The following is a 60,948-nucleotide window of genomic DNA, read 5'->3' on the forward strand; positions in this document are numbered from 1 at the left end:
TCAAGGGTGGTCCACAGCAAACAACCCCTTTAATTACTTTCCTCTTGTAGCGTCTCTGGCGGGTCGGCTGCATTAGATTAGATTTGACCGCCCTTACATTTACAGCACAGATGTCTGGATATTGATGTAGCTGATTCTTCACCATAAGAATGCATTGACATCTGCCGACCTTGGCAAGAATGAAGAATCTGCCGACAACTTGTCCAAGTAAATGAAAAAAAAAGAAATAATTAAGTTATGACATAGGTGATAAAACTTTTCATGTAGCCGCTATGGAAAATCTGCTATTGCGCAATCACCGAGACTAGGAGAAAAGTTGAATAGTACTTTGTAAATGTAAAAGTTCAGGGGCCATAGGAAGTAGTTTCCACATTATGTGTTGATTAATGTCATCATTTAGCTTCATAGTTGTCTGATCTCTGCATTTCTGATGCAAAGGTCCAAACCCTCAGCATAGATGTATAGGGGCCAATTATAATTCTTCCTGCCAGCAGCTGCCACTAGAGGGAGCTTGCTGCATACTTTCTACACAGTGAACTCGGTATCCTGCATGCTCCCCCTAGTGGTGGCTGCAGGGATTTAGCATTATTTAAAGGAGTTTCCCAGGAACTTCTAAAGTTGTCATTCAAGAGCGCAATCACATTGTATGGCAGTTCCAGCGCCTACTTGTAGTATTGTTCTATATTGATCTAGCGATCAAATAATGGCAGGTTCAAGCTCCTAGGGGGAAGTAAAAAAAAAGTAATTACGACAAAAATATTTTAGAAAAATAAATATCTATGTCAGGTAAGAATAAAAAAGTTATGGGTCATGGAAAAATCAAAAGTGAAGAAAAAAAACAAAACAAGAAATGCCCGGACATCAAGGAGATAAATTATAATGTTGTACAGTTATATGAAAAAGTTTGGGCACCCCTATTAATCTTAAGCTTAATGTTTTATAAAAATTGCTTTTTTTGCAACAGCTATTTCAGTTTCATATATCTAATAACTGTTGGACACAGTAATGTTTCTGCCTTGAAATGAGGTTTATTGCACTAACAGAAAATGTGCAATCTGCATTCAAACAAAAGTTGACAGGTGCATAAGTATGGGCACCCTTATCATTTTCTTGTTTTAAATACTCCTACCTACTTTTTACTGACTTACTAAAGCACTTTTTTTGGTTTTGTAACCTCATTGAGCTTTGAACTTCATAGCCAGGTGTATGCAATCATGAGAAAAGCTACTTAAAGTGGCCACTGTCACCCCCTCCAGCCGTTATAAACTAAAAGAGCCACCTTGTGGGATGCATGGATTCCTCTCAGTATCAGCAGATTCTTGACAATAATGTTCATGAATCAGTGACAAAGTTGAAGTTACGCGGGGGATGGATCTTTCAGCAAGACAATGATCCAAAACACCGCTTTAAATCTACTCAGGCATTCATGCAGAGGAACAATTACACTGTTCTGGAATGGCCATCCCAGTCCCCAGACCTGAATATCATTGAACATCTGTGGGATCATTTGAAGAGGGCTGTCCATGCTCGGCGACCATCAAACTTAACTGAACTGGAATTGTTTTGTAAAGAGGAATGGTCAAAAATACCTTCATCCAGGATCCAGGAACTCATTAAAAGCTACAGGAAGCGACTAGAGGCTGTTATTTTTGCAAAAGGAGGATCTACTAAATATTAATGTCACTTTTCTGGTGAGGTGCCCATACTTATGCACCTGTCAACTTTTGTTTGAATGCAGATTGCACATTTTCTGTTAGTACAATAAACCTCATTTCAAGGCAGAAACATTACTGTGTCCAACAGTTATTAGATATATGAAACTGAAATAGCTGTTGCAAAAAAACAATTTTTATAAAACATTAAGCTTAAGATTAATAGGGGTGCCCAAACTTTTTTATATAACTGTAAATACCTGTAGCCACCACAAGAGGGAGCTCCCGCATGCTGTCCAGTATGGTGACGCTAATGTCAGAAAGCATGCATCCTGTGAACTATAGGTATGCAGATTGTATTCTGCACACGTTGTGACTGGCGCGACATGACGATCACTTGATCATCGAGCTCTTATTATTCTGAGGCCTGTGATGTGACTGCCACCTTGTGGACAATCACCTAATATTTTTTTAAGAATTCAATTATTTTTGTTTACCCCACTGTGCTTGTCCATCCCAACAAGATTTGGTAGCCAAATGCAATTTTGCCTATTTTATTCATGCACAACTTAATTTTTGGGAAATTGAGTGAACCCAATCATGCTAATTCACTAGTGTTTGGCGTGGAGTACGAGACGCCTCCTTTGCTTTATCTGATGTTTAGAATGAGACGGACACTCACATCCAAGAGGTCCATATGTTTGGCACACAGTAACCAACATGTGTGCCAGACATTTATTGCCAGATCTGCAGCAGTATTTACCTGCATAAAAGAGGGCATTGCGGGTGACTGGCACATATGCATTATAAGCTTCCTATAGAGGGTGATATCCTCCTTGGCAGGAGTGCTCCACTTTGGAAAACAGGTGGCAAACCATATTGCAGCTTTTGTGGTCTGTCATGGATCCTGGGATCTGCAGAGTGCAAAAGTAATAAAGCCACTTTGACAGTGAAGAGTGCCATCTAGTGGCACTTAAGAGTATTGCAGCCTAGTAACTATTATTTATTTATTTATTTATTTATTTATATAGCAACATTGATTCCATGGTGCTGTACATGAAAAGGGGTTACATACAAATTACAGATATCACTTACTCTGCTTACTGTAACAATGACAGACTGATACAGAGGGGTGAGGACCCTGCCCTTGCGGGCTTACATTCTACAGGATTATGGGGAAGGAGACAGTAGGTTGAGGGTTGCAGGAGCTCTGGTGTTGGTGAAGCGGTAGCTTCCGTAGTGGTGAGGAGGCAGCGGGGTCAGTGCAGGCTGTAGGCTCTCCTGAAGAGGTGGGTTTTCAGGTTCCGTCTGAAGGATCCGAATGTGGTTGATAGTCGGATGTGTTGGGGCAAAAAATTCCAGAGGATGGGGGATATTCAGGAGAAGTCTTGGAGGCGGTTGGGTGAGGAGTGGATAAGTGTGGAGGAGAGAAGGAGGTATTGGGAGGACCGGAGATTACGTGAGTGAAGATATCGGGAGATTAGTTCAGAGATATATGGAGGAGACAGGTTATCGATGGCTTTGTAGGTCAGTATTAGTAATTTGAACTGGATACGCTGAGGGAATGGGAGCCAGTGAAGAGATTTGCAGAGGGGAGAAGTGGAGGAGTAGCAAGGAGAGAGATGAATTAGTCGGGCAGCAGAATTAAGGATGGACTGGAGAGGTGCAAGGGTGTTAGCAAGGAGGCCACAGAAAAGGATGTTGCAGTAGTAAAGGCGGGAGATGATGAGGGCATGCACAAGCATTTTAGTAGATTGAAGGTTGAGGAAAGGACGGATTCTGGAGATATTTTTGAGCTGGAGGCGACAGGAGGTGGAAAGAGCTTGGATGTGCGGTTTGAAGGACAGGGCAGAGTCAAGGGTTACTCCGAGGCAGCGGACTTCCGGTACGGGGGAAAGCGTGATGTCGTTAATTGCGATAGATAGGTCAGGTATGGAAGATCTATGAGATGGAGGAAAGATGATGAGTTCAGATTTGTCCACATTGAGTTTGAGGAAGCGAGAGGAGAAGGAGGAGGATATGGCTGATAAACACTCCGGGATTCTGAGGTGACGTCTGGGCCAGAAAGGTAGATCTGACTGTCATCAGCATAAAGGGGGTACTGGAATCCATGGGACTTTGAGTTGTCCCAGGGCCAAGTGTATAGATTGAGAAGAGTAGGGGTCCTAGAACAGAGCCTTGGGGGACTCCAACAGATAGAGGGTGGGATGAGGAGTTAGTGTGGGAGTGGGAGACGCTGAATGTGCGGTTGGTGAGGTATGAGGAGATCCAGGATAGGGCGAGGTCTTTAATGCCAAAGGAGGAGAGGATCTGTAGTAGGAGGCAATGGTCAACTGTGTCAAAAGCAGAGGACCGGTCTAGAAGAAGGATTACAGAGTATTGTCCGTTAATAAAAGACCTACAGAGTATTGTCCGTTAGCTATATTTTAGGTCTATTATTGGTACAGTGGCACAGTACAGAGGTGCTGTAAAATCACTAGTGCCAGTCTGGGCACATACAGCCAGGCCCAGAAATATTTGGCCAGTAATGAGTCTTAGTGATTTCAGCACTGCAAGCCACTATTTTGGATATTAAGTGAAACAACTGATATGTAATTGAAGTGGAGACTTTCAGGTTCAATTAAAGGGGTTGAATAAAAAATATCCCCTGAAAGGTTTATGAATTGCAGCTATTTTCCTGCAAACCCTCCTCGTTTCAGCGGCTAAAAAGTAATTGCCACTGGGCAAGGAACTTGCTCTCCGCTGTGGGCACTAACACAAGTACACGATCCCCAAGCTTAAATTGTCTCACTCGAGCTGACCGATTACACCCCCTGGATTTTTCCTCTTCGGCCTTGCGGAGGCGCTCTTTTACCTGTCCCTTCACTTTGGTCTACCGACACATCAGATTATTATGTCTTGCGGAAACTGATTATTGGCTCCGGTCTCCTGAGGACCCCATTTAGCACACTTATATTTTGCAGAATAACTTCTAACGCTGGGCAGGCCCAAAGATGTCCTGGGACTCCTCCTGGTCGGGGGTACTGGCTTCAGGGGATGCTCCCTCATCCTCCTTCTGTAGCCAATGCTGTGAAAGGAAATTAATTGTTTACATCATGTGACCTTGTTGTTACGTGTTACGGAACCACTCAGCACCCAGAATATGTTGTGCAGTTATATGTATGAATAATAGGTTCCATGTGAGATGCATCAGCCCACAGGCTGCGCCCCTGGGCAGAGGGGACAAGATATCCCCCTTCTGTCCTCCCCCACCTTTGTAATTCCCACAGTAAATATCGGCAGGCTCCGGCCCCCTGCGGCTATTGTAATGTATGTCTGGCCTGCCGCTTTTCTATTGGCCTGCCCTCTGTATCTGTGTAATATATTTTGTGTCCTGTGAATAAAGTGTTGTGAGACTGGAAATAAGTGGAGAAGCAGTCAGCTTTTACATGCTCTCATGTAATCAAGGAATTCCAGCCAGCGTCCTTCATTCAGACTCCAGCCAAAGCAAAGTGGACCTCCTGAAACACGGGGTGGTACTGAAAGAGGTACCTGTTATGACCCCAATGGCGAGGGTCTCAGAGGAACGTGGAAGTCTGCAGAATACAAAAATCCAGCTCATAGGGCAGTGGTAACTGGGTTGACCATATATCTACTCCTAACGCCAACACTAGAAGTAGCCGGGGATCATTCCTACGTTGATTCTAGATGACACGCGCCAGCCGGAGAATCTAGCTACCCCTAGTAGAGGAAAACAAAGACCTTTCTTGCCTCCAGAGAAGGCGACCCCAAAGCTGGATAGAAGCCCCCCACAAATAATGACGGTGAGGTAAGAGGAAATGACAAACACAGAAATGAATCAGGTTTAGCACAGAGAGGCCCGCTTACTGATAGCGGAATAAAGAAAGGTAACTTATATGGTCAACAAAAACCCTATCAAAATCCACACTGGAAATTCAAGAACCCCCGAACCGTCTAACAGTCCGGGGGGAGAACACCAGCCCCCTAGAGCTTCCAGCAAAGATCAGGATATAGATTTGGAACAAGCTGGACAAAAATACAAAACCAAAACAAATAGCAAAAAGCAAAAGGCAGACTTAGCTGATATAACTGGAACCAGGATCAGTAGACAAGAGCACAGCAGACTAGCTCTGATAACTACGTTGCCAGGCATTGAACTGAAGGTCCAGGGAGCTTATATAGCAACACCCCTAACTAACGACCCAGGTGCGGATAAAAGGAATGACAGAAAAACCAGAGTCAAAAAACTAGTAACCACTAGAGGGAGCAAAAAGCAAATTCACAACAGTACCCCCCCCTTAGTGAGGGGTCACCGAACCCTCACCACGACCACCAGGGCGATCAGGATGAGCGGCATGAAAGGCACGAACTAAATCGGCCGCATGAACATCAGAGGCGACCACCCAGGAATTATCCTCCTGACCATAGCCCTTCCACTTGACCAGGTACTGAAGCCTCCGCCTGGAGAGGCGAGAATCCAAGATCTTCTCCACCACGTACTCCAACTCGCCCTCAACCAACACCGGAGCAGGAGGCTCAGCAGAAGGAACTACAGGCACAATGTACCGCCGCAACAAGGACCTATGAAATACATTGTGAATAGCAAACGACACAGGAAGATCCAGACGAAAAGATACAGGATTAAGGATTTCCAATATCTTGTAAGGCCCAATAAAACGAGGTTTAAATTTGGGAGACGAGACCTTCATAGGAACAACGCGGGAAGAAAGCCATACCAAATCCCCAAAGCGTAGTCGGGGACCCACACCGCGGCGGCGGTTGGCAAAGCGCTGAGCCTTCTCCTGTGACAACTTCAAGTTGTCCACCACATGATTCCAGATCTGCTGCAACCTATCCACCACAGAATCCACCCCAGGACAGTCAGAAGGCTCCACATGACCCGAAGAAAAGCGAGGATGGAAACCAGAGTTGCAGAAAAAAGGCGAAACCAAGGTGGCGGAACTAGCCCGATTATTAAGGGCAAACTCAGCCAACGGCAAGAATGTCACCCAATCGTCCTGATCAGCAGAGACAAAACACCTCAAATAAGCCTCCAAAGTCTGATTGGTTCGCTCCGTCTGTCCATTAGTCTGAGGATGGAAAGCAGACGAAAACGACAAATCAATGCCCATCCTACTACAAAAGGATCGCCAGAACCTGGAAACGAACTGGGATCCTCTGTCTGACACAATATTCTCAGGGATGCCGTGCAAACGAACCACGTTCTGGAAAAACGCAGGAACCAGATCGGAAGAGGAAGGCAGCTTAGGCAAAGGAACCAAATGGACCATCTTGGAGAAGCGATCACATATCACCCAGATAACGGACATGCCCTGAGATAGCGGAAGATCAGAAATGAAATCCATGGAGATATGTGTCCAAGGTCTCTTCGGGACAGGCAAGGGCAAGAGCAAACCGCTGGCACGAGAACAGCAAGGCTTAGCTCGAGCACAAGTCCCACAGGACTGCACAAATGACCGCACATCCCTTGACAAGGAAGGCCACCAATAGGACCTGGCCACCAGATCTCTGGTGCCAAAAATTCCCGGGTGACCTGCCAACACCGAGGAATGAACCTCGGAAATGACTCTGCTGGTCCACTTAGCCGGGACAAACAGTCTGTCAGGTGGACAAGACTCAGGCCTATCAGCCTGAAATCTCTGCAACACACGTCGCAGATCCGGAGAAATAGCTGACAAGATAACTCCATCTTTAAGAATACCAACAGGATCAGCGACTCCAGGAGCATCAGGCACAAAGCTCCTAGAAAGAGCATCGGCCTTCACATTCTTTGAACCTGGTAAATACGAGACAACAAAATCAAAGCGGGAGAAAAACAATGACCAGCGGGCCTGTCTCGGATTAAGGCGTTTAGCAGACTCGAGATACATCAGATTTTTGTGATCAGTCAAGACCACCACACGATGCTTAGCACCCTCGAGCCAATGACGCCACTCCTCAAATGCCCATTTCATGGCCAACAACTCCCGATTGCCCACATCATAATTTCGCTCGGCAGGCGAAAACTTCCTAGAGAAAAAGGCACAAGGTTTCATAACAGAGCAACCAGGGCCTCTCTGCGACAAAACGGCCCCTGCCCCAATCTCCGAAGCATCCACCTCAACCTGAAAGGGAAGTGAGACGTCAGGCTGGCACAAAACAGGCGCCGAAGTAAACCGGCGTTTCAACTCCTGGAAAGCCTCCACGGCAGCAGGAGCCCAGTTAGCTACATCGGAGCCCTTCTTGGTCATATCCGTCAAAGGTTTCACAATGCTAGAAAAATTAGCAATAAAACGACGGTAGAAGTTAGCGAAGCCCAAGAACTTCTGAAGACTCTTAACTGACGAGGGCTGAGTCCAATCAAGAATAGCTCGGACCTTGACTGGGTCCATCTCCACAGCAGAAGGGGAAAAAATGAACCCCAAAAAGGGAACCTTCTGTACACCAAAGAGACACTTTGAGCCCTTGACAAACAAAGAATTTTCACGCAAAATTTTAAAGACCAACCTGACCTGCTCCACATGCGAATCCCAATTATCAGAAAAAACCAAAATATCATCCAGATAAACAATCAAAAATTTATCCAGATACTTCCGGAAAATGTCATGCATAAAGGACTGAAAAACTGAAGGCGCATTGGAGAGCCCAAAAGGCATCACCAAGTACTCAAAATGACCTTCGGGCGTATTGAATGCGGTTTTCCATTCATCACCTTGCTTAATGCGCACAAGGTTGTACGCACCACGAAGGTCTATCTTGGTGAACCACTTGGCACCCTTAATCCGGGCAAACAAGTCAGACAACAGCGGTAAAGGATACTGAAATTTGACAGTGATCTTATTTAAAAGCCGATAATCAATACAAGGTCTCAAAGATCCGTCCTTTTTTGCCACAAAAAAGAATCCCGCACCAAGAGGGGAAGAAGACGGACGAATATGTCCTTTCTCCAGAGACTCCTTGATATATGAACGCATAGCGGTATGTTCAGGTACCGACAGATTAAACAGTCTTCCCTTAGGAAACTTACTGCCTGGGATCAAATCTATAGCACAGTCACAGTCCCTATGAGGAGGCAGTGCACTGGACTCAGACTCACTGAAGACATCCTGATAATCAGACAAATACTCCGGAACTTCCGAAGGCGTAGAAGAAGCAATAGACACAGGCAGGGAATCCCCATGAATACCACGACAGCCCCAACTTGAGACTGACATAGCCTTCCAGTCCAGGACTGGATTATGGGTCTGTAACCATGGCAGCCCTAAAACAACCAAATCATGCATTTTATGTAAAACCAGGAAACGTATCACCTCGCGGTGTTCAGGAGTCATGCACATGGTAACCTGTGTCCAATACTGCGGTTTATTTGCTGCCAATGGTGTAGCATCAATACCCCTAAGAGGAATAGGATTTTCTAATGGTTCAAGAGTAAAACCACAGCGCTTAGCAAATGAGAGATCCATGAGACTCAGGGCAGCACCTGAATCTACAAACGCCATGACAGGATAAGATGACAGTGAGCAAATCAAAGTTACAGACAGAATAAATTTAGGTTGCAAATTACCAACGGTGACAGGACTAACAACCTTAGCAATACGTTTAGAGCATGCTGAGATAACATGTGTAGAATCACCACAGTAGTAGCACAAGCCATTCCGGCGTCTATGAATTTTCCGCTCATTTCTAGTCAGGATTCTATCACATTGCATTAAATCAGGTGTCTGTTCAGACAACACCATGAGGGAATTTGCGGTTTTTCTATCACATTGCACCGAATTAGGTGTCTGTTCAGACAACACCATGAGGGAATTTGCGGTTTTGCGCTCCCGCAACCGCCGGTCAATTTGAATAGCCAGTGCCATATTAAATCACCCGAAAAAAACGGTCCTACTATTTTTTGTGTCTTAAACTACACTTATATTCCGAAATTGAATCAAAATTGCCTCAAAGCAACATGACTCAGAACACAAAAATCACACTAATTAAATATTGTGATGTTTTATTCATAATTGTAACAAATATAAATCATAATTATACAGTAAAGATCTCCAATGTAAAAAAGGAACGGAAATATACACATAACATCAATTTTAAGAACCTAAATGTGAGCAATTAATTTTACAATGTAATTATATATAATAATTACCCCTGCCTGGGAGACAACTCGGTCTCACACTAAATAACAGCCTATAACTGATATGCCCCTGCCTCCTACTATATATCAAATGCAAAGTTGCATCCAAGAAGCTACACCGAGAATATAAACTTATTTTACTGCCATCCAGCATGTATACTAAGAGTACTCGGTACTTCCTTAGTTTTCCACCAATGCACAAAAATCGGGCAATCCAGAAGGGGGATAATTACTCACATGAGGTATGATGTCCGTGTCACCGTTCCTAAACCCCCCAGTGCCATAGTATCATTCAGACCTGTGGGAATGGGAAAACCCACCATAACATTCTTAATGGCTTCAGAAAGGCCATTTCTAAAATTAGCGGCCAGTGCACACTCGTTCCAATGTGTCAGCACGGACCATTTCCGAAATTTTTGGCAATACACTTCAGCCTCGTCCTGCCCCTGAGACATAGCCAGCAAGGCCTTTTCTGCCTGAATCTCAAGATTGGGTTCCTCATAAAGTAAACCGAGCGCCAGAAAAAACGCATCAAGATCAGCCAATGCCGGATCTCCTGGCGCCAGCGAAAAAGCCCAATCCTGAGGGTCGCCCCGTAAGAACGAAATAACAATTTTTACTTGCTGAGCAGAATCTCCAGATGAACAGGGTCTCAGGGACAAAAACAATTTACAATTATTCACGAAATTCCTAAACTTAAACCTGTCTCCGGAAAACAGTTCAGGAATCGGTATTTTAGGTTCTGACCTAGGATTTCTGATAACATAGTCTTGTATGCCCTGCACACGAGTAGCCAGCTGGTCCACACTTGTAATCAAGGTCTGGACATTCATGTCTGCAGCAAGCATAGCCACTCTGAGGTAAAGGGGAAGAAGAAAAAAAAAAAAAAAAACTCAGAATCTTCTTTCTTATAATCCCTCTTCTGCAATGCATTAAACATTTAATACTGGCCTGGCAAACTGTTATGACCCCAATGGCGAGGGTCTCAGAGGAACGTGGAAGTCTGCAGAATACAAAAATCCAGCTCATAGGGCAGTGGTAACTGGGTTGACCATATATCTACTCCTAACGCCAACACTAGAAGTAGCCGGGGATCATTCCTACGTTGATTCTAGATGACACGCGCCAGCCGGAGAATCTAGCTACCCCTAGTAGAGGAAAACAAAGACCTTTCTTGCCTCCAGAGAAGGGGACCCCAAAGCTGGATAGAAGCCCCCCACAAATAATGACGGTGAGGTAAGAGGAAATGACAAACACAGAAATGAATCAGGTTTAGCACAGAGAGGCCCGCTTACTGATAGCGGAATAAAGAAAGGTAACTTATATGGTCAACAAAAACCCTATCAAAATCCACACTGGAAATTCAAGAACCCCCGAACCGTCTAACGGTCCGGGGGGAGAACACCAGCCCCCTAGAGCTTCCAGCAAAGATCAGGATATAGATTTGGAACAAGCTGGACAAAAATACAAAACCAAAACAAATAGCAAAAAGCAAAAGGCAGACTTAGCTGATATAACTGGAACCAGGATCAGTAGACAAGAGCACAGCAGACTAGCTCTGATAACTACGTTGCCAGGCATTGAACTGAAGGTCCAGGGAGCTTATATAGCAACACCCCTAACTAACGACCCAGGTGCGGATAAAAGGAATGACAGAAAAACCAGAGTCAAAAAACTAGTAACCACTAGAGGGAGCAAAAAGCAAATTCACAACAGGTACCCCAGCTTGGTAGACCCCGTTACACTGGTGGCAGACAGCGGGATGTGATACCCCTTCTACAGGAGGAAAGGAATGAATGGAAAACAACTACCAGAAGTTAAAGAGGACTACATTAAAAGATCTGGTGGAAGCCCGAGGGTTAATCGCCAGCAACAAAACAAAAGCGGATTTGATAGCAGCCATCATGGAACACGACAGTGCAGCGCCCCCCAATGTGAACGTGGAGGAGACTGAATTCCAGAGGGAGGTAAAGAACAGACTGGCGTTCTATGGCCCAAACCCTGCAGTAGAGATCATACGAGAGGTGATGGCTGATGTGCGTACTGATCTGAAGGAAAAGATGGCCGAGCGGACCAGGATAGAGCTAACCAAGATGGAGATGGCAGAGCGGACCAAAGTGGAGCTGGCCAAGATGGAGATGGCAGAGCGGAGAGAGGAGAGTCAGCGAGCAGGGGGAGCTCTGGCCTCCGACCAGGTACCTTCAACAGTAAGCCACAAAAAGATCCAGTATAATGCCTTCCAACAGTTGGGGGAGGCAGAGGAAGACATTGATGGCTTTCTGCAGGACTTTGAGCTGCAGTGTGCCCTTCATCAAGTGAAGCCGGAGGAACGGGTTCAGATTCTGGCCAGCAAGCTGATAGGCCGGGCAAAGGACGCCTATCGCACGGTACCTGATGAGGACTGTATGGACTATGAGTGGATCAAAGAAGTGATCTTGGCCCGGTATGCGCTGACACCAGAGACATACCGCCAAAAGTTCCGCGGACTTATAAAACACGCTGAATGGGTCTGTAAATTACGGCGGTCACTGCTACAGTGGGTACAAGGGAGCCAAGCAACCACTAAGGAGGACATCCTCCAGCTCTTCTTGTTAGAACGATTCTTTAATGGACTAACCCCCGAGACCCAGGAATTGCTTTGGGACAGGTGGCCAATGACTCTTGAGGAAGCCGCTCGTCTGGCCGATGAACATCATGACGCCAGGAGGCCTCAGTTGTCCGGATCAAAGATGGTCACTAAGGGTCCGCCCATGGACCTGGAGGGCCCCAAACCACCGAAGATTGTAGGGGGACCAGCTAGAAACCCGGCCTACCACTGTTTCCCTGGGGCGTGATGCCACACCTGCCGTCAGCTGGGCCACCTGCAAAGACAATGTCCCAACCGGACTCAGCATACCCAGTGGCCAAGGCGGGAACAGCTACCTTCAGCCGGGCCGCTGTACACTGCTACCAAGGCGAAGCTGACCCGGCATTGGGGGCTACAACTAACCAAGGGGTGGAAGAAATGGAGGAAGTGCTGCATGAAGTAGACCCCGTGCAGGCAGCCCGGGCAGATAATCGACAACAGCATCGACAGGTCGTGTGGGTTAATGGGAAACGCATGCAGGGACTAAGAGATTCCGGAGCAACTTTGACCCTTGTGAAGCCTCATCTCGGCCGGGACCAAGAGAAGACGAACCGGACAGTGGCAGTCCGTGTAGCAGGGGGAGCTGTACATCGACTGCCCACTGCCAGGATTCACCTAAACTGGGGAGTCGGGGATGGCCTTGTTGAGGTCGGCTTGATGGAGGATTTGCCTGCAGACGTCTTGCTGGGAAATGACTTGGGGCCCATGTTGTCTGCCTTCTCGGTTGCCCCTCTGGCTGAGACATATCCTGTGACCACCTGGAGACAAGCTCGAGCTGCGGAGGCGGAATCACACTCAGAGGAGGCCCAGGCAAGACATCCCAGCCCTACACATATTCCCATAGCCAGACACATTTCTTGGGCCACCCCAGATGAATTTAAGAGGGAGTTACTTCAGGATCCTTCATTGGAGGGATATCGTGGGAAGGCACAGGAGGGGAGAGGGGTACTGGAAGGGGAACAGTTTATATGGAAGCGGGGACTCCTCTACCGGGTTACCGAGCAGCACCTCACAGGGACGAGTCCCACTATAAAACGACAGCTGGTAGTTCCCAAGAAGTATAGGCAGGAGTTAATGCGAATCTCTCATGACATACCCTTGGCCGGGCATTTCGGCGTCAGTTGCACCAAGCATCGTCTGACACAAAACTTCTTTTGGCCGGGGGCAACCTATGATGTTTGTCAGTACTGCCAGACCTGTGACAGTTGCCAGCGCATTGGCAAGAGGGGAGATCGATGCAAGGCCAAATTACGCCCCCTCCCCATTGTGGAGGAACCATTTAGCCGAGTAGCGGTCGATCTGATAGGGCCGTTAGCCAAACCCAGTCCGTCAGGGAAAAGGTATATATTGACAGTGGTAGATTATGCCACACGGTATCCAGAGGTGGTTGCGTTACCTAACATACTGGCAGAGACGGTGGCGGTTGTCCTGCTCCAGGTTTTCTCATGGGTTGGATTTCCCCGGGAGATTATCTCGGACCAGGGTACCCAGTTTACAGCAGAGGTGACCAACCAACTGTGGAAGCTGTGCGGCGTAAAGTCCATTAGAAGGGCCCCGTACCACCCGCAAACCAATGGGTTGTGTGAACGCTTTAACGGGATGTTAAAACAACTCATTGGGACTTTTACCAGGATCTACAGGGACTGGGAGAAATTCTTGCCTCACCTCCTGTTTGCCTATCGGGAGGTGCCCCAAGAATCCACGGGGTTCTCCCCGTTCGAACTGGTATACGGGAGACGGGTAAGGGGACCCCTAGACTTAGTGCTAGAACACTGGGAAGGGGAGGGCATCATAGAAGGGGTACCTATTGTACCCTATGTGCTGGAATTCCGGGACCACCTACAGGAGCTGACCCAGGCTGTACGTTGGAACATGCAGGTGGCTCAGCGGCACCAGCGTGTATGGTACGATCGGAGGGCCAGAGAGCGCACCTTGGAAATAGGGCAGAAGGTCCTGGTGTTAGAGCCCACTAGGCAGAACAAGTTCCAAGCTGCATGGCAGGGGCCCTACCAGGTAGTGGGGAAAATAGCCGACACCACCTATAATGTCCCGATTGTGACGACCCCAGGGTTATTCGCATGTTCCACGTGAATATGCTGAAGCCCTACCGGGAGCGCCCTGAAGAGGTAGTGGCCATCTGTGCACCTGAAGCAGAGGATTTAGTCGGACTTCCCTTGCCTGATGTCTTAGGGGAAAGGACTCAGTCTGAATCATGGGACCAGGTACACTTGGGTGAAGACCTAGGTCCCCGGGAGAGACAGCAGGCGGAGTTGTTGAGGCAGCGACAGAGGATGTTTTCGGGGAGACCAGGGTACACTCGCCTGGCACAACACAAGGTTGAGGCCCAGGATCAGACCCCCCTGCGACAACCCCCCTTCCGCGTCCCTGAGTCTGTACGAGAAGGGATGCGTCAAGAGATGTTGCGTTTAGGGGTCATTGAAGAGTCAGATAGTCCCTGGGCATCCCCCGTAGTGTTAGTGCCCAAGAAGGATGGGACTACACGGTTTTGTGTAGACTATCGTAAGCTCAATGAGAAAACAGTGACGGATGCATATCCCATGCCGCATGTGGATGAGTTGTTCGACCGGCTGGCGGGGGCAAAGTATTTGACCACCATCAATCTATGCAAAGGCTGCTGGCAGATTCCCCTTAGTCCTGACGCTATTCCCAAGTCGGCATTTGTCACCCCGTTCAGCTTATTCCAGTTTCGAGTTATGCTATTCGGGATGAAAAATGCCCCGGCGACCTTCCAGAGGCTGGCTCACCGGCTTCCGGATGGTCTCCAGTAAGGTTGAGCGAAACGGATCGTTCATTTTCATAAGTCGCCGACTTTTGGCAAAGTCGGCGTCTCATGAAACCGAGCCGATCCCTGTGTGGGGTCTGCCATGCGGTACGCGACTTTGGCGCCAAAGTCGCGTTTGAATGACGCTAAAAGCGCCATTTCTCAGCCAATGAAGGTGGACGCAGAGTATGGGCAGCGTGATGACATAGATCTCAGTCCCCACCATCTTAGAGAAGGGCATTGCATTGATTGGCTTGCTTTCTGCGGCGTCACAGGGGCTATAAAGGGGCGTTCCCGCCGACCGCCATCTTACTGCTGCTGATCTGAGCGTAGGGAGAGGTTGCTGCAGCTTCTTCGGAAGCAGGGATAGTGATAGGCAGGGTACATAAAGCTACAAACCGCTTGTGCTGTAGCGATTTCCACTGTCCAACACCACCTTTTGATTGCAGGGACAGTGGAAGCTACATTTTTTTTTCCTCAGCGCTGTAGCTCATTGGGCTGCACTAGAAGGCTCCCTGACCCTGATAGCTGCGTTGCTGTGCCTGTGTGTACGCCGCTGTGCAAACCAACTGCTTTTTTCAAAGCACAAATCCTGTTTTTCCTTCCTTTCTGCACAGCTATCTTGTGTTTGTCCACACTTTTGTGTGCAGCCGTCCTTTTTATAGCTGCCTGCCATACTTTTCTGAGATAACTGCAGGGAGATAAATATTGGCAAGTCTGCCTCCGTGCCATTGCTGTGTGTGGTATCTGTCTCTCATTGTGTGGCACCGAAAACACTGTGTAATACTTGGCCTTTTTTTTGGGGGGGGGGGGTACATTCTCCCTTTTCCAAAAAAAAAAATTAGTGGGAGATAAATATTGGCAAGTCTGCCTCCGTGCCATTGTTGTGTGTGGTATCTGTCTCTCATTGTGTGCCACCGAAAACACTGTGTAATACTTGGCCATTTTTTTTTTTTTTGGGCACATTCTCCCTTTTCCAAAAAAAAAAATGAGTGGGAGATAAATATTGGCAAGTCTGCCTCCGTGCCATTGCTGTGTGTGGTATCTGTCTGTCATTGTGTGGCACCGAAAACACTGTAATACTTGGCCATTTTTTTTTTTAGGGTAAATTCTCCCAGAAAAAAAAAAAAATAGTGGGAGACTAAGATTGGCATTTCTGCTTGAGTGCTGGTCCTGTGTGTGCCATCTGTCTCAAATTTTTGGGGCACAGAAAACCTAGTGTGTAACATTGGGCCTGATTTTCCTTTCAGTGTCAGGCACCTATAAAGGTATATATAAATCCTACAGAAGTTTGAGTTCACCTGATAAGTTGTTTTACAGTAACAAATAGCGTTACTTTGGTTACGTTTTGCAAACAATGAGGAAGTCTAGTGGAAGAGGTCGTGGCCGTGGGCGGTCATTGTCAGATGGTAGTGGTGGTGGAGCATCAGGTGGTCGTGGTAAAAGCAGTACAGCACCTAAGTCTCGAGTTGTTGAGCCAGGCTCGTTGTCTGGCTACACAAGGCCTCGAACGCTCTCTTTTCTGGGAGTAGGAAAACCACTTTTGAAGCCGGAGCAGGAGGAACAAGTATTGGCTTTCATTGCTGACTCTGCCTCTAACTCTTTCGCCTCCTCCTCGGAAAGTGCCAAATGTCAGAGCAGTGCATCGTCAGTGGGTGCTCCCGGTCAGGAACAAGTCGCTTCCTTGTGTCCTTCACTAAAAACAACAGTGAAGGATGCGTCAGTCGACACAACAGGTTACTCCATGAGCTCTTTACACATACCGTTCCTGGGTTACACAGTGAAACAGTTAACAGGCTATGCCCATTAGAAGTTGAATCGGACATGGAGTGCACAGATGCACAGCCACAGCCAGATTACTATGCTGTTCCTTTGACTCAGACCAGAACATTGCCCTCGCAGTGTACTGAGGCAGAATCAAAACCAGCGGAGACTATGGTGCTCCGTCACGAACGCAATACCACCGGCTTACACGGTGACACAGACGAAGTTGCACACAACATAGAAGAGGAGGTCATAGATGACCCAGTTGTGGACCCCGATTGGCAGCCATTGGGGGAACAGGGTGCAGGCGGCAGTAGTTCTGAAGCGGAGGAGGAGCCGCAGCAGGCATCAACATCACAACAGGTTCCATCTACCGGGCCCGTATCTGGCCAAAAACGCGTGGCAAAACCTAAACCAGTTGGAGGACAGCGTGGCCATCCGGTTAAAGAAGCTCAGTCTGCAATGCCTGAAAAGGTATCAGATAGTAGAAAGAGTGCAGTCTGGCATTTTTTTAAACAACATCCAAATGATCAGCGCAAAGTCATCTGTCAAAAATGTTCAACTACCTTAAGCAGAGGGCAGAATCTTAAAAGTCTAAATACAAGTTGCATGCATAGACATTTATCCACCATGCATTTGCAAGCCTGGACTAACTACCAAACGTCCCTAAAGGTTGCAGCACCCTCGGCCAATGAAGCTAGTCAGCAACGCTACATCCCTTCCCTCCCTGTAAGCCCACCATTTCCCACACCACCTGCAGTATCTGTGCAGCTTTCGTCGCCAGGCCAAAGCAGTCAGGGAATCACCAGGTTAGTAGTAGGAAACACTGCATGTAGGGCACCGGCAAGAATACCATCTCCAACCCTCTCTCACTCACCCATGTCCACCGGCACCACCGCTAGTTCCACGATCTCCAGCTCTCCAGTCCAGCTCACCCTACATGAGACTCTTGTTAGGAAAAGGAAGTACTCATCCTCGCATCCGCGTACACAGGGTTTGAACGCCCACATTGCTAGACTAATCTCATTAGAGATGATGCCCTACCGGTTAGTTGAAAGCGAAGCTTTCAAAGCGCTGATGGACTACGCTGTACCACGCTACGAGCTACCCAGTCGGCACTTCTTTTCTAGAAAAGCCATCCCAGCCCTCCAACAGCATGTTAAAGACCGCATGGTCCATGCACTCAGGCAGTCTGTGACTACAAAGGTGCACCTGACAACAGATGCATGGACCAGTAGGCATGGCCAGGGACGCTACGTGTCTATCACGGCACACTGGGTGAATGTGGTGGATGCAGGCTCCACAGGGGACAGCAATATTGGGACAGTTCTGCCTAGCCCACGGTCAAGGAAAGAGTTGGCTGTAGGCGTTCGCCCCCCCTCCTCTTCCTCCTCCTCCTGCAGAAGCGAGAGCTCGTCCACAGACCGCAGTCGCACATCCACTCCATCCGCAGCTGCCACTGTTGCACACCAGGTGTGCCATTATGGGACAGCTAGTGGCAAGCGTCAGCAGGCTGTATTGGCAATGAAGTGTTTGGGCGACAACAGACACACCGCGGAAGTTCTGTCCGAGTTCTTGCAGAAAGAAACTCAGTCATGGCTGGGCACTGTACATCTTGAGGCAGGCAAGGTAGTGAGTGATAACGGAAGGAATTTCATGGCTGCTATAGCCCTTTCCCAACTGAAACACATTCCTTGCCTGGCTCACACCTTAAACCTGGTGGTGCAGTGCTTCCTGAAAAGTTATCCGGGGTTACCCGACCTGCTCCTCAAAGTGCGCAGACTTTGCTTGCATATCCGCCGTTCGCCTGTACACTCCAGCCGTATGCAGAACTATCAGCGTTCTTTGAACCTTCCTCAGCATCGCCTAATCATCGACGTTGCAACAAGGTGGAACTCCACACTGCACATGCTTCAGAGAGTGTGCGAACAGAGGCGTGCTGTTATGTATTTGTGGGAGGATACACGGGCAGGCAGTTGGATGGCAGACATGGAGTTGTCAGGTGTGCAGTGGTCGAAGCTACAAGACCTGTGTCAAGTCCTTCAGTGTTTTGAGGAATGCACACGGCTGGTTAGTGCAGACAACGCAATAATAAGCATGAGCATCCCCCTAATGCGTCTGCTGATGTAAAGTTTGACGCACATAAAGGAGCATGCGTCTGCAGCCGAGGAAGAGGAAAGCCTTGATGACAGTCAGCCATTGTCTGGTCAGGGCCGTGCAGAGGACGCGGTAGCGGGCGAAGAGGAGGAGGAGGACGAGGAGGATGATGGGGATGAGTACTTTTTTAATGAGGAAGGTTCTCCTGGGCCAACAGAAATTAGTGGCGTTGCAAGGCCGGGTTCTGTTTTTGTAAGGGAGACAAGTGACGTAGATTTGCCTGTAACTGCCCCTCAAACCAGCACAACCGCAGATTTGCCAACTGGAACTTTGGCCCACATGGCGGATTATGCCTTACGTATCCTCAAAAAGGACCCACGCATTATTAAAATGATGAGCGATGACGATTACTGGTTGGCCTGCATCCTTGACCCTCGCTATAAAGGCAAATTGCAAAATATTATGCCACATGAGAACCTCGAACAAATATTAGCAACCAAACAAGCTACTCTTGTAGACCGTTTGATTCAGGCATTCCCAGCACACAGCGCCGGTGATGGTTCTCACACGAGCTGCAGGGGGCTACAGGGCAGAGGTGTTAGAGGTGCACAGATCAGAAGTGGCGTTGGACAGAGGGGTTTTCTGACCAGGTTGTGGAGTGATTTCGCAATGACCGCAGACAGGACAGGTACTGCAGCATCTATTCAAAGTGACAGGAGACAACATTTGTCCAGTATGGTTACTAACTATTTTTCAGCCCTTATTGATGTTCTCCCTCAACCGTCATTCCCATTTGATTACTGGGCATCCAAATTAGACACCTGGCCTGAATTGGCAGAATATGCGTTGCAGGAGCTTGCTTGCCCAGCAGCTAGTGTGCTATCAGAAAGAGTATTCAGTGCTGCTGGTTCAATATTAACCGAAAAAAGGACTCGTCTGGCTACCCAAAATGTGGATGATCTCACCTTCATTAAAATGAACCACTCCTGGATTTCAAATTATTTTGCCCCACCTTTCCCGGCTGACACCTAGCTTTCCTATAAAAAGGTCTTGCTTGTGGACTGGTCTTACTGAGTGTTAAAATCTCTTAATTTGCAGCAGCTGTTTGACCAGCATACGACATGTTTACACCTCCCCCAATGGGAAAACTCCCCCCACGGGGCCGTTGTCTCACTCTCGACACTTGGCGCAAGCACCCGTTAGTTACAGTGCTGTTTGTCAGAAGAGGTGGGTGTGCTCGCTTTTGGTCGACGGCACTGCCACTGGGTCCCTCATAGTACAATGTAGTGTCTCTGGCGGTGGTGGTGCGCACCCAACGTCAGACACACCGTTGTAACATGAGGGGCCCTGGGGCGGTACCGCCGGCCACAAGAGAGTTCCCCCCCAGCTCAAACTGTGCTCTACCACGTGCCAAATTATCTCGCACAGCTCCACCAATGTTTAGTCTATGCGCTGACATCATTCAATGCCTGGCACTGACAATCAATACCAATTTGTTGACATCTATGATGATAGTTACAGTAGTCTGGGTCAGTGTCCTATATTGACACCAGTAAATACTAATTTACTGCCAAATTACTTTGTCATAAACTCTGCAGATGAGCCCACCCCTGTACCTAAGCATACTACCCTTTTTTTTATTTATAGTTGTTTTGCGAGACATTAACATCTATTTATTTTTTGGGAGTACTAACTGTGTCAGACACTTCTTGCAATACTCCTCCACTGACCACAATGCTGCCTGCCTGTGTATCCATGTAATCGATTTAAAACTGCCATGCCTGCCTATTGTTTGTTATTTTAGGCCTTTGATAGCTTGTCTGCGGCCCCTACCTGCAATACTCCTCCACTGACCACAATGCTGCCTGGAGTGCCTGCCTGTGTATCCATGTAACCGATTTAAAACTGCCATGCCTGCCTATTGTTTGTTATTTTAGGCCTTTGATAGCCTGTCTGCGGCCCCTACCTGCAATACTCCTCCACTGACCACAGTGCTGCCTGCCTGTGTATCCATGTAACCGATTTAAAACTGCCATGCCTGCCTATTGTTTGTTATTTTAGGCATTTGATAGCCTGTCTGCGGCCCCTACCTGCAATACTCCTCCACTGACCACAATGCTGCCTGCCTGTGTATCCATGTAACCGATTTAAAACTGCCATGCCTGCCTATTGTTTGTTATTTTAGGCCTTTGATAGCCTGTCTGCGGCCCCTACTTGCAATACTCCTCCACTGACCACAATGCTGCCTGGAGTGCCTGCCTGTGTATCCATGTAACCGATTTAAAACTGCCATGCCTGCCTATTGTTTGTTATTTTAGGCCTTTGTTAGCCTGTCTGCGGCCCCTACTTGCAATACTCCTCCACTGACCACACCAATGCTGCCCGTGTACCCCTGGAACCTATTTAAAAGTTCATAGAGCCTAGTTATATATTTTATTTACTATTAATAAGGCCATGATGGACTACGCTGTACCACGCTACAAGCTAACCAGTCGACACTTCTTTTGCGAGAAAAGCCATCCCAACCCTCCACCAGCATGTAAAAGACCGCATTGTCCATGCACTCTGGCAATCTGTGAGTACAAAGGTGCACCTGACAACAGACGCATGGACCTGTAGGCATGGCCACGGAAGATTACGTGTCCATTAAGGCGCAATGGGTTAATGTGGTGGATGCATGGTCCACAGGGGACAGCCTACTAAGTCTGTCTGCAGTCCCTAATTCAAATTGTCCTCCACTGTCTAAATCGGAGCTTCCACCTTCTGGCTTTCGGCCTATAGTATCAGATATTAAACTGCATTTGGCCTTCAACTTTGGTTACGGCCTACTAACGGTGTCTGCCCCTGCCTGGTGTTTGTCCTCAACTGAATAAAGCTGAGCTTCAACCTTCTGGCTCTCATTAAGTGCTGTGTTTTTAAAAATTGGTGGTTAGGGCCTACTAACGGTGTTTGCCCTCAACTGAATAAAGCTGAGCTTCCACCTTCTGGCTTTCGGCCTATAGTATCAGATATTAAACTGCATTTGGCCTTCAACTTTGGTTACGGCCTACTAACGGTGTCTGCCCCTGCCTGGTGTTTGTCCTCAACTGAATAAAGCTGAGCTTCAACCTTCTGGCTCTCATTAAGTGCTGTGTTTTTAAAAATTGGTGGTTAGGGCCTACTAACGGTGTCTGCCCCTCCCTGGTGTTTGCCCTCAACTGAATAAAGCTGAGCTTCCACCTTCTGGCTTTCGGCCTATAGTATCAGATATTAAACTGCATTTGGCCTTCAACTTTGGTTACGGCCTACTAACGGTGTCTGCCCCTGCCTGGTGTTTGTCCTCAACTGAATAAAGCTGAGCTTCAACCTTCTGGCTCTCATTAAGTGCTGTGTTTTTAAAAATTGGTGGTTAGGGCCTACTAACGGTGTTTGCCCTCAACTGAATAAAGCTGAGCTTTCACCTTCTGGCTTTCGGCCTATAGTATCAGATATTAAACTGCATTTGGCCTTCAACTTTGGTTACGGCCTACTAACGGTGTCTGCCCCTGCCTGGTGTTTGTCCTCAACTGAATAAAGCTGAGCTTCAACCTTCTGGCTCTCATTTAAGTGCTGTGTTTTTAAAAATTGGTGGTTAGGGCCTACTAACGGTGTCTGCCCCTCCCTGGTGTTTGCCCTCAACTGAATAAAGCTGAGCTTCAGTCTTAGGCTTTTGGCCTAAAGTATCAGATATTAAACTGCATTTGGCCTATTAGTGTGTTTGGGCCCTTAAAACAGTGTCTGCTGCTCCTGGGTTTGCTACTCCACTGAACAAAGCAATGCCGCCTGTTTAGTCCTGTTACCAATTTTGAACTGCATTTAGCCTACTTTATTCTTTGGCCCTATATCTGTTTCCTCCTCATCCTGCCCATTGCCCAGCCACTGCTAGATGAGTCTGCTGGTACATTGACCTAGACCACTACATTCCCCTTGCACTCTACACAGCCAGAATCTGACCCTGCTGAAAGTAAGGTTCCCCTTCCCGCATGTTATACCACCTTACACAGGGACAAAGAGGAAGGTGCAGATGAAAGTGCAGGTTCCTTCATCAGGTGGGGGGGGCATACTCGTTGGCAACGTCACTGGCACAGGGCCCCTCAGAGTACGCAAAAGTGTCGCTGCTGGTGGGAGGCGCCCCCGCCGTGCAAACACACCGCTGTACTTTGAGGGGCCCTGTGCCAGTGCCAATGCGAACAAGTGTGCCCCCCTGCTTGCTCAGGATCACAGCACTTGCAACGTTGAAATACTTAACTCTCCCTGCTCCACCGCCGTGACGTAGTCCACGATTCCTGGGCCCACTAAAACCTTGAACCAGCCCTACCCCCCACAAATTTGCCAAATGACCCCCAAGTTCCATTGAACAACTATTATTATAAAGTTAATTAAGATTGACAAGCTTCAGAAACAAGAATGGATGTTTTTGGCATTAAAATGGGCACTGTAGGTGTTTTCCTGGCCTCCACTCACTGCCGACTATGCTTCCCCATTGACTTGCATTGGGTTTCGTGTTTCGGTCGATCCCCGACTTTTAGCGATAATCGGCCGACTGCACTCGACTCGACTCTGGACAAAGTCGGGTTTCACAAAACCCGACTCGATCTTTAAAAAATGAAAGTCGCTCAACCCTAGTCTCCAGGACTATGCTTGTGCCTACCTGGATGACATCGACATCTACAGCGTGACATGGGAAGAGCATCTAAATCACATAGAGACAGTATTGGACAGGATCCACAAGGCCGGAATCACCCTGAACCCAAACAAGTGTCACGTGGGCAAAGCGGAGGTTCCGTATTTAGGACATTGGGTGGGAAGTGGGAAACAGCGACCAGAACCAGCCAAGATTGAGGCCATAGCCAAATGGCCCACCCCACGCACTAAAACCCAGGTCATGGCGTTTCTAGGGACAGCAGGGTATTCTAGGAAATTCGTTCCCAATTACAGCAGCTTAGCCAAGCCCCTCACTGATCTGACCCGTAAGAACCAACCCCGCCAGGCAACCTGGACCTCAGAGTGTGAGGAAGCCTTCCGCCAGCTAAAGGACGCCCTCACCAATTCACCAATACCCCTGTATTGGCCGCACCCGATCCAACTAAACGTTTCCTTGTTCACACAGACGCTTCTATGTTTGGATTGGGGGCAGTACTGAGCCAAGTCGGGCCGGACGGCCAAGAACACCCGATAGCTTACCTGAGTCGGAAACTACTGCCCGGTGAAGTAAGCTATGCGGCCATCGAGGAGTGCCTGGCGGTAGAATGGGCACTCAAAAAGTTGCAACCATATTTGTATGGACGACAGTTTTCCCTCCTAACGGACCATAATCCCCTAGTCTGGCTTAATCGGGTCTCCGGAGACAACGCCAGATTACTGCGGTGGAGTTTAGCCCTACAACCTCTGGACTTCACCATCCACTACAGACCCGGCAAACAAAATGGTAACGCCGATGGACTAAGTCGACAAACGGAACTTGTACCAACCCCATAAACTTCAGTCATCCTTAAACCGATCCGTTAAGGATCAGACTGTGTATGCCGATCGCGTCGCTGAAAAGGGGAGCCGTGTTACGGAACCACTCAGCACCCAGAATATGTTGTGCAGTTATATGTATGAATAATAGGTTCCATGTGAGATGCATCAGCCCACAGGCTGTGCCCCTGGGCAGAGGGGACAAGATATCCCCCTTCTGTCCTCCCCCCACCTTTGTAATTCCCACAGTAAATATCGGCAGGCTCCGGCCGCCTGCGGCTATTGTAATGTATGTCTGGCCTGCCGCTTTTCTGTTGGCCTGCCCTCTGTATCTGTAAGAAACAACACCAACCCAGGAGACGGAAATCAAGGAGAAAGAGAATTGTACCCAAGGAGTTTATATAATTATATCTTTATTAAGGCAATAGCAGGACAGTATATTAAAAAAAATTTTTATTTAACAAATTATTTAAAAGTATATTTAATATTTATTTATGTATTAATATATATAAAATGTGCAACGTGAGAAAAAAGGGTACAAATAATCAATGCAGGATAGTAAAATAACTTAATCCTATGACCGGAATAAATATAAATAGAAAACTGATCTCAGGCCATAAATATGTGAAAAATTTTTTTTTATATATATATATATATAAAAAAAACCTTTTTAAAGGATACGTGGAGGCACAATTTATATAAAGAATAAATATAAGAAAAAAGAGTGAAACACTATAAACAGTAAAATATCAACTGCAAAAGGATAAAGTGCATAAGTGTCATAGCAACAATTGAAGGGAGGGGAAAGTTTATGTAAATACACAAACGTCCCAAGTGTAAAAAATAAGCAACCGAAGCTGTGAATATTATCACACAGTAAACAGCTTGTGACACAGTAAACAATTAGTGATAAAGAAAAGAATAATTAGTGCCGAAACGAGTAATCTCAATAGTATAGTATGAATAAAGTGCTGCAGTGATGCAGCCAAACCGGAGATCACACAAAAAAAGTGAAATATATAAAGCCGGACATAGGAGGTACCTTTAGCTTGAATCTCAACGTGCACACGCGCCCCGACGCGCGTTTCGGTATTAGTTCCTTCGTCAGTTTAGTTCCCTGACGAAGGAACTAATACCGAAACACGCGTCGGGGCGCGTGTGCACGTTGAGATTCAAGCTAAAGGTACCTCCTATGTCCGGCTTTATATATTTCACTTTTTTTGTGTGATCTCCGGTTTGGCTGCATCACTGCAGCACTTTATTCATACTATACTATTGAGATTACTCGTTTCGGCACTAATTATTCTTTTCTTTATCACTAATTGTTTACTGTGTCACAAGCTGTTTACTGTGTGATAATATTCACAGCTTCGGTTGCTTATTTTTTACACTTGGGACGTTTGTGTATTTACATAAACTTTCCCCTCCCTTCAATTGTTGCTATGACACTTATGCACTTTATCCTTTTGCAGTTGATATTTTACTGTTTATAGTGTTTCACTCTTTTTTCTTATATTTATTCTTTATATAAATTGTGCCTCCACGTATCCTTTAAAAAGGTTTTTTTTTTATATATATATATATATATAAAAAAAATTTTCACATATTTATGGCCTGAGATCAGTTTTCTATTTATATTTATTCCGGTCATAGGATTAAGTTATTTTACTATCCTGCATTGATTATTTGTACCCTTTTTTCTCACGTTGCACATTTTATATATATTAATACATAAATAAATATTAAATATACTTTTAAATAATTTGTTAAATAAAAAATTTTTTTAATATACTGTCCTGCTATTGCCTTAATAAAGATATAATTATATAAACTCCTTGGCTACAATTCTCTTTCTCCTTGATTTCCGTCTCCTGGGTTGGTGTTGTTTCTTGCTATTCAGTGGTCTCCACTGTCTATTAAACCACACTTCATAAATATTATTTTTATTTTATTATTTTTTCTGTTATTCCTACATGTATTAGTGTGGTCTAATTAATTTCCTCTGTATCTGTGTAATATATTTTGTGTCCTGTGAATAGTGTTGTGAGACTGGAAATACGTGGAGAAGCAGTCAGCTTTTATATGCTCTCATGTAATCAAGGAATTCCAGCCAGCGTCCTTCATTCAGACTCCAGCCAAAGCAAAGTGGACCTCCTGAAACACGGGGTGGTACTGAAAGAGGTACCCCAGCTTGGTAGACCCCGTTACACTTGTTACCATAGCCGACTCCTGGTGACATTCCGGATTACTGGGTGTTACAGCTTTAGCCCATAGGATCCAAAACAAAGGAAAATCCCGACCAATAATAATAGCATGCAACAAGTCCTTGACCACTGCCACTTAGTGGGACATGGAAAGACAGTCTGTGCGTATGTCAATCTGGGCCATGGGATAGCTCTTGACATGGATAAAATTTACCCCCACCCCCTTCCCAGAGACTAGCACATAGCACTCCCTGAGTCCAAAAGTCCCATCACTTGGACACCGTTCGCAGTCACCTGGCTTTCCTGAGGCCCCTCACCAGGATTAGGAACAGAACTCCAGTCAGGGTAGGCGATGTGGGAGTAGCGTCGGCCCACGCTGAAGTCTATTGGCTCCAAAATCAAGGGACAATTGGCTGATATATGACCCAGAGCACGATACCTGCAAAAGACAATGTTACGAGATGTACCCCTTGAGCCTGGTTCTGAACTTCCTAGAACCTTAGGTATGGAGCAAGAACTTGTGCCCATGATATATATGACCTGGGACTAGTGATGAGCAAGCGTGCTCGGATATCGTGTTATCCAAGCATGCATGGGTGCTATCGAGTATCTCGGGCATGCGCAATATGTTCGAGTCCCCACGGCTGCATGTCTCACGGCTGTTACAAAGCAACAAACAGGCAATCCCCACATGTTTTGTGGCTGTCTAACAGCTGAGAGACATGTAGCCATGAGGGGACTCAAACATATTACTGGAGCATACCATGAATGTTGATTTGGCCACTCATAATATTTCTACTCCCTCTGATATATTTCTTTTTTACAGGCTAATGATGGTCTGTTTTTCTTCCATTGAGAACTCCTATGACTGCATGTTGTGAGTTCACAGCAACAGCTTCCAAATCTAAATGCCACACCTAGAATCAGCTCCAGATATTTTACCTGCTTAATTGATGATGAATTAATGAGGGAATAGCTCATGCAACCCATCAAAGAGCTTTTAAGATAATTGTCCACTTACCTTTGTTCCCATTAAAAAGAGGCATCTACATATTAAGAAGCTGTAATTCCTAAACTCTTACTACAATTAGGATGTGAATACTCTCAAATTAACCCCTTCATGACCTTGGGATTTTTCATTTTTCCGTATTCGTTTTTCACTCCCCTCCTTCCCAGAGCCATAACTTTTTTATTTTTCCGTCAATTTGGCCATGTGAGGGCTTATTTTTTGCGGGACGAGTTGTACTTTTAAACGACATCATTGGTTTTACCATGTCGTGTACTAGAAAACGGGAATAAAATTCCAAGTGCGGTGAAATTGCAAAAAAAGTGCAATCCCACATTTGTTTTTTGCTGAACCAGTACTGAGACATTGACAGCTGGCATGAACTAACGACCTGGGCAGAGTTAAATAGGGAAGCGAGCAGAAGCAATAAACGAGGGCAGCTGAGAAAGCCAACTGTTATGATCCTAGTGGTAGAGGATCTCAGGAGTTCCAGCTAAGTCCGCAAACACAAAAACCAGCTCATAGGGAAGTGGTAACTTGGCTGACTGCATATCTGATCCTGGCACAACAACTAGAAGTAGCCGGGGAACGTACCTACGTTGATTCTAGACGTCTCGCACCAGCCGGAGAACTAACTAACCCTTTCAGAGAAAATAAGACCTCACTTGCCTCCAGAGAAAAGACCCCAAAGTTATATACAAGCCCCCAACAAATAATAACGGTGAGGTAAGAAGAAAAGTAAAACGTAAGAATGAACTAGATTTAGCAAAGAGAGGCCCACTAATTAATAGCAGAAAATAGGAAGAGGACTTATGCGGTCAGCAAAAAACCCTATAAAAATATCCACGCTGAAGATCCAAGAACCCCCGCACCGACTAACGGTGTGGGGGGAGAATATCAGCCCCCTAGAGCTACCAGCAAAAACAGAAATCACATTTTGAACAAGCTGGAACAAAATGAGAGCAAATGCAAAAGGACAAAAATAAGAAAGCAGAACTTAGCTTATCTTGCAAAACTCAGGGACCAGGAGTCAGGAGGAAAACAGACATAGACTGATTGCATCGATTCCAGGCACTAGACTGAGTTTCCAGGAAGTCTAAATAGGAACACCCAAGGCCTAACGAACCAGGTGGGTACCAACCTGGGGAAGGATAATCCAAGTGCCATACCGCTAGTGACCACAAGAGGGAGCCAACAAATATAGTTCACAACAGCCAACCTCAAAGATCAGCAGTTCCACTCAAAGCCACCAGAGGGTGTCCAAGGACAGAACTCACCAAAGTACCATTCACGACCACAGGAGGGAGCCCGAGAACGGAATTCACAACAGGCAGCATCTATAGTAAAAAGTTGGTCACACTTGTCAAACACTATGTTTGACAAGTGTGACCAACCTGTCAGTTTTCCAAGTGATGCTACAGATCGCTTGGAAAACTTTAGCATTCTGCAAGCTAATTTCGCTTGCAAAATGCTAAAAAAAACAGGAAAAAAACGGGAAAAAAACGCAAAACAAAAATGCGGATTTGCACATACCCTTAGAGTATCAAAATGCAGGCTAGCCAAATGGATTAGGGAGGCTATCTCTCTGGCTTTTCCAACAGGTGGGGTCCGGCTCCGCAGAATCTGAGGGTGCATTCCACCCGGGCCATGGCATTGTCCTGGGCAGAAAGATAGGGAGTGTCAATCGACCAGACATGTAAGGCGGCCACATCGTCATCCCCATCCATCTTTTTTTAGACACTATCGGTTGGACTTGGGGGTTCTCCTCAGATCTCACCTTCGGGTTAAGGGTGCTGCAGGCTATAGTCCCTCCCTAAGGTAGCTTACATCTCTGTAATTCTCTTGTGGTGCTGTCATGGGAGCCCGAATAAAGCATTAAGTTGCATACTGGTAACAGCATTTTTCGGAGGCCCATGACAGCACCCTTAGTTCCCTCCCTTTCACGTGGGGGCTGCAGTTCTTCTTATAAAGTTTCAAGTGTGATAATTAAATTACAGTTAAAACGGGATATTTTGTATATAATTCTATATCTTGTTTATAGATGTGTGCCATTAACCGCGGTAGTCCTCTCAGGCTCTGAAATATAACTGTTACATGGGAGAAGTGCTGCCCTTTTTGTATCTGTAGGTTTCCTGTTCCTGAAGGGCGGATCCCCTCCCTCGTGGTGCCGTCATGGGCCTCCGAAAAATGCCGTTACCGGTAAGTAACTTAATGCTTTTGGTCTCATCTGACCACATGTCCTTTACCCATTCCTCCTCTGGAACATCCAGATGATCATTGGCAAGCTTCAAATGGGCCTGGTCATGTGCTAGCGAGAGCAGGGGCACCTTGCGTGCCCTGCAGGATTTTAATCCATGACTGCATAGTGTGTTACTAACGGTATGACTGCATAGTGTGTTACTAACGGTAATGCGTGAGAGTGTGGTCCCAGCTCTCTTCAGGTTATTGACCAGGTCCTCCCATGTAGTCTTGGGCTGATTCCTGACCTTTCTCAGAATCGTCCTCATCCCACGAAGTGAGATTTGCACGGAGCCCCAGATGAAGGAAGACTGACCATCATCTTGTGTTTCTTCCATTTTCTAATAATTGTGCCAACAGTTGTCTTCTCACCAAGCTCCTTGCCTATTGTCCTGTAGCCCATCTCAGCTGTGTGTAGGTCTACAATTTTGTCCATGGAGTCCTTAGCTGTTTGGTCTTGGCCATGGTGGAGAGGTTGGAGTGTAATTGATTGTGTGGACAGGTATCTTTTATACAGGTAAGGAGTGCAGAGTAGGAGGCTTCTTAAAGAAAATCTAACAGGTCTGTGAGAGCCAAAATTCTTGCTGGTTGGTAATATTTACAGCAAGAGTAACTGACATGTCGCAGATATAAAAAAATGCACCGCAGGTGAAAAAAAAAACCACAGTGGGCATGAGATTTCTACAAATCCCATCCACTTTACTGCAACGGTAAAATGCTGCGATTTTTTATTTTTTTGCAGAACAAGAATACATAGACAAAATCCTCGTTGTAGGAATTTAGCCTAAGAGGTTGGGGATTGGGGGACGGTGTTTTTGTGACGCCTGTAACAACATGATTGTGGGGTGCTGATGGCATTGTCATGGCAGACGGGAGACGCTGAAGGCCGCGGTGTCGGCCATGCTTGTACACCTATACAGCCAGGGGTAATTATATGATACATTGCTGGTTAAAAGAAATATATAACATGCTAATAAATATTGTAAAAATAAATCTATAGATAAAAATAAATACAATCTAAAACATAAATAAAAAAATGTAATAAAAAAATCTATAAAAAGAAGAGAAAGTCGCATTGACTCCCAAAAAGGTGATGATAAAAGTACAGCTTATACCACAGGAAAAAAAAGCTCCAATACAACTATGTGACCGAAAACTTAAAAAAGGAGGAAAAATTTAAAATGAGGTGGTGAAATACTGCAATGTGTATTAGCCTTGGGGACCAACTTTCCCCTATTTCTGTGCTGTCTTGGCCATGCAGAGTTGTAGGAAAGCTGGGGATGGCGGCCATGGTGGTGGTGGGAATCAGATAGGGACAGGACTAGAGGGAGGAAATGTCTCCAGGCTGTGCTCACACGGGGCTGAGGTAGGGGCTGCGGTCTCCATGGACGCCCCCTGCACAGACCTCCCTCCTCTGCTCCCCGCCTCTGACACGTCCTCCATGGCCCCCGCCGCCGCCGCCGTGCTCCTTCTCCTGCCGGGGCTGCTGCTCCCGTCCTCCGGTGAGGAGCCCTCACCTCCCGCCCTGGTCATTGCGCTCCTGGCCCGTAACGCCGCACATGCGCTGCCCTACAGCCTGGGGGCGCTAGAGAGGCTGCACTACCCTAAGGAGAGGACCTTCATCTGGTGAGAGGCCATTGCTGCAGTCACTACAGCTCCCAGCATGCACAGTGCAAGCGAGTGGGGTCTCATTGCTAGCAGAAAGTTGCCATAAGTCTGACTTTTCTCAGTGTGACCCCGTTCTCCATCTTTATGCAGCCATCTTTAGGTGCCCGTGGTCTGTAATTGACTGTTATTTTGTCTTTTGCGCAGGATTGTGACTGACCACAATGAGGACGGGACCCTGGAGGTGCTGCGGCGGTGGCTGGAGTCGGTGCGGCCCTCGTATCGCTCCGTGGTGTGGAGAGCGCAGAAATCGCCCAGGTGACGTCCGCACGCCTGGGCCTGTTACATAGATACATCACATACCTCGCCATAAAGCTAAGTGGTCCGAGCGCCGGGCCGGCAACTTCCATTCTTCTCCTGGACTAGTTTTTTCCAAAGTTGAGGAAGAAAAAAAAAAAAGCGCAACATGTAGCGTTTTTTTTTCTGCAGCAAAGACCCGCATGAATTGGGCGCCATCGATGATGGACCCGACGCTGCAGCTCCGTGTAGTCTATGGCACTGATGAAGGCAGCGCTGCGGAGCCCCACACCTAGGGCACACGCTCTGCCAGCGGCTCCTAGAAACCCCTCCTGGCCATGGTTACAGCTAGGGGGGCTGCATCTAAGGTCTTACACATATGTAGGCCATAGGACCCCTTTAATTGGCTTAATCGATCTAACATCACCGACCCAATGTGATGGCTCCTATGTGACCACTTGCAAAATGTTTCCTTTGGTTCTGAGCATTGTTTGGCGGCGTTATTTGGGCAGTGCATGGAGCCGGTATTATAGGGCACATGTTTATTCTTGCCTCTATTCTTTGCTTCATAGATGGTATCCTGAAGAAACCGGTCCCAAGCAGTGGCCCGAGGAGCGCTACGAGCACGTGATGAGGCTCAGACAGGAGGCCTTGGATTACGCCCGAGAGGTCCAGGCCGACTATATTCTGGTAAGGCCTCATTCACACGTGCTCCTGCTATAGTCCGTGGGGCTGTTCACATGTCCGTTGCAGACTGAAGAAAAATGGCGACTTGTCCTATTTTGATCCGAGTCTTCAATGGGGGGGTCCGTACACCGCAGATACCTGCCCACCAGCCTTTGTGTCATATGAGAAGGGCACTAAGCCCAGGGCTGGAGACAGAGGATTGTACGCAGCGGAGCAGTCTAACCTCGGCATCTTCCAGTTCACAGATGCAGACAACGTCCTGACCAATGTTCAGACGGTGCGGTTGCTCATGGCCTTGAATAAGACCCTGGTAGCGCCCATGTTGGATGCCCAGACTGGATTCTCCAACTTTTGGTGCGGCATAACTCCGCAGGTACGTGACCAATAATGCAATCATTTTCGCTGGACCCTAGGAGGGCACCAGCTGTGGTGGTCTGCAACAGGGCTGCCCCTTAAAAAGGGTTGTCTAAAGTTTGGAGGTTATTGGGGCTCTTGAGTCATAGCAGATTGATCATGCGCATTACCGCTCCATTCATCCTTAATGCGACCCCCGGAGATAGCGGCGCAGCACTCTGCTGTTTTTTCGGCACTTCCGGTAGAATGAATGGAGCAGTAGTGCGCACGATCAGCCTGCTCTGATTCAGAGCCCCGATTCTCAGGATCGGTGGGGGTCCTAGTGGTCATCCCCCTCCTCAGCAATCGAGACGTTACCCCCTAATGTTGTTAGTAATTATCTGCATTCCTGTTCGCAGGGCTTTTATCGCCGGACCCCAGATTATTTCCCCACAAAGAACCGACAGCGTGTTGGGTGCTTCCCTGTCCCCATGGTGCACTCCACCTTCCTGCTGGACCTGCGCAAGGAAGAAAGCAGCAAGCTGGCGTTTTACCCCCCTCACCCCAATTACACCTGGACCTTTGATGATGTCATCGTTTTTGCGTACTCGTGTTTGGCGTCCGGTACGTATAGGAAGACATCGGTCTTTTCCGTGGCTTTTTCCCGGTGGTTGGTAACCATTGTTTGTTTCAGGAGTACAAGGTTACATTTGCAATGAGCATCGCTTCGGATACATCAATGTACCACCACTGCCGCACCAGGACCTGGAGGACGACCAGCTGAATTTTGTACATCTCATACTGGAAGCAATGGGTGAGCAACGACCCATCTAGAGAGGATCGTAATGGTGTATGTTGGCCTTTAGTATCGTGGCCATAGATACATACACATGAGCCACAATAATTGTGCTATAGTAGGGAACTGCATTCACAGCTTCAGGGCTGAAATCTCCCAGCATCCCCTGCTTGTTCAGTGTTCAGAATATAGGGAATTTGCGGCAGCAGGAATCTTTCTGAATGTGATCGCCTTCTGTAATGGAGCCGAGGAACAGAATCCTCTAAGAGCGGTCTGTTACTCACACCGGTCACCGCAGCACATTCACCTTCGGCTTTCTGTCTTGCAGTGGAAGGCTTCCCATTCACTGCGTCCCCGTACGTGCCCCTGCCGGAAAAGCAACCAGACAAGATGGGATTTGATGAGGTTTGTGCACATGGTATGTTTTATGGTGCCCATGTCCGGGAGGAGAGATCTTTCGGAGATGCTCAGTGTATTGGACACCATTTCCATTAGTCTGATGTGATAGAAGGATGACGATGACGGCCCCCAAGCTAACAGAAACGATCTGGGGTCCTAAGACCTCTGCACGATACCCCTGTCCAGCCCCTCTCCTGTAATGCAACTATTTATCTGCTTTAGGTATTTCTCATAAATCTTCTCCGTCGCCCTGAACGTCGCGAGAGAATGCAGAGATCCCTGTATGAACAAGAAATATCCTGCCGGGTGGTGGATGCCGTGGATGGAAGGTAACCTCATATCGGATCCTACCTAAAGACAGCGGATTCCTGTCCAAAAATCACGGATTAATATTAAGCCCCCATGTCCTTTCATAAAGACCGCCGTAGCTGAGATATTTAGAGGCTCTGATGTAGCTGAGGTGTGTATTTTGAGGTTCTGCAGCAGCTGAGGTGTGTATTTTGAGGTTCTGCAGCAGCTGAGGTATTATGAAGCTCTGCAGCAGCTGAGATATGATTTTTTGCAGCAGCTGAGGTGTGTATTATGAGGTTCTGCTGCAGCTGAGGTATGTATTATGAGGTTCTGCTGCAGCTGAGGTATTATGAAGCTCTGCAGCAGCTGAGATGAGGTTCTGCAGCAGCGGAGGTGTGTATGATCTGCAGCAGCTGAGGTGTGTATTATAAGGTTCTGCAGCAGCTGAGGTGTGTATAATGAGGTTCTGGAGCAGCTGAGATATGAGGTTCAGCAGCTGTGTGTAATGAGGCTCTGCAGTAGCTGAGGTGTGCATTATGAGGTTCTGGAGCAGCTGAGATATGAGATTCTGCAGTAGCTGAGGTGTGAATTATGATGTTCTGCAGCTTCTGAGGTGTGTATTATGAGGTTCTGCAGTAGCTGAGTTGTGTATTATGATCTGCAGCAGCTGAGGTGTGCATTATGTTTTGTGTAATACAGACTGCAGCAGCGGAGGTGTGTATGATCTGCAGCAGCTGAGGTGTGTATTATAAGGTTCTGCAGCAGCTGAGGTGTGTATAATGAGGTTCTAGAGCTGCTGAGATATGAGGTTCTGCAGCAGCTGTGTGTAATGAGGCTCTGCAGTAGATGAGGTGTGCATTATGAGGTTTTGGAGCAGCTAAGATATGAGGTTTTGCCGTTTCTGAGGTGTGTATTATGAGGTTCTGCAGTAGCCGAGTTGTGTATTATGATCTGCAGCAGCTGAGGTGTGTATTATGAGATTCTGGAGCAGTTCAGCTGTGCATCATGTTTTGTGTAATACAGACTGCAGCTGCTGAAGAACTTTAAAAAAAAACACATGCCAATCTATGGTTGACCATAGAACGTCTGCCACAAGCAATGTACCTCAGGCCGCTGCTGCACCTTACAGAGGTGGTGCTGGTCTCTTTAATGGACAGAACATGATATTTGCACACAATTCTTACATACCTTTATAGATCTGCATCATGAGTATTATAACTCAGATTTTTTTTTTTATTTCCATTCATGGTGTTTTCCTTTGGTCCCCAAAGAGTCTCGGCAGCTGCTGCACAACCTGTCCATACAAGGAAATGCTGAGCTTAACGTCAATCCATCAGGTTCTGCAGCAGCTGGGCTGTGCACTGTACAGTAGAGGAGTATCTCAAGGGGGAAGCAAGCGTTGGGCCTGGTGGGGGGAGCAGGGATGGATGCTGTGAGACCTGTCAGTGGCGTAGACTGCAACCTGCGCTGCTCATCAAATCAGACAGCCGCTGTGCGAGGTCCTGTAGACCCGGCGCAGTCTAACGTCAGAGCGCAGCAGTCCTGCAGATGCCACGCTTTATATGTATGTCTGTAGATACATCGCCGGATGCTTTATCTGTCTCCTATAGGGCCCTGAACAGCAGCGACATCAAGCGTTTGGGCGTGAACCTGCTGCCGGGATTCTATGATCCATTCTCAGGTCGGACCCTCACAAAAGGAGAGGTGGGCTGTTTCCTCAGCCATTTTAAGATCTGGAAAGAGGTAACATCTAATGCTCTTTGATATCGCAGTATCCATAGGAATGGGGGGCTTATGGATAAAGGGTTAATGTTAACATTTGAAGTTATCACAGATCCATAGGACAGATGATAACTTGCAGATCGATGGGGGTCTCGGCCCTGAGAACGAAGCTCAGGAATGCCCTCACCAAAGTCGCTAGCTGTACATGCGTGAGCCCGCTCTATTCATTATCTATGGGACGTGCGAATTTGCAATTTTTGGCAGTTCTGAAATGCACAGAGACGAAAGAGCCCCCTCTTTTTTTTTTTTTTTTTTAATAGGGCCCCCATTGATCTGCAAGTTCTCATGTATCCCGTGGATCGGTGCTAACATGAAATGTTGGAAATAACACTAATGAGTGATGGGGAGGCCTCTGATGATGCACCACCACCTCTGGTTGCTTTGTAGCCCCTGACAGATTTGCCATTTTGGGTGTATATTTAAAGGGGTTGCCTTACCTCTTCTTTTCAAGAAGGGATTGTATGCTGAAGCTGGGCATCTGGCTTTTGATACCAGCCGCTGTTGCGGGCAATAGTGTTAGATGGCGGCCATGCAAATCATTGTTGGTACACGGGATACTTGGACGGGCAGGTCCGTGAGAGTGGGGTACCACTAGTATCGGGTGGCTCTCTACTCTCATGGAGGGGATATCCTGAACACAACCCCCTCCATGAAGTCTGTACAGAAAAGGGCTGTCATTTTCAAAGGCGTTTTCCCCCAAATAGTAAGTTACCCCCTATCCTATAACTGTTTACTTGGGGTCTGACTCTTGGGACCCCCAGTGGTTCCAAGAACAGGGCTCTAGTGGATGTAGAGGATGTAATTTCTGGTCATTCATGGTCTATGACGCTGTCGTAAGGAGTTGAGCATATGATCAACCTTCACTCCATTCAGAAGGGCAGAGTCTCATTCTCAAAATCGCTGGGGGTCCGCACGTCTGATCAGTAACGTATAGGATGGGGGATAACTTACTCTTTTGGGAAAACCTCTTTGAAGGGCTAGTTTCACCGACAACAGTCCTATTCTTTAGAGCACTCGTGGAGGGGTCGTGCTCAGCGTACGAGGCTGGAGAAGAGAGTCGCTGATGCTCCGTGGTAACATCCCTTTAAATATGGACCCTGAGCGAGTTGTCACCGCGTACTGATAGTTGTGCTACAATACGGATTTCCAGGTTCGTTTGGGAGTCCGGCTGCTAATTTGTCTTGACAAGTGACAATCACATTTCTGAGCCAGGTTGTCACCACCCATCCCCCACTCCTGTTAGCAGAACCATAGGGGGCGATAGCGAGTAGAAGACAATGCACATTTGTTTCACCTCCTGCAGTAATATCTTGCCCCCACGTTTCAGATTGCAGATCGGCGTCTGGAGGCGACTCTGGTGTTCGAGGACGACGTCCGCTTTGAATCCTATTTCAAGAGAAAGATGATTCGCCTCCTGGGTGACGTCCGCAGCGCGGAGCTGGAATGGGACCTGATGTAAGGTGCCGGCGGTGTATTGTAGGTGATCTGTGCCGGCGTCTGTGGGTGAGAACTGACGACTCTCCCCATTACAGATATATAGGAAGGAAACAAGTGACCACAGATCCCGAGAAGCCGGTGGAGAATGTGAGGAACCTAGTGGAGGCCAATTACTCCTATTGGACCCTGTGTTATATGATCTCCCTGCAGGGGGCGCAGAAGCTACTGAACGCGGAGCCCCTCTCTAAGATGCTCCCAGTGGATGAGTTCCTGCCCATCATGTCAGACACACACCCAAAGTAGGTGCCGCCATGTTGGGTCCCTCAGTATCTTGTGTCCATCCACCCCCTGACATCCTTTTTCTCTTAATCTTGCAGCAAGGAATATAAAAGTCATTTTCCCATCCGAGACCTGAAGGTTTTCTCCGTGCACCCACTTCTCGTTTACCCCACTCACTACACCGGGGATCCCAGCTGGGAAAGCGACACTGAGAAGTCCACACTCTGGGATGACGACAACGTGCGGACCGACTGGAGCGGATCCCAGAAGACCCTCAAGGATTCTCGGGGGAATGTGCCTCATGGGCTGCGCTCTGCACCACGGGATGAGCTGTGATCCTGATGCTTTACTGCGAAGCTGGGCATAACCCATCACCCATGGAACCTGAATGAACGGCAGAGGCACACTTCACACTAGTGCCCCCCTGCAGGCAGAGGGTCAGCACCATGCAGTCCTACAGATGGGAACGGAATCCAATATTGACTCTCAGCTGCCAGAAGTGAATGTAGTATCTGTACAAGAAACTGCTATTTAAAGTGCCAATGTCATTAACGAGACCCCGTATAGGATGATGGAGAGGTACCAACTACCCACTGTGCTAAATGGACGGCCACGGCAAGGAAAGAGCTTCTCCATAAGGCATCAAGGTTGTCCAGGAATAGCATGGTGAGGACCTGCCCTTAGGCACCGGTCCGCAGTGTACGGTGCACAGCACTATGCACTGTATAGTGGCCCTTCTTGGGTACTGCAGCTCAGCTCCCATTGACGTTAATGAGATTACTCAGTTTTGGAAACCCCCAAGTTCAGCTTCTTTTAAGAAAAAAAAAAAAATCACAATTTTGCTTTACTCACCCTCTCTGGGTCCAGCACAGAGTCTCCACTGCAGCTCCCAGTGTGGCATTATCCACAGCATGGAGAGCTCAGTGGCTCGTGATAGCAACTTGGGCAGAGCCTCAGCGCTCAGTTACTGGCTGCAGTACTGTAGCGCTGCGTAGACTTGAGTGTTGGACCCAGGAGGGTGAGTAAGGCACCATTATTTTTACATTAAAAAAAAAAAGCTGCCATCAGGGAACAGTGGGTTTCTGAAACCAGCGAACCAAGGTACCTAAGGATAGGTTATCAATATCCAAGTCTTGGACAACCCTAATGACATCTTTAGGGTAGGTTCACACAGCAGGGGAAGCTGCAGATTTCACCTGTAGATTTGCGCAGGTGAAATCCGCAGAGGATTACGGTATCGGGCATGAAGACGAGATTTTACAGATCCATATGATGCAGAGTTTTTCCACATGAATACTGACCTGCGTAGCTGATTTTAGCTCCTTCCCTACGTAGGACGTACTGGTAAAGAGGGGGGAAAAAATCAAAACACCAAAATTTCCATTTTTTTGGTTGTTGCCGCATCTCTCCCCTATAAACATTGTACAGTGATCCAAATGGTACCAAGAAAATTAGCTCTGTTGACGGAAAAGTAAAAGAAAAAAAATGACGGCACAAAACTTTTTTTTGTTTTGCAAAGTTTTGTACCAGCCCCCATTCTGCTATCTTGATGGAAAAATAAAAAAATTATAATAATTTTAAAAAAATCGTCTGATTGGGAAGAGGTTAAAATCCAATGCCAATTTTGCCCCCCCTTTTTTCAATGTATGGGGGGGAACTTGCAGTAGAAAAATCTGCACTGTGTGAACCTGCCCTTAAAGGGTCACAATTACATGACAATGGTACTTTAAAGGGACTTCTATCTCATATATTCTCAGGATGGGACATAGATGTATAGTAGATATGGGGCCTGGGAATATCCCTTTACTCGTACATTTTTTTTTTTTTTAACATTTCCCCTTTGGTAGGGGCACAGGCCTCATCGGGGGAGATGGAGTCAGAAGCACAGACTGACCTGTTTACAAGACTCGCTGTAGCATTACTGTATATAGTAGACGGATTGTATGTGGGGTGCGGGCCGGGGGACATCTTACAGAAGTTTTTATCTACTTTCAACTCAGGGGGATCTGATGTGAACATTTTCTATAAATATATTTGGGCAATATTAAAAGAGCTGTTATATAATTATGTCTTACACCAATATAGACTACAAGAGGGTTTCCTCTGTTATTCTTCCTGGAAGAGTATAAATAATTTGACAACTGGGTGTTACTGCCTTCTTGTCTCTACACTGATTGACACGCTCCAAAGTACATTTAAAAATAATAGTACATCTCCAGGAGGAATAGCAGAGGAACGATACAATGCTCTGTTCTAAGAGATGATTCTATTATTCACAGAGCGCATGAGGAGCGAGGTCCCGTCCACTTTAGGACACAAGTCACCCCCAGCTTTTCCACAAACAGACGGAAATGGTCTTCTAATCACTGATGTCTTTATTGGGGGTGCTTTATAACACGGAAGGGGGTTCCGAACCTAACACATAGGATCGCGGATCTGCTGAGAGTGATTGTTCTTGATCTAGGATCAGTAATCAGTAATGTCCATATTAATATAAAGGATCAACCAATTATTATATTAGTGATCTGCAACCTGGGGCCGTCCATTGCAGAACTACTACTCCCAGCATACCCTGTGACAGCTGGAGAGCCACAGGTGCCTCATTTTTTCTGTAACTCTAGAACACGACATCGTAACATCATCACTTTACAGTTCAGCATTTACTGTCAGATTTAGGAATTTGCTGGTTCCCTGTAACGTCTCAGGTGTGTGATATAAATAAAGTTTACGATGCAGAATCCCGCTTTCTGTCTTGGTTGGAACGTGTTGGATTATTGGGAAGCTGGACAGCTCTGACTGGAGGGAAGAGTCCAAAATCAAACATTAAAGAGGTTTCTAGGATGACTGATCACCTCCCCTTAGGTAAGGTAATCAATTTCAGATCAATGAGGGTCCGACTCCTAGCACCCCCCAACAGTCAGCTGATTTAAAGGGGTTTTTCCCATCCTCATAAATGGATATTGTTGGATAGTACTCATAAATACAAAAACATTTGCAATTTACTGCTTATTTAAATTTTCAGCCGTTCTTCAGATATTAACACTTGTTTAGAGATTGTTGCCTTGGAGACCGACCACCGCTGCTGGATAGCAGAACACACACAATAGAAACGAGCTTCTAAACACGGTGCATGTTTTGCTGTCTAGCAGCAGTGGTCGGTCTCCTAGGAAAACTAATCAATGTTAGTCCCAGAAAGCTGAAAATCACACATAGTGCAGGGAGGGGCTCAGGAAGTAACACGGCTCCATACATGGTGGGTATCAGCGGTATCATACAGCCAACACCTGCTTTCAACAGCAGCGACCAGAGCTAGCTCCAATTGTTGCTGTTATCGACTAACAGTGGCATTTAACTGGTGCAATGGTTTCAGCGCCCACAGTGCAATACAGGACTACAGGTTTTCCCTCAATGAACATCTCCCTAAAAATGTACTAAAAAAGCTATCAAACCATCGAATGCACCCCATAATGTTACAATAAAAACTATAGCTCACTTCGCAACAAAAAAAACTTGCACAGCTCCATTGATGGGAAAATTTAAAAAAAGTGGAGTTTCAGAAAATGGAGACAAAAATAAATTATATAATATATATATATATATATATATATATATATATACACACTTATCGACCTGGAGAATCATAGTCCCAGATGTTTTTTAATGTATAATAAACAGTGTAAACACTAAAAAACAAAAGGAACAATGGCAGCACTTTTCCCACTTTTTCATCCCGCTTGGAATTTTCTCCCATTTTTTCCTTACATTGTATGGTAAAATGAATGGTATAATTCATAACTACAACTCATCCCGCAATAAATAAGCCCTCATACGGCAATGTCACGGATATGTAAAAAAAAAAAAAAAGTTCTGGCTTTTGGAAGAAGGGGAGAAAAAAAAACTGGTGGCGTCTCTGAGTGGTTGTGGTTATAGCCGCAGTACCAGTCACAGCCTATAGACAAGGGTGGTGCTGATTCTGGGGAAAGAAAAACTATCTGCTTCTATTTTTATTTTCATAAAAGGCAAAATGTTCTGAAGACAAAAAAAAATACTGAAGCAACGTGTTTCTGGCTGCAAACGGAGCCGCTGTGCCGACTGTTCATTATGGTTTACATTAATTATGTGCTAATTAATGCAGATCATAAATCTGGCCCGATTCCATTCCTCCAGAGCCGCACTTGGCTACAGACACGGCATGTGCAGAAGGGAAAAGGCTTACTAATTGGGGACACCATGCGGGGCGGCCATGCTGCTCTGTGTAACAAGAGGCCTGTCATTCACCGAGAATCCCGGAACCCGGAGCTGGAGGCAGTTCTGCTCAGTACTGCTGTAATCAGACAGTATACAAATGCATGCATTAAAAAACCTCATAGTTGCTTTATTCCAGAAACTGCGCCACCTCTGACCACAGGTCATGTCCGGCAATGCAAATCGGCACCATTGAAGTAAATAGAGATCACCTGCAATACCAGACATGACCTGTAAACAGCAGTGGCACTGTTTTTGTAAGAAAAAAATAATCATCTGTTTTTCAAGTCGCATAATATTACGGTCCTGCTGCAATTTCACTAAAACGGATGCAGGTTTCTGCGGTTAATGGCTGAATTAATCCTGTTTGTGCAAGATATTAAAAAGAATGACATTTTTCAGTTTCTTCCTCTGCTTGTTGTCGATGTTGTTGATGTAACCACTGAGCAGATATAACGGGTGACAGATGGGGGGACGTCACCACTGAGCAGATATAACGGGTGACAGATGGGGGGACGTCACCACTGAGCAGATATAACAGGTGACAGATGGGGGGATGTCACCACTGAGCAGATATAACGGGTGACAGATGGGGGGACGTCACCACTGAGCAGATATAACGGGTGACAGATGGGGGGGATGTCACCACTGAGCAGATATAACGGGTGACAGATGGGGGGATGTCACCACTGAGCAGATATAACGGGTGACAGGCGGGGGGACGTCACCACTGAGCAGATATAACGGGTGACAGACGGGGGGACGTCACCACTGAGCAGATATAACGGGTGACAGGCGGGGGGACGTCACCACTGAACAGATATAACGGGTGACAGGCGGGGGGACGTCACCACTGAGCAGATATAACGGGTGACAGACGGGGGGACGTCACCACTGAGCAGATATAACGGGTGACAGATGGGGGGACGTCACCACTGAGCAGATATAACGGGTGACAGATGGGGGGACGTCACCACTGAGCAGATATAACGGGTGACAGATGGGGGGATGTCACCACTGAGCAGATATAACGGGTGACAGGCGGGGGGACGTCACCACTGAGCAGATATAACGGGTGACAGGCGGGGGGACGTCACCACTGAACAGATATAACGGTTGACAGATGGGGGGACGTCACCACTGAGCAGATATAACGGGTGACAGATATAACGGGTGACATGCGGGGGGACGTCACCACTGAGCAGATATAACGGGTGACAGATGGGGTGACGTCACCACTGAGCAGATATAACGGGTGACGTCACCACTGAGCAGATATAACGGGCGACAGATGGGTGACGTCACCACTGAGCAGATATAACGGGTGACAGATGGGGGGACGTCACCACTGAACAGATATAACGGGTGACAGATGGGGGGACGTCACCACTGAGCAGATATAACGGGTGACAGATGGGGGGACGTCACCACTGAGCAGATATAACGGGTGACAGATGGGGGGACGTCACCACTGAGCAGATATAACGGGTGACAGGCGGGGGGACGTCACCACTGAGCAGATATAACGGGTGACAGACGGGGGGACGTCACCACTGAGCAGATATAACGGGTGACAGATGGGGGGATGTCACCACTGAGCAGATATAACGGGTGACAGGCGGGGGGACGTCACCACTGAGCAGATATAACGGGTGACAGACGGGGGGACGTCACCACTGAGCAGATATAACGGGTGACAGATGGGGGGATGTCACCACTGAGCAGATATAACGGGTGACAGATGGGGGGACGTCACCACTGAGCAGATATAACGGGTGACAGGCGGGGGGACGTCACCACTGAACAGATATAACGGGTGACAGATGGGGGGACGTCACCACTGAACAGATATAACGGGTGACAGATGGGGGGATGTCACCACTGAGCAGATATAACGGGTGACAGATGGGGGGACGTCACCACTGAGCAGATATAACGGGTGACAGGCGGGGGGACGTCACCACTGAACAGATATAACGGGTGACAGATGGGGGGACGTCACCACTGAGCAGATATAACGGGTGACAGATATAACGGGTGACATGCGGGGGGACGTCACCACTGAGCAGATATAACGGGTGACAGATGGGGGGACGTCACCACTGAGCAGATATAACGGGTGACAGATGGGGGGACGTCACCACTGAGCAGATATAACGGGCGACAGATGGGTGACGTCACCACTGAGCAGATATAACGGGCGACAGAGGGAGCAGCGTGCCTCCGCTGCCAGCCTGGCGATGTCATGCCTGAAACCCCGCCCAGCTGCTTAGACACGCCCACTCGCGTGGGTCAGAGTAGACGTAGTTTTGCAGCGCTCACCCGGAGGGCGGGGCTTAGTTGCTTGGTAACGGAACGCTACACTCGGTGACATCGGTAGAAGCAAGATGCCGCCCAAGAAGAAAAAGGGAAAGGAAAGCGCCGCCGGTAAGAAGAAGACGACTCTGCCGGAGACGAGCAAACCGGAGCCGGTGTCTGAGGGGAGCAAGGAGTACTACCAGCTGCAGATCCAGGACCTGGAGGGCCGAGTGGACCGGTAACTGTGACTTCTTGTAGTACTACAAGTCCCAGCACTGCAGACTGTTGGTGCAACTAGTCAAGAGGTTCTGCATCAGCAGTGACCCGATACAGTCTGTCCGTACCTAGGACACTTTACAAAGAAAGTTATTGCATTCCTGCCAGCGCTTCTCCTCCTCCCAAATAACCTTATTTGCAAATGACAAAAGCATTAACCCCTTCCTTCCCTGGTGTCCCCTCCCCTTCTTCCCAGAGCCATAACTATTTTATTTTCCCGTCCCCATAGCCGTCTAGGACGCGATTATTGCAGGACCCCACTTACTTCACCGCAGGGTGTACGGGGACAAGAGAACGATCCCTCCACCATCCCCCATTGGTTTTCTGTTTGGTTCTTTTTCGCCATTTATTGTATTGTAATAATGACCCGGTAACATGATTCTCCAGGACGGGGGCGATTCCGCCTTACCAAACTTGTAGAGGGGTTGTTTCTATATTTTAGTGGTTAAAAAAAAATTCTAAACTTAGAAAATAACAAAAAAAACACCTTTTTTTTGCAAAGACGGTCGTTCTTGATACCATTTTGTAGAACATATGACGGACTAATCACTTTTTATTGGATCGTTTGGGGGGGGGGATCACCGCTCCTGCCACCTAAGAAAAGCCAAAGTTCTGAGATTTTTTTTTCTTTTTGTATATTTTTATAGAGGCAAACCTTATGGACGCGACGACACATTTTATTTTTTATAATGAAGGAAATTGGGGTAATCCTATCTTTGTATTTATTTTATACCTCTGCCATACTGCAGTATATAGCACCAATCAGAGTCAAGATTTCACAGGAGACCAAGGCGGCACCCGGCGACTGCAGCGAGGGCTAGGGGGCAGACGGGGGCCCGGATTAGCACCACTTAAATTCAGACATTAACAATTAAGTAGTTAAAAATCAGCTTTTGGAGCGCGCTCTGGTTGCTGCTGAGAGGCGGGTGCTGGCTGTAGAAGACAGCTGGCTTCTGCCGTGTACGGAATTCCTGAGCCCACTGCATACATGTATGGAAAGAGTTAAAGGGGCACTCAAGCCAAAAATATTTACCACCTATCCACTAGATTGGTGATGCTGGATCGGTGGGGCCCCCCAAGTTTCTAGAATGGGGACCCCCATCCTCCGAAGCCACATGACTGTGATTGGAAACTATGGGGCTGAGAATAGCAGCCGAGGACTTACCTCTATAGTCTCCGGGCCGCACCCAGTGGGGTCCCAGTGGTCAGATCCCCTCCCGTCTCTCATATTTCAGGAGCCCAGTGGCTCGCTGACATTATTTCTTGGCCACACGTCTATATCGCTGCGGTGAGCACACGTTGCTTACTTTCTACATGCTTCCCCCTTTAGATATCAAAAGAAATGGGATGAAATTTGCGCCAAGGAGACCTTCTACCAGGCGCAGTTTGAGCAGCTGACGAGCGATAAGAAGGAGATTGTGTCATTTCTGAAACGCATGCTGAACCAGCGCGTGGATGAAGTCGCCGACCTCAACGACCAGTTGTCCGGTCTGCAGCAGGCCAAGGAAGCCGAGAAGGCCGCCTACGAGACGCAGCTGGGGCAGATGAGGCACGAGTTCCAGGAGACGAAGGACAAGCTCATGTCAGAGAACATGCTGCTAGGTAACAAAAAATCATTGTACTAGACGGCTCTGCTTTGTAGTCCAGGGAGACGCTGCATTGTCATAAAAAGCAGTCTATTGACCGCGCGTCCAGGAAGCTAATGAGCTCTGTGGAGGCAAGGAGTCAAGATGGCTGCATCCTATTCCTAATTCTGGCAGATTGACATTTTAAATAAAGGGAACACCAATGCGGTGAAGATGGTGCATGCTGAGCATGCGCTAGAGGCTGGGTGCAGACCGCGCATGCGCCAGATGATGGGGGCAGACCGCGCATGTGCTACAAGATGGGCGCAGACCACACATGCGCTAGTAGATGGGGCAGACCGCGCATGCGCTACAAGATGTGTGCAGACCGCACATGCACTAGTATATGGGGCAGACCGCGCATGCGCTACAAGATGTGTGCAGACCGCACATGCACTAGTTGATGGGGCAGACCGCGCATGCGCTACAAGATGTGTGCAGAGCGCGCATGTGCTAGTAGATGGGCGCAGGCCATGCATGCACTAGATTGGGAGGGTGTATCGTGCATTTGCTAGAAGCTGGGTGCACAATACAAATGTGCTAGCAGCTTTATTGTGTAACCACGGGATTTCGCCAGGGTTTGCATCGATGGTCCGGTCTTCAAGAACATCAGATGAAGCAGAGTTGGGTAGAACTTGGATTACTTTTTTTTTTTTTCTTTTACATATACATTGTATTTGGGCTACACAGGACACCTTTGGACAAAATCAGGAGCAGACTAGTCACTTAGTGGTGGTGGTTTGGGGGGGGGGGCGGTGGTGTCAAAAACATTCACAGCCTCCAATTGACAGACTACCCCCAAGCTGCTCATTCATCAAGACCCAGCCTCACCAGCATGATTCTTGTTTTATGAGGGTTTTTTCTTGAGAAGTCAAGACTGCAGAAGGATATTTCATGGCTCTGATAAATGTCTTTAAGAGGGACCACACAGAATGAGGGTTTATGGGGCTAGTCATACTGTGACCCACAGATTGGCACAGGGTGGGGGTGATTTTAGGACTCAATTACATCTCTATTTCAGCTTTGATTTTAAAAGGATTGTATCATGAAGACGACCACAGCCCATGTGCTAAGGTGGGATCCTCTCCTGGGACCTTCCTTGAGGCGCCATGAAGGACTTAAAGGGGACCTGTCAAGTAAAATAATGCCATTTACCTGCAGATATGGGGTGAATCTGCAAGTTACTACCGTTCTGACACTGTGCGTCGCCAGCACCAGGATGAAATGAACTTTATTTTCCCTGGCAGTGTTCAGCTTTCAGTCATAGGGGTGGCGGTGACACGGCTTCATTCACGACTGTGTATAGAGAGCGGCGGCAGTAACTGCGCCCCCAACACTGACTGACAGCCGGCTCTATTGCTGATCCTGCTGTCAGTCAGTGCGGGGGTCATGGTTACAGCTGCTGCTCTCTATACACACAGCAGTGACTGAAGCCGTGCCACCGCCACCCCTATGACTGAAAGTTGAACGCTGCCGAGGGGAATAAGGCTACTTTCAGACATAGCGCATTTTTGAGCGCTATTTTGCGGGCGCTTTTCAAAAATGCGCAATGTCATTTTCGTCTGCCGGCAAAGTGAATGAGAAATTCACTTTGCCGTTCAGACACACCGCAAAAAAACGCGGCGCTTTTGTCTGCAAACACGCCGGCGTAAAAAGAATTGACATGTCAATTCTTTACGCAGCGGCGTGTCTGCGTATCCCCCTAGGGCCCCATATTACCGTGCACACACAGCGCCTTTGTCCTGGGTGTCGGCGTCTTTGTACGGAGGGGTTGACACCCAGGACCGGACGTGACGTCGGACAGGAAGAGGGAAGCCCCCGCCCCCCAGTGAAGCAGCATGGAGTGTGTGTGTGTGTGTGTGTGTGTGTGTGTGTGTGTGTGTGTAGCGACGCTGCAGCGATAGCGACAACGATGCCGATCGCTGCAGCGTCGCTGTTTGATCGCTGGAGAGCTGTCACACAGACCGCTCTCCAGCGACCAAGGATGCCGAGGCCCCCGGGTAACCAGGGTAAACATCGGGTTGCTAAGCGCAGGGCCGCGCTTAGTAACCCGATGTTTACCCTGGTTACCAGCGTAAAAGTAAAAAAAACAAACAGTACATGCTCACCTGCGCGTCCCCCAGCGTCTGCTTCCTGACACTGACTGAGCTCCGGCCCTAACAGCACAGCGGTGACGTCACCGCTCTGCTTTCACTTTCACTTTAGGGCCGGCGCTCAGTCACTTTGATACGTGGCACTTTGATACGTGGCACTGAAATATGTGGCACTGAAATATGTGGCACGTGGCACTTTGATACGTGGCACGTGTCACTTAAATACGTGGCACGTGGCACTTTGATACGTGGCACTTTGATACGTGGCACGTGTCACTTAAATACGTGGCACGTGGCACTTTGATACGTGGCACTTTGATACGTGGCACTTTGATACGTGGCACGTGTCACTTAAATACGTGGCACGTGGCACTTTGATACGTGGCACGTGGCACTTTGATACGTGGCACGTGGCACTTTGATACGTGGCACTTTGATACGTGGCACGTGGCACTTTGATACGTGGCACGTGGCACTTTGATACGTGGCACGTGGCACTTTGATACGTGGCACGTGGCACTTTGATACGTGGCACTTTGATACGTGGCACGTGTCACTTAAATACGTGGCACGTGGCACTTTGATACGTGGCACTTTGATACGTGGCACGTGTCACTTAAATACGTGGCACGTGGCACTTTGATACGTGGCACGTGGCACTTTGATACGTGGCACGTGTCACTTAAATACGTGGCACGTGGCACTTTGATACGTGGCACTTTGATACGTGGCACGTGTCACTTAAATACGTGGCACGTGGCACTTTGATACGTGGCACTTTGATACGTGGCACTTTGATACGTGGCACGTGTCACTTAAATACGTGGCACGTGGCACTTTGATACGTGGCACTTTGATACGTGGCACGTGTCACTTAAATACGTGGCATGTGGCACTTTGATACGTGGCACGTGGCACTTTGATACGTGGCACTGAAATATGTGGCACGTGGCACTTTGATACGTGGCACGTGGCACTTTGATACGTGGCACGTGGCACTTTGATACGTGGCACTGAAATACGTGGCACTGAAATACGTGATACGTGGCACTTAAATACGTGGCATGTGGCACTTAAATACGTGGCACGTGGCACTTAAATACGTGGCACTGAAATACGTGGCACTTAAATACGTGGCACTTAAATACGTGGCACTTAGGCTATGTTCACATTTGCGTTGTGCGCCGCATGCGTCCTTTTTTTGATTGATTTTGGACGCAGCAAAAATGCAACTTGCTGCGTCCTCTGCGGCCGGATGCGTGCGCTGCAGTGACGCATGCGGCCGGCGCAAAACGCAAGTGCGACGCATGTCCATGCGCCCCCATGTTAAATATAGGGGCGCATGACGCATGCGGCGCCCGACGCTGCGGCGCAGACCGCAAATGTGAACGTAGACTTAAATAGCTGGATAGAGCTGGATCCGCGGGCTGTGATCTGGCCTACGCTCAGCACTCTGCGGAGCGCTGTCATTCAAAACACGTCCACTCATTTTGGTGTTTAGTCCCAAAATGGAGGATGGAAGAAGAAAAGGGTTGGACAAGGAAATGACATCATTTCTTTTTTTTTCCCCCACTGCAGTTAAAGCTTTATTTGTGTCAAACACAGACAATCTGCAGAGAAAACTGCATAAAAAACCGCACTAAAAACCGCATCAAAAACGCACCAAAAACGCACCTGCGTTTTCTGCCAAGAGCTGCGGTTTTTGTCCTGAAAAAAAAGGATTGAAATCAGGATCGTGTGAACATATCCTTACCGTACAGGGTTACGAGGGGGGGCGTCTGACTGACGCCTGCCCTAGTAACCTGGGGTTAGTGACAGTGGGGTTAGTAAACCCCAGCTGATGTCTGTTCCGCTTGCTGAGGCGTCTTTGGCTCAAGGCCATTGCAGCTGGCAGAATCGACATGATGTTAACTCCAGTGTGTATTGTATTCTGAGTCATAAAGACAGGAAATGACCTCAATTACTTTTTTTTTTTCCCCTTTTTTTTTTTTTTTCAAACAAACTTTATTTTCAGTACACAATGCTGAAAAAAACGCAGCTGCAAAAAACGCAGCAAAAAACGCTGTGTGTGAAAGCAGCTGCGTTTTTTGCCTGCGTAAAAAAACGCAGGTAAAGCAGCAGCAAAATACGCGCGCGTAAAAATACGCAGCAAATATGCTGTGTGTGAAAGTAGCCTAAAGCTCATTTCCTCCCGGTCGCGGGGGTCTGCTGACTAATAGCGTTATTTTCCATGATTTTCTGGGCATGTCCTCAATGACCAATTGTTTTGCTTTGTTGCCAGCGGGCAAGTTGGCCTCCTTGGAAGAGTTCAGGGTGCAGAAAGAAAACCTGATGGCCAAGTTTGCGGCATTGGAGGAGAAGTTAAGAAACCAGGAGGAAGAACACAAGGAAACGATGTACAAGCTGGAGAAGAAGGTCGTGCTGGACAAGGACAGGTCAGTGCTCTGCCATGAGGGACAGCAGCGGAGCACAAGTACTTGCAGGACCGTGATCCAGTGGCCACGTCAGTAGACTATGGCTGCCATACCAGAGCCCTGCCACCCCCCCCGTACCTGCCGGCATTTTCAGCTCTTATTCTGATTAATAGGCAAAGTCAGAACCTACCTGCCATCTAGTGTGTTATTACCTGAATATGGACAATCCCTTTAAGACTCTGGACATTAGTCGCACTGGTAGTCAGTACTTTAACGTCTTCTCTTCCTCAGGTTGAAGAAGGAAATGGTGCAGAAGGTTAACACCGTGGCAGCCGAATTCCGCCGAGTATCCAACGATCAGATGGCCGAAACCACAAAGCGCGCAATCCGTGAGAACGTGGCAGTCAGCTCCCAGCTGGCCAAAATGTCCGAGAAGAGTTTAGTGCTGATCCAAGAGAACGACCTGCTGAAAGAACACGAGGCCGAGCTGAGGAAACAGGTGGAGATGCTGGAGGAGAACGAGAAAGAGCTGGCGAAGAACAACGTCAGCAACCAAAAGGTGAGGTGCCCACGCGGGATGGAACGGGTCAGCGATCAGGTCACGGACTGTCATGGTGGACTCTAGTAATGAGGGGAACCTGGGGCTCATGCCTTGGCATATGAGCATGTGCGCTTACTTGCTATTAAAGGGGGTTTCAAATCTTAAAGGGGTTATCGCCTTTCAGAAAATAAAAGGTCACCGGGGTAGTTCGTTATTTCCGTGGGTCCAGAGCGGAGTCTCAGCCACTGCTCCCTATATCTGGTATTGGCTGCGGTGCTGCCATCATATACAGTGCCGCAGCCAATCAGTGAGCTCAGTGGCTCTACCCATAGATGGACTGGCCCCCCAGAGCTCACCGGATTGGCTGCTGTGCGGTTGAACGTGCATCACCGCTGCAGCCAATAACAGACACCAGTAGCAGCGGTAAAGACTCAGCACCAGACCTGGGTGAGGGCGAGTACAATACAGGTTTGTTTTGTTTTATAACAAACTGCATTCAGGGACCAATATTTTTCTGAAAGGGATAACCCCATTTAAAAATTCAGCAAAATGCTCACTTTGATTGACCACTGGGGCCCATTCTAAAAATGGCTGCGGGCTGATACAGGGCTGACGTAGCATATCGGTCCCTGAGCAGCAGCACCAGGCCACCTGACCAGGAGTGTGACTAATAATGTCCTTGTGATGGAGCCACTTAAAGGGGCTGTCAATCAGCGTTCACTGCTGTGGCAGGAGGTGAAGAGTGCTGATGGAAATGTCTGCAATGACTTGCTGGGACACACAGGGAGCAATGGTGGGCAACCCCTTTAAGAGCTTTTCTGTTCTATCCATGTGGCAGGTGATCCGTATGTTGACCGAGCAGTGTCAGCAGCAGCAGGAAATGCTGGACGAGGCTCTGCACAAGGAGCAGGAGCTGAACCATCTGCACACGGAGCATCAGTCTCTGCTGGAGGAGGCGCAGGCACTTAGGTGAGCACCATGATCGTGTAAAGAGAGGAGAGCTTTATATTTCTTGATCAAAAAGTTTTTGACCATTTTGTGCATGCAGCTCACATGTCAACCTATGTGTCTCCATGGTTACAGACTACAAATAAACCCTATGTGTAGACTGATCGTGAGGTCAAGTGCTGCTACCGGTCACACACAAGGCAGGGAATCAACATGGAGCCATGTCATCCCTACTTGTAGCCACAGGCCATAGGCCACTAGTCACACCGACCTCAGGGAGGCATCCTAGACCAAGTAGTAACTCTACATGACAAATGGTGACAGCGTCTGCTTCTCCCCATAGGCAGAGGATGACGTCCCTGGAGGAAGAGGTGCAAAGACTTATGGAAGGGAGGAACACAGCAAGCAGGCAGGCAGACGACGAGGTGAAGAAGAGGCAAGCAGTGGAGAAAGTCCTAAGTCAGGCAGCGTCTTCTCTGAAGGACATGCTCGTGGTATGACACCACCACACATTATGCCTGAAATATCAGTATATGGACATGTGCACACAGTGCGATAGTGGCGACCCATCAGATGTTATGGAGGGCGCACACCCAGGCTCAGCCAGCGCTCGCTCCGACCATATAATACACAGCATGAAGCCCCGCAGAGGCCCATCGCTAGCCATTCACAGCGTTCACGTGTCCTTACAGGAGAAGTCTGCAGACGAGGAAGGTGAAAGACACGATGAATCCCTGGAAAGACGGAGCAATGTGCTGCACAGTCTCCTGCTGCTGCTGAACAGTGCGGCCGCTCTGGGGCTGGGGCCGGGGCTACAGGACTTCCAGAGAATAGACCCGGACTATTATACGGCACCCAGGGGCAACAGGTACCGTATAACTACAGTGCTAAGATTGCAATGCCTCATGTCCCCTGTGGAGGCGCTGCAGGGAAATCCAACAATTGCTTTCTGGTTACAGGTAATCACTGGTTTCCTACCAGAGAAACACCCTGTGATCAGATAATCATTAGTGGATGGAGGTTATTCCCAGAATAGACGCTATCTCCTTTCACAGATTTCTGACGGGACCCCCAGTGATCTTGTAGAGGGGGTTCCAGATCCATCAGAACAGGCCCATCTTAAATGCAGTGAAGGTGCTCATGCTCCATTCATTGTCTATGGAACTACCAGAGAAAGCTGAGTGCAGCGGCCCCCTATTTCTGGCAGTTCCTTAGACAATGAATGGAGCAGAGGTGAAGCAGGTGCTCTTTGTGCCTCTGTAGAGCCCCATTCTCAGGATCTTTGGGGGTCTTAGCGATCAGCAAGTTATCCCTTATCGATTGGCAATAAGAAGTTATTTCCCAAATAGAAAGTGAACAAAAAAAAAAAAAAAAGGATTGTCCAAAGCAGGCAACCTATTTCCCTTCATGACAGGCAGGATATACCATCAACAGGGGTCTGACCTCGGGGGGCTCTAATCAATCTCACAAAGGGAAACAATAAGGTGCAGGTTAAAGCAAAGTGGTCCGTCAGGACTTTGTCCCACATAGCGCTGGTCATTAACTGGAACAGAGCTCCGTTTTCTTAAAGGGATTCTTACAATACCAGCCACCAAGCCGGGCCCAGAGTGGTCCTGAGGAAGGGGCCCATGTCACGCTACGAGTGCATTCACTGAACTTATTTCTTTCTTACCTTCTGTTCGGTAAATATTCTCACCAGAACCTACAGCCTCGTATATGCCTATGAGGCTGAAGACCCTCGGGGGTGTGGGGGATTGCGGCTATGACATGGACGGTAAATATGAAGGCTGTGTGAATACGGCCCGTGTTAAGAATCCTGACATTTTGTGTGATTTCCCCTACAGGCAGACAGTCTCCCCCATCTTAAAGGGCCCTGGGGTAATCCCGCATTACTGCATTGGAGATCTGGGACTGGTGCCAAGACAAGACGTCTCCAATGCCATACTCGGCAAGATCGGGATGCTGTCCAGAACCACAAGGCTTGGGCCAATTCAAGCCAACCCTGCCCTAGCAAAGGTAAACCTCCACCAGTGAGTCCAGAAAGTATGTGCCCCTGTACGTCAAGGATACATAAAGGGGTTGTCCACCTCTGGATGCATGAAATTGGGGCTAAAAATCATTTTTGTAGTTGGGCTTCATTAACAGTATTGCAGAATTTCTCTACTGTAGACTCTGTGTTGCACTGTATTGTTATTGCAGAATGAGTTAACTGAGAATCCATCAGTGAGCTCATAGTAAATGACAGGTGAGTTTGTATCTCTTTATCTGTCTTTTTTGAGCTCCTCTCATCAAAGTTGACTGTGAAGCGAAAGCCTGTAAAAGCCAAGCGGTGCAGCGCTCTCAATAAAACCCAACTACAAAGATTGCTTTTGCAACTACGGAAATAAAAAGCTAATCGTCCCCAAAGATGGACAAGCCCTTTAATATACTCTGTTTACTTGCAGGACCTTACAGGAAGCCAAGACAGCAAACTGCCGAAACAGAACCCATTACCAGGAATCTCCTCCACCCCGGCCGGCAATGCTCTTCTAATAGCAAAGTGACAGTAAACTGCGTCTGCACACATAAGACACATAAGATGGACCGATTATAATAAAGGCGGACGGTTGAGGCCGATCACGTACTTCAGTCACTGCCCGCAGGAGCCGCTAGGGGTCGTGTGATCAGCGTGCGAAAGTCACTGCTCCCTTCCCACCTTAGGAGGCGCATGTAATATTGAGCTCTATTCTCAATGTATCTGGTGTGAAAAAGGCGAATATAATGCGACTATAAACTCTTCATGTTTATTCTTCCCATTCATAAAACCGAGTAAATCTGTAATATTGTGTTATGCCTGGTACAGGGCGGACGAGTGTGTCCTGCTCTGCCCTCTCAGGCCCTGCACCCGGCATAAGTGTTCCTTTATCCCACTCCCAGTTCATTAAAATCTTTAGGGTAGGATATCACTATTGGATTTTAAGGGGGGAAGGGGGGGGGTGGTCCCTGACAATCGGCTGTTTGACGGGCAAGGACCATGTCCCCCATTCAATGCCACTGGCTTTTTTTTTTAGGGTATTGTTTACTACAGCTTTATTCCATGAAAGTGAATGGTCCTGGTCTGCAATACCAATAATAAACGTATAAGGGAGTGTGACAGGTGACTAGAAGGGGTGTAAGACCCCACCATTATGACGCTGATGAATTAATAGGTCAACAACTTTTTTTTTGTAGAACAGGAAATCCCCTGTATTACATGAGGCATGGGAGTCATTTTGAGGTTCAAGAAATTAAAGGGGCTGTCCACGACTTTGATACTGAAGACCTATCCTATATCAGATCAGTGAGGGCCTGACGCCCATTACCAAGAACTGCAACGCGGCTCTTATCGAGTTGAATAGGAGCTGATGTGCAGTACCCATTATAGCCACTGTACTGTGTGTGGCGCTGTACTGTTCCAGCTCCTTACACTGTGTGTATACCCCACTGCAAGAGCTGATAACAGCTGATCGTGGGGGTCCAGGTATTCCTGTGATTACACCAGATGAGTTGTCGCGCCCTCCGCAGGTGGTTCTGAGCCACGGTCACCTTCTTTTCAGTTGAACGTTTATGAACTGAATATTCTAGCTACCTTCATATTCTGTTTTGCACCGGCCTAGTTATTGGCGTCGTGGTCTGAGTCCTTTTTTGGATATGTCCAAGTAACAAGTCCAGACCTTTCTCCAAAACCAAGGTCAGTGTCTCCTGCTCATGGTTTGTAAAGCGTCCCAGTACATAGGGGGTCACCGAAGACTTGTCAGCCGGGCGTCCGATGCCAATCAAGAGTCTGATCATCGTCTGCCAAGGGAGAAAGAGAAAAACACAGTCTTCATTACAGAATCCTGTTAAATGAAAGGTGGGCAAATGCCGGCCGCAGGACTTACGTCTGACTTCAGGTGGTCAATGCAGGAACGGACACCATTGTGGCCCCTAGAAAATACAGGAGGCAGCCGAGGTCAGAATACACATCAGAGGACTGTGTGTATAGCTTATATGATGCCAGCAATCGCCCACCAGAACAGGGGTCAGACACTTAAAATAAGCATTAAACAGTTATTGTTTGCGGTTAAAGCTCCAAGATTTATAGATTTCAATGATTTCATTCAGTAGTTATTGAGGAAGCCTGAGAGCCCTGCTCCTCCCACTCTGTGAGCTGTCAATCACGGTCTGGGTGCGTTGAGCAAGCAGGACTCACAGGCTCTCTCTATAAATCCTAAAAATAAAAATCTTAATCAAATCACAGAAAAAGATATCATCTCAAGCTCAGCTTGTCGTCTATGCAATGCTGCCGTGAATAGGGGGCAGGACGAGTCCCCAAAAGTTGGCCAAGTGGTCTGCATTTCACTCATTAACGGACCAGATACCTTGCGCTCCCCCCGTGCTTCAGAGTCACCTTCCCCAGAGACTTGTCCAACTCATCATGCAACAGATAGATATTCTCAGGGGTCAGGCGGAACTTTCCAGCTGGGGAAAAAAAGATCCATATTAGATTATCCATCAGTAATTATCCCAAATAATAATAATAATAATAATAATAATAATAATAATAATAAACTTTGCAACCAAAAAATGTCAATACGTATTGAGACCCTAGACCAGAAATCGTGGAAATTGTAGATGGTAAACGGGAAGCTGCAGAACATCAACACTGTCTATAACCACGCAGGCCGATAACAGGAACCCCGTAACCAGGCCTGCAAGACCCTCTGGCAGAACCAACAGTGATGGATTACAGACAAAAAAAACCACAGCATGCAGTGTTCCCCCATTACAAACCTAACATGCAACAAGACCCCAATATCAAAGGCAGCTGGTACAAGTGTCCATAACAGTAACTGCCACCAAAGGAAGGAGGCCTAGGGGACTCATGTACATCCTAGATCTATGCCCAAAAGGTGTCTCCTGGATCTGTTATGGGGGGCACCAGATGCCAGCTCGATCTAATATGGGGGGCACCAGATGCCACCTTGATCTACTATGGGGGGCACCAGATGCCACCTCGATCTACTATGGGGGGGACGCCAGATGACGCTCGATCTACTATGGGGGGGGGGGACGCCAGATGCCAGCTCGATCTACTATGGGGGGGCACAATATGCCACCTCGATCTACTATTGGGGGGGCACCAGATGACGCTCGATCTGCCATGGGGGGCACCAGATGACACTCGATCTGCCATGGGGGGGGGCACCAGATGACGCTCGATCTGCCATGGGGGGCACCAGATGACACTCGATCTGCCATGGGGGGGGGGGCACCAGATGACGCTCGATCTGCCATGGGGGTGCTGTTGATTCTCATGTAAGTGACAAGTACCCCTTACATGCAGCAATTATTAACCTCACCGGCATTGGCCACACTTGTCCCATTAACATTCATAAACTGCCGTGGCTTTATCAGGACTAGATGGGCGCCATCAAACTGGGCAGTGACGACATCGGCTCCCGTCCGTCTGTCTGTCGTCCACTGATCGGCGACATTGAGCCTCCGCGCCAGCTGGTTAATGGCGGTCATGCCCACACTGTGCCTGGTGCCAGACATGCCATGATTGCCCAGTCCGACCACCTACACATAGGACAGAATAAAACATGTTACACTGATACAGAGACACTTAGGGGACATGTGCTCCCCGGTCACACATCACACTGGGGACAGCTCTTCCTATACAGACGAGTATAGCCACAGTACGTCAATACACCACTGTGAATAATAACATGCTCACCATAAAGAGCCGCCCCCTGGTGGGACCTGCACTGGCTCCATGACCCATGCACCGACCCAAGCGGAGACAGCACACTGCTCTCACCGACTGCAACATGGTCCTCTACCAACATGGTGGAAAACAGCTGACAACTTCCGGGTCATGTGACTGGCAGTCACTGATGAGGCTTCATCATGTGATCCCTGCGTGAGGTACTATAGAGAGAAGTGTATTGTGCAGAGAGAACATCGTAGTGTTGTGTATCAGAAGGGAGAGCGAACCCTGCTGGTGGAAAATGGAATTACACCTACAACGCCTAATGTGACACAGATCAGGCAAATACAAATAGATCTAAGCTAGAGACAGACATTAGATAGTATGGGATGGGGATTGCAATACAGTGGGAGGAACTGCAGCAACTCAGCCACGAAATGGACCCCACAATGTTACAGAGCCCCCCCACCAGTGCTGAGGAGCAGAGGGCAGAAAAGTAACCAACCTTCTGCTGACTCCATAACTGCAGAGTCCGGACCTCCTCTGGTATTAACAAGAGCACAAACACTGCGCCCCTGCCAGGGCCTTCATGGCCAAACAGCTACAGGCAGCCTTACATCACCAAGCACAATGCTGAGTGTCGGATGGAGTGGTGTAAAGCCGCCACCACTGGACTCTGGAGGAGACGTGCTCTGTGGAGTGACGGATCGCACTTCTCTACAGTCCTGCTCATCATTATTGGCACCCAAGAAGTTTAAGTACACGAGGGGAATATCTCCTGAAATAAAAATGAATCAAGTGAAACAGTTTTTGTACACAGCACTCGTGTTAAATACAAAAGAGCAAATGATAAACAATAAGGTAAGCAAAAAATAATGTTGCTGTGACGCTGGTATTAGCCCCCTCTGTTACACAAAATTAGTAGGGAAACACATTTTGACTCGCTTGTGGTAAATCATGGTCGGCCTTATTCCTTTGGCACAATGGTTAAGACAGGAGCTGTCTGAGGACTTCTGAAAAGCTATTATTAGCAAACACAAGACTTCCAAAAGGTATAAGGCCATCTCCAAAGACCTTGGTATCCCAGTTTCAACAGTGTGCAATGTTATTAAGAAGTTTGCCAGCCATGGAACCATTAAGAACCTCCCTGGGTGTGGAGGAAAGAGGAAAATTGACAAGAGATGTATTGGAAGGTTGCTGCGAATGGTGGAAAAAACACCACGTCAAACATCCAAAGACCTGAAGGCCAACCTGGAACAGTCTAGAGTCATGAATTCAACAAGTACCATAGGCCACACACTAAACCAAGCAGAGCTTTATGGGGAAGAAACCATTGCTGAAGAAAAGAAAGAAAAGTCCTTCGGGGCAAATGTTCTGTGGACAGATGAAACAAAAATAAATCTTTCTGGCAATGCAAAGCAATAGTTTGTTTACAGACGGTGCAATGAAGCTTATAAGCGAAAGAACACCCTACCAACAGTTAAGCATGGTGGAGGATCCATATTGCTCTGGGGTTGCTTTGCGGCGTCTGCTACTGGAGGCCTTGATCATATCACAAGAATCATGAAATCAGAGAATTAATCAAGAGATCTTAGAGCGAAATGTCCTACCCAGTGTAAGAAAACTTTGAGTTGAAGATCATGGATCCTCCAGCAAGACACTGACCTAAAGCACACATCCAAAAGTACATAAGAATGGTTGAAAAAGAAAAAAAAATGGACAGTTTTAAAATGGCCAGCAATGAGTACTGACCTCAATCCTATTGAAAATCTTTGGGGTGAGCTGAAATCTGCCATTTGGGAAAAAAAACCCTGCAAACATTCAAGAGCTTGAACAAACTGCCAAGGAAGAGTGGGAGAAAATACCAGCTGAGAAGTGCAAGAAGCTTAAGATGGCTACAAGAAACATTTGGAGGCTGTCATCAGTGCCAAAGGGGGTGCAACCAAGTATTACCGTATATACTCGAGTATAAGCCGAGATTTTCAGCCCAAATTTTTGGGCTGAAAGTGCCCCTCTCGGCTTATACTCGAGTCATGATCGGTGGTGGGGTCGGCGGGTGAGGACTGTCATATACTCACCTAGTTCCGGCGTTCCTGTCGCTCCCCCTGCCTGTCCCACGGTCTCCGGGTGCCGCAGCCTCTTCCCCTGTTCAGCGGTCACATGGGACCGCTCATTAGAGAAATGAATAGGCTGCTCCACCTCCCATAGGGGCGGAGCCGCCTATTCATTTCTCTAATGAAGCGGTGCCGGTGACCGCTGATAGAGGAAGAGGCTGCGGCACCGAAGACCAGCTGTCTGGGGGAAGGAGCGGGACGCCGGGAGCAGGTAAGTATCGCATATTTACCTTCCCTCGTTCCACACGCCGGGCGTCGCGCCATCTTCCCGGCGTCTCTCTCTCCGCACTGACTGTGCAGGTCAGAGGGCGCGATGACGCATATAGTGTGCGCGCCGCCCTCTGCCTGATCAGTCAGTGCGGAGAGACGCCGGGACGGGACGTGAGGAGCTGCAAGCAAGAGAGGTGAGTATGTGTTTTATTAATTTATTGCAGCAGCAGCAATGGCACAGCTTTATGTGGAGCATCTATGGGGCAACGGTGCAGAGCACTATATGGCACAGCTATGGGGCAACGGTGCAGAGCACTATATGGCACAGCTATGGGGCAACGGTGCAGAGCACTATATGGCACAGCTATGGGGCAACGGTGCAGAGCCCTATATGGCACAGCTATGGGGCAACGGTGCAGAGCACTATATGGCACAGCTATGGGGCAACGGTGCAGAGCATATATGGCACAGCTATGGGGCAAGGTTGCAGAGCACTATATGGCACAGCTATGGGGCAACGGTGCAGAGCACTATATGGCACAGCTATGGGGCAACGGTGCAGAGCACTATATGGCACAGCTATGGGG

General features: G+C 47.8%; 4 protein-coding genes and 1 long non-coding RNA gene across 5 annotated transcripts; 4 read left to right on the forward strand and 1 right to left on the reverse strand.

Annotated features, from left to right (window-relative positions):
- Positions 1–4,889: 4,889 nt before the first annotated feature.
- Positions 4,890–12,451, forward strand: LOC143808930 (uncharacterized). Its single transcript, XM_077292107.1, has 3 exons — positions 4,890–5,179; positions 11,503–12,173; positions 12,434–12,451. Exons 2-3 carry the CDS (start codon positions 11,583–11,585, stop codon positions 12,449–12,451), a joined length of 609 nt encoding a protein of 202 aa, XP_077148222.1. The 5' UTR covers positions 4,890–5,179; positions 11,503–11,582.
- An 18,632-nt stretch (positions 12,452–31,083) lies between these two features.
- On the forward strand, positions 31,084–40,625 carry CERCAM (cerebral endothelial cell adhesion molecule). Its single transcript, XM_077284400.1, has 12 exons — positions 31,084–31,607; positions 31,794–31,904; positions 32,456–32,573; positions 32,809–32,943; positions 33,323–33,527; positions 33,598–33,717; positions 34,028–34,104; positions 34,321–34,427; positions 36,000–36,132; positions 37,499–37,626; positions 37,704–37,907; positions 37,986–40,625. Exons 1-12 carry the CDS (start codon positions 31,237–31,239, stop codon positions 38,221–38,223), a joined length of 1,947 nt encoding a protein of 648 aa, XP_077140515.1. The 5' UTR covers positions 31,084–31,236; the 3' UTR covers positions 38,224–40,625.
- LOC143805276 (uncharacterized) lies at positions 34,435–35,989 on the forward strand. The gene is made up of 3 exons (XR_013221215.1): positions 34,435–34,685; positions 34,717–34,782; positions 34,839–35,989. It is a non-coding gene; the product is annotated as an uncharacterized LOC143805276 (long non-coding RNA).
- Positions 40,626–44,428: 3,803 nt separating the features above from the next.
- Positions 44,429–54,907, forward strand: CFAP157 (cilia and flagella associated protein 157). Its single transcript, XM_077284401.1, has 9 exons — positions 44,429–44,668; positions 46,037–46,308; positions 50,706–50,859; positions 51,130–51,397; positions 52,218–52,348; positions 52,671–52,821; positions 53,020–53,195; positions 54,172–54,343; positions 54,772–54,907. Exons 1-9 carry the CDS (start codon positions 44,520–44,522, stop codon positions 54,868–54,870), a joined length of 1,572 nt encoding a protein of 523 aa, XP_077140516.1. The 5' UTR covers positions 44,429–44,519; the 3' UTR covers positions 54,871–54,907.
- A 182-nt stretch (positions 54,908–55,089) lies between these two features.
- PTRH1 (peptidyl-tRNA hydrolase 1 homolog) lies at positions 55,090–58,237 on the reverse strand. The gene is made up of 5 exons (XM_077284402.1): positions 58,065–58,237; positions 57,688–57,907; positions 56,707–56,806; positions 56,227–56,272; positions 55,090–56,140 (listed from the first exon to the last, which is right to left on the reverse strand). The coding sequence occupies exons 1-5, from the start codon at positions 58,158–58,160 to the stop codon at positions 55,937–55,939; spliced, it is 666 nt and encodes a 221-aa protein (XP_077140517.1). The 5' UTR covers positions 58,161–58,237; the 3' UTR covers positions 55,090–55,936.
- Positions 58,238–60,948: the final 2,711 nt, after the last annotated feature.

The sequence above is a fragment of the Ranitomeya variabilis genome, chromosome 2 (genome assembly GCF_051348905.1).
Source record: "Ranitomeya variabilis isolate aRanVar5 chromosome 2, aRanVar5.hap1, whole genome shotgun sequence".
Classification (NCBI taxonomy): Eukaryota; Metazoa; Chordata; class Amphibia; order Anura; family Dendrobatidae; genus Ranitomeya; species Ranitomeya variabilis.

Excerpts from the sequence above, each read along its gene's own strand:
- CFAP157 (XM_077284401.1), top strand. The coding sequence starts at position 44,520 with ATGCCGCCCAAGAAGAAAAAGGGAAAGGAAAGCGCCGCCGGTAAGAAG. Across the intron at positions 44,669-46,036 it reads CTGGAGGGCCGAGTGGACCG|ATATCAAAAGAAATGGGATG; the intron begins GTAACTGTGACT and ends TTCCCCCTTTAG. Across the intron at positions 52,349-52,670 it reads GAGGAGGCGCAGGCACTTAG|GCAGAGGATGACGTCCCTGG; the intron begins GTGAGCACCATG and ends TTCTCCCCATAG.
- PTRH1 (XM_077284402.1), bottom strand. The coding sequence starts at position 58,160 with ATGTTGCAGTCGGTGAGAGCAGTGTGCTGTCTCCGCTTGGGTCGGTGC. Across the intron at positions 56,807-57,687 it reads GACAAGTGTGGCCAATGCCG|CTGGAAAGTTCCGCCTGACC; the intron begins GTGAGGTTAATA and ends TTTTTTCCCCAG. Across the intron at positions 56,273-56,706 it reads AAGCACGGGGGGAGCGCAAG|GGGCCACAATGGTGTCCGTT; the intron begins GTATCTGGTCCG and ends TGTATTTTCTAG.
- LOC143808930 (XM_077292107.1), top strand. The coding sequence starts at position 11,583 with ATGGAAAACAACTACCAGAAGTTAAAGAGGACTACATTAAAAGATCTG.
- CERCAM (XM_077284400.1), top strand. The coding sequence starts at position 31,237 with ATGCAGAGTTGTAGGAAAGCTGGGGATGGCGGCCATGGTGGTGGTGGG. Across the intron at positions 31,608-31,793 it reads AAGGAGAGGACCTTCATCTG|GATTGTGACTGACCACAATG; the intron begins GTGAGAGGCCAT and ends TCTTTTGCGCAG. Across the intron at positions 36,133-37,498 it reads ATTTTAAGATCTGGAAAGAG|ATTGCAGATCGGCGTCTGGA; the intron begins GTAACATCTAAT and ends CCCACGTTTCAG.